The sequence below is a fragment of the Amblyomma americanum genome, chromosome 1 (genome assembly GCF_052857255.1).
Source record: "Amblyomma americanum isolate KBUSLIRL-KWMA chromosome 1, ASM5285725v1, whole genome shotgun sequence".
NCBI classification, from domain to species: Eukaryota; Metazoa; Arthropoda; class Arachnida; order Ixodida; family Ixodidae; genus Amblyomma; species Amblyomma americanum.
Window position 1 is genome coordinate 388,858,819 of NC_135497.1, and position 72,089 is coordinate 388,930,907.

Sequence of the window (72,089 nt, forward strand, 5' to 3'; positions counted from 1 at the left end):
CCGCCATAACCACTGATCCAAGCGGTGCGGATACACACACAAGAAGAATGCTTCGGGGATGAATAAGTACGCCGTAAGGCCGCTCGGTTGAACCCTGGGCGTTTGTGGCGCGCCCGCCGGAGTATACAAAAGACGCGGCATTTCTCGAACGTACTCGGAGGTGGGTGCGCCGCAAGCGTGCCCCACTGCACGGTCTTGGCCCTCCCCTCCCGACATCCTTGGTGATGCAGCCAACGCTGACAGAAATCTCTAGAACAATTGGGGAGACCCAGGGAGAAAGCTTCGCGCCTACCGCGATAGCTACTATTTCTCTCAGCGCCGCCACATGGTGCAGAATGTTCGAGCGAAATGTCACCCTGCGCCCATAAATAGTGATGGCTCACTCCTCCTGGCTAGAGGCCGGCACGCGAAAGATTTGTATTCATGTGCGCAACCACGACGAACAGATGCGAGGGGTTTGTAAAGAAGAGTTGTGTATAAAGCATTCGGTTCTTGGTCAGGCTTCGTCCAGAGAAGTAGACAGGCCCCGGCTTTCGAGAAGCCATGAAGTGCGAGCAGTGAGGTCAAGAATTACGTAATGGATCAGCTTCGGTAGCTGAGTATTATGTGTACTGTCAGCTTTGGTAGGTGAAACAGACATGTTTGTTTTGTATGGACGTCTTTTTCTGTATTGTTGAAGTTTTATTATAAACTTCACTTCCTCTGTTTCTCCATGGGTTATCCGTCTATCGTCTTCAAGTCTGGCTGTTTGCTGTAGACATGTCCTTCGCTAAGTCAACTGAACTTTGGAAGAGAATTACCTGGTCTTTACTTACACATTCTCATCCACTGCCAGTTAATCAAAGTTTTTGTGACTGAATGCATTCACTCTTGCTATGCAAGACTTTTAGAACCGGCTGCCTGAGGTGTCTCACTGTCCAGAAAAAAAAGTTATGTAGTAATTCAAAGTTTGTAACTGAGAACTATTAAAAACAGTATTTGAGAACGATGCCAAAGATTTAACTTTTATAAAACTTGTGAAACTGAAAGCGAAATTCCTCGGCCGCCAGATCATCACCCCATTTCGCCTTCCTGCTTCGGAGCTTGCTTGGATTACAGCGAAGACCGCACGTGCGTTTGACAGCGCATACTGCGTGCGTGTAGAAGGATACTAAATGATACGCGCACCTGACTCGTAGCGTTTGGCGTTCGTTGTTCCCGACTCTTGACACGGCGTGCACTAAAAGCTTTAACACCCTAGTAGGTGTAAAAAAGATGTTCGCTTGTCACAGGGTTATACTCGGGACTTTTTTTTTTTGGCAATGCTGCAGGGGCTAGGCAGCAAAAGACGAGAGACTGTTCTTTCTCCCCATGCCTTTTTTTTGGGGGGGGGGGGGGGGGAGGGGGAGGGGGGTTGGAAGGTGTGAAATTATAGCGTGCAGGCTCACTAGAGCTGAGCAGCCCACTCCCAGCGGTATGGTGACAAAGGCCCGTCGCCTTCCCTTTCCTGCTCCTAGCCTCTGCTGCATTGCCAAAAAAAGTTGTCTCCGAGTATAACACCCTTTGAGAAAGGAAGAGGCAAGGCGGGAAGGCTAACCAGAAGGGTGCTCCGGTTGGCAACTCTGAACTTAGGAAAAGGAAAGAGGACCGTAAAATAGAGAAGTACGGTCTCAAAGTCACAGGCCGCTGCAGCAGTGGCCTGCGCGCTGTGAGGGCCACCAAGTGCTGCGGCCTCAAGACGGCACAGCACGCGCTCTTCTTTGCGGCAGGGCAATCACATAATGTAGACGTTCCACAGTGATGCAAGGCTACTAAACTCGCAGGTAGTTAGCCCCGATTTCACTGCAACAATCAATATATCCACACATCTCCGGTAAGCAGGCTTGCATATTTTTTTTTACTATTAACGTTTTCTTCTGCCGTCAGAAACGTCCCCCATTGGTTTTCTATGGCAGCCTTAACTGCTGGATACGACCGATGGAAAAACTTTGAAAGAAAAATTTTGCTACCCATCGGAAGAATTGACCATGACCTTCAATATTTTCATAACAGTACCTTACATTATTTCAATGTTCAAAATTTTTTTCCCAAGAATGCAGGACTTGTAGTATATGGGGCTTCCGCGTAGGAAACTCCGGTTAGTTTCTGTTTCAACTACTTCAGCGCATCTGGTGACTGACGGAGACCTGACGTTTGAAAACATAATAAATCGTGGACATGCACACAGCCCGACAGGCTGCGGCGATGGTCGACTTGTCTCCGACACGTGGAAACGACGCTGCTTTAATTGTTATCGCCGGCGGTATTTCGAATCCTGCTCAGGGATAATAATTAATAATTGGTTTTTTGGGGAAAGGAAATGGCGCAGTGTATCTCATATATCTTTGGACACCTGAACCGCGCCGTAAGGGAAGGGATAAAAGAGGGAGTGAAAAAAGAAAGGAAGAATAGGTGCCGTAGTGGAGGGCTCCGGAATAATTTCGACCACCTGGGGATCTTTAACGTGCACTACTAACATCGCACAGCACACGGGCGCCTTAGCGTTTTTCCTCCATAAAAGTTTTTTTTTTAGCTGGATACCTTTGCCATGGCAATGATACGATGTTTCAGCTCGCTTTCCTCCGGCCGCCACGGGAGCAATTAGCGCTGTCATCTGGATTGGCTGGACAGTGGTATATATGGAAGTTTCCTACCCCTGCTTCCGCTGTGTTCCTGGTCATATTAAAGCGCAGAGGGTCGTAACGGCTGCGAATATAACTTGTCGCTTCACGTAGTCGGTCGCGCCGATCCTTTTCCCCCGCTGTACTGTCGCACACTGCGCATTGAGTAAGCCTCGTGATTTATTGCTGACACACAGCAACGTTTCTCTGGCGTCGTGGCTATAATCTTGGTGTTCTACGTGCCTAGTGAAAAATGTGTTTTACGTGCCTATTGAAGTCTAGGGTTTTTGTTAAAAGGATATTTGAAGCTAACGGAAAAGGCTTCAAATTCACCTTTGAAACCCCTTCCGGCGATGAGCTCCAGTCCTTGGACTTAACACAACGGAAAAGGAGCAGGACCGCGTTAGTTTCGTTTTTTCTACCAAGGTATGGAAAGCCCGTGTTCAGTTTTTACTCTGGGCATTCAAAGATAGCCAAGTGTGGTATAGCTTGGTCTTCTGTCAGTTCAACCATTTACAAGTCGTACACGCGTACATGCGATCACTAAAAATTTTAATGAACAGGTTCACAGGCTAATTTCAGCGAGTTTTCTGGATGATGGGATAATACCCGCGAGCTGTCAAGCCCTGAAATAAGTAGCCGTGTAGCAGGCACGAGGCACTCCAGACGTGAAAAAGACAGAATGAATGAATAAATTCTTTATTACAAGGAAGGGATAGCTCTCAGCCACTGTTGCAGAATTAGGGAGGATGAGGTGTATACGTGCAGTAGCAACTTCTTGCCGGTCATTTTCGTAGCCTTTAAAGCTGCGCGTCTTAACTCAGTCGGCCTCTCTTACACTACTCGAAGCAGGCCGCTCTCACTACCGTATGCAGTGCTGGCATGTTGTGCTGCAGTGCTTGATCTTATCTGGTACGCTAGGGTGGTCATGTCGTCGTGTGGTATGTGCTGAATTTTCTGTCTCCTTCGTGATTAAGAAGGGCAAGTCTATATAAGGTGTTGTAGATCAGCTCTGCAGTGTTCTTGGCCGTGGGTAAATACAGCAGACATCGGTTATCGGAGAGAAGACCAGAGCCAGTGCTCGACACAAAGGGAGAGCTCACTCGGCCACAAAAAGATGTTCTTAAACAAAGTCATTGCCAACGCAGCGTACATACTTCACAAGTTGTCTCTTGCCAGATGCAAAACACTTACGAGCAACAGATAAAAGAATAAAATTGTAGTTTAGCCATATATTCACCAAATGTAGCACCGCTGAAAGCAAGCAGGCAGCAGATATGCACCTCTATACTGACCCTAATAAGCTAGGAAATATTTGCGCCAAGGCAGAAAGAAGAGCCAGACAAGTAGAGCAAGAATTTCACAGAAACAGAACTTGCTAGGTAAACCACGAACAAAAGTTTGTCCCTTGTGTTGAAGCCGAGTTTATATAGTGTCCCTTTCACGTGCTGGAAGGACTATATAGGGAATACAGGAAGTGGTCCGAATACGCGCGTGCGTAAGCACTGCACTTCTTTTGAAGATGCTCCGTCCTCAAACTAGCCATGCATTATAAGGAAGAACGTCTTACACTCGATCCCAAGCCAAGGTACAGCGAAGCCAAGGTACGAAGCCAAGGTACAGCGCAAACATAATCATCAGTTAGCAAGAGAATCCACTGCAGCCTTTCACATTCACAAGAACCGAGGCACGTGCATGAGCACTCCTGTTCTCTTGCATAACTGTGAAATGGTGTATTTCGACGCATCTGGTTGAACTATCAGTAATTGATTTGTTTATCACATGCCCACCTGGCTGTAAAAAGTTTGCAAATTCGGGTTCTTTCTTTTAAATAAACCTTCACTTGATAGCCTGCACCTGTACAGTCAACTCGTTCCGTCTTTTGGCCCTGAGTTCTTTCTTTTCGAAGAGCAATGTATCAAGTAATTCAACTTTCCGTTCTACTACAGATCATCGCTTCTGCACTCGACGCGAGCACCCATTTCATTCCCGTGAAAACACTTTCCAGAATCTTTGCCTTCATAAGAAGAAGCAGGGAAAGTCGCACGCCAGCGTTCCTTAAAAAGGAAGCTCGTGCAACGGCTGCCTATTGACCGCAACGTGCACTGCCTGTGAACGATTCAAGACGCTCTGAAACAACGCGGCCTTACTTTTCCACATGTCGCGCGCTAATGCATGACGGCGACGCTATAAGGCCACGGGAAATATCCAGTGGCAGGGACGCATTAACAAAAAAAAGAACAATTGTGTGAGTCTTTTCGTCTTGTTCGCTCTGCGGATGATAATATCACTAGATTTCTTAAAGACGAACCATTAATTTCCACGTGTAATAACGAATAACTGCTCTCGTTCTTGCTCTTTATTCGTTTCATGTATGGTTGTATGTTGTGGACCAGGGTGAGCAATTTTTGCAAATTATTTGAATGTCCGACAAGTCCACCTTTCTCGAGACAGTGCCACGCAAGTCCATTTGTGCAATATCAGAAAGAAGGTCATCTGCAAGGTAACAGGAGGCGACGAATAAAGAAGCGTCTGCGTGTCTTGGCACGGAACGATGCAAGCAAACAAGAAAAAATGATAGACAGCAGCAACTTCGGTTGCTTGCCTCCACCACAGCTCAGAATGATTCATAGTCCCACGGATTTCGACTCCTTGCTGCAGGAACGCAACGCATAACCTACGCTGAAGCGGTAATAATTAGTGGTCCTGATCACAAATGTGGCGCTCGTAACACAGGACCATACGAAGAGGACACCACACGCGCTAACATCCCACTGTCCTGGCAGCTGTTCTCTTCGATCGTTTTGTCCTGTGTTACAAGTGCCGCGTTTATTGTCATAAGCTATCAACTCGCCCAAAAAGGTACCCTTATCTAATTCTCGCCCGTCAAGATAGTCACAGGCAATTTCCAGCCGGCTGGGGCCTTGCAGGTCTCGAACGCAGCTGTTCCATGATGTATTTTGTTCTTTGCGACCGCGATAAGTTTTTGCCTGTTGTAGCTTTGGTTTAACCTTATAGCCCCACATTCTGCCGTGCAATCTACAGCGTGAACACAGCACATTTAAATAATTGAATGGATTTAAATGAAGTTAATTAGCTTCAAATTAAATTAAATGGCCGCCATCTGCCCTCTGCTAGAGAAAAATCCCTTCTACGCTTAAAGGGAAAGTGCACGAGGGAACAGGTACAGACATATATATATATATATATATATATATATATATATATATATATATATATATATATATATATATATATATATATATATATATATATATATATATATATATATATATATATATATATATATAGTGACTTAGGAGGTTATGACGAGAGCGCAAGAAAGTGCGACCAGAATGTGGCTGCCGTGGAAAGAGGAGGCTATGACTAGGGCGAAGGAATGTGCAAGCTGAAGGTTGTTTCACGGCAGAATGCAGGGCTATATGGCTAAACCAAAGTTGCAACACCTTTCGTTGATTCATGCGCTGAGCCGGTAAGTCTAGCCCGACAATTTTTTGTCGTGGGCACAAAATTCTCAGTACGATGAAAGCCTGCTATAGACCTGAAGCAAATGCATTTCGCATCAGCCTGATTTCTATTGCTGTGTTGGAAAAACGTTACACGACAAGGTGTTTCACTGCAGACCACTATGAATTTCTACGATTTGGAGTTGCTGCGAACTTCAGTTAACAATAACATTTTCTTTGGTATAGTACTGCCATCGACTGCATCACAAAACAGTTAAGACATGCGAACTGGCCAACTGATTGACTAAAATTTAATGGGTAACTCTTTAACTAGTACAGTTGGGTGCCTTTTTGAACAGATTTGTAGCTCGCCGTTAGATATATCCATATCGGTCTCTGGATTTTAGAAAATGCCCTTCTCCTTGGCGCTGGAGCGCAGGAAAAACCAAGCCCCGACAGGGGCGAAACAGAAACCGCGTGGCCGGGGAGCGCATATGTGGACACGCCTACAAGCACGCGTTTTCGGATAGACTGTCATGCTGTGCGTCGCGTGGCACACACCTCAAAATGAATGCGCCCATGAGCTAAAACTTACGTTCATTTTGGCCGAGGGTTTTCTTTGCAGCTTTTGCCTTGTGACAGGTGAGAGAGCATGTTGGCCATATAAGTTTTAATTGATAGGCACAGTTATCTTCAAGCAAGTGCCACACGGTCCACAGCCTAACAGTCTTTCCGAAAACTGCGTAACCCTGCTTTAAAAACAGCTCTGACTGCCCGAATGAGCAAGGCAAACGCCGCTAGTTTATTTATTTATTTACTGACATTTATTTTTTTACTTACTCTCAGGCATTACAAAGGGCAGTGATTACAAAAGTGAACATCAAATGCAGCGAAACGTCATACAAACTTATTGTTCTTAATTATATGTAGTGGTGCGCCGGCACGACAAGAACGGTGCGTGTGCGTATGATTTCCCACGCCGCCGGCGCACCTCAACTGTGGTGTTTACGCGAGACAACCGGGACTGCCCCGCGCGTGCTCGCGTGGTGGGCGCGCACTTTCCTTCTCTCTCTCCTTGTCCACCCTCGCCGTGGCTCACAATTGATGTACAATATTAGCTAAAGAATTGCGCAAAAGCTGATTATAATCTATTTATTTATTTCAGCAGGAAGATGGTTCCATTCGCGAGATAAAAGAGGAATAAATGATTGAAAAAACTTGTGTTACATCGATTTTGGCCGGATTGCGAATTTCATCAATGCGATGGGAGCGGTAGAGTGGTGCGGAAATTTGTTCGCTGTGGAGTACGGAACGGGGAACAGGTTTACGAGATAAAGTTAGGCCCGAAATTTGACGGCAAGACGATAAAGACAGAGGCTCAAGGGAACTATTCATGGCTGACATACCGGCTATTGGGTGGTAGTTAGAATGATGCGAGCGGAATTACTTTGAACAAGTTCTGGAGAATTGGTTAGACTGACGTGAGCATGATCCCATACTGACGACACATACTCGATTTTAGGCCGCATTAGAGTCTTAAAATTAGTATTAGTGTCTTTCAAACAGTCCTTTTCTGTTAGCCCAGTGCTTGCAATACGACGAAGGTAATCACACGAAACTTGCGTTAGTGCAATAGAGAAACTACAAACGCATGCGACGTTAATATTATTTGTTGTGTGATCGTGCAAAAAAAATGACACAATAAGGGTAAAGCGGCGCAGGACGCTGAACCGACATTAAACCACGACCACATATATATGCAACAACTCGAACAGCAAACATCGAAGAACAGCGATGAAGACGCATAAAACCACTATTTCTATTCTCCTAAGAGAACTATAGCGTGTGAACTGGCAAACGACACACATATTGAAGGCAACTTCATGCTCAGTTAATGCCCTATATTGCACTATGTTTGTCGTCCACCCTTATAGTGAGAGGTGATTTCATATCAATGGCCTATAATAACTTGCTTGAAGCTTACTGTGTGTGTTCGATGGCATTTAACTTTTTTTTAGAAAAAAAAGTAAAATTTATTTTTCTCCGAACATTCTTTTTTTTTCTGTGTTGTCTTTGAGAACATAAGCTTCCAATGTTATGGCCAGTAACTGCGTATTCTATGAGCGCAACAGTCAAGCCAGTGCGAAATGTAATTATTATTATTATTATTATTATTATTATTATTATTATTATTATTATTATTATTATTATTATTGTTGTTGTTGTCGTTGTTATAAATGGAGTGCAAGGTTTCGTTGTTTTGCCAATAACCGCGTGTATGCCATCAACATATATAGAGTGTGATCAAAATTAGGCTTTACGTAAAAAAAAATACCAAGAGGTGTACACAAACGCCTTCTAAATAATGTTATGCGACTAGGCAGACACAGCGATAAAAATGTTCATCGTAACCGAAGTAATTAGCTAAAATTCATTACCTCTTTATTTGTTGCAGTTAGCGCTCATGTTTATATTGAAATTAGAGACAGTAGCATTTAAGTACTATTCCATATTGTACAATTTTAGGAACGCGCCTGTGTCCTGATTTATGCACTTCTAAAATTCCAGCACAAACTGTTTCAGCCCAAACCAATGCGAGATCGCGGCGCCTGGCATGACGCGGCGCTCGGCATGAAGCTCCTCTCTCATCTGACGCAGCTCTTGCGTCATTTTCCCTGACAGGAATAGGGAGTTACAGGCGCCGGTCATAAATTGTCGCTCTTGGCCTGCAGCGCGGTATTGCTGCGCTTGCCCGCACGCCACCACTTTCTAGTCTAGAAGGAATCGAAACAGCGCTCGCGTCACGCCTCCGAGATAGTGATTCTTCGGTTTCGCTGGGCAATAAAGAAATCCACCACCATTGCCTGCAGCTCCCCATTGTTGTGAGGCGGAGCGCCATACGCAACAGCTGCGTCACACCAGGCAAGAGCCTCATACGGGGTGCTGCGATCTCGCATGCGTAATTACCCGGTTTGGTCTGAAATCTTAGACGTGCATATATCAGGACACAGGTGCGTTAATAAAACGTTACAAAATAGAATAGCCTTTGAGTATCACTACCTCTATGTTTTCGATAAAAAACGTGAGCGCTAACTGCAGTGAATAAACATAATAAACTTTAATTAATTACTTAGGTTAATAATAATAATAATAATAATAATAATAACTGGTTTTGGGGGAAAGGAAATGGCGCAGTATCTGTCTCATATATCGTTGGACACCTGAACCGCGCCGTAAGGGAAGGGATAAAGGAGGGAGTGAAAGAAAGGAAGAATGAGGTGCCGTAGTGGAGGGCTCCGGAATAATTTCGACCACCTGGTGATCTTTAACGTGCACTGACATCGCACAGCACACGGGCGCCTTAGCGTTTTTCCTCCATAAAAACGCAGCCGCCGATTAATTACTTAGGTTCCGGCGACAATTCACACTGTTTGCGTCCGTCCAGCCGCATTTTAACGCATTTACAATGATGTGTAAGCAACCGAGTGGGTAGCGATTACGACGCGGATACACTGATTCATAAAACAAGCAATAATTGGTAATAATTGGCTTTTGGGGAAAGGAAATGGCGCAGTATCTGTCTCATGCATCGTTGCACACCTGAACCGAGCCGTAAAGGAGGGATAAAGGAGGGAGTGAAAGAAGGAAGGAAGAAAGAGGTGCCGTAGTGGAGGGCTCCGGAATAATTTCGACCACCTGGGGATCTTTAACATGCACTGACAACGCACAGCACACGGGCGCCTTAGCGTTTTGCCTCCATAGAAACGCAGCCACCGCGGTCGGGTTCGAACCCGGGAACTCCAGATAAGTAGCCGAGCGCTCTAACCACTGCGCCACCGCGGCGGATCATACAACAAGCATATGTTGCTTTCGAGATGAGTGACATTACATCCAGAAATAGTAGCGAGAAAAGTACGAGAAAAAGAAAGATATGGTGGACGCTTAAGCTTCGCCTTTAAGAGCAGAACCCGACAGCGTGTTGCAGCATTGCCAAGGAATCCACGGAACGCCATCGTCCTTCGGTGCGACCCCTTGCCCGGACAATTTAAGGAAAAGAAACATATCTTGATGGGCACCCGAATCGCGTCGGAAGGCAAGAAAAATGAAAATAATTTTTTTTAAAGGAAGGAAAGGACGCCTGTCTCACATATCTCGGTGAACACCCGAACCGGGCCGTAAGGGAAGGAAATAGAAATGAAAATTGGTTTTAAGGAAAGGAAATGACGCCTGTCTCACAATCCGCCTTTTTCACGACGCGACTGCGCACGCGCCCATCCCCTGGCGGCGGTGTCGCGAAACATATTGGATGGGTCGCTCGCTCCACTCGAGACCGGTCGTGGAAGTGTAAACAAACCGGCTTCCTACGCGGGGTGCGTTGCTGCAGCCGTCGGGCGTTCAGCGCGACGCATTTGGCGATACCTACGAAATGTGTTGCATACGGCAGCAATGCCCAATATGTAAAGGGAAGTAAACTCGGATTTTTTCGCTTTCCGAGCGCTTCCCGGGACAGCCTTCGACGCGAAGCGTGGATAAAAGCAGTTCGCCGGCTCGACGATCGTGCCGCCCTTGGGCACCGTCAAGCACGTCAAGACTGTGCGGGAATCACTTTGTGACAGGTACGGACGAGGTACTGTGTTTAAATGCGTGTGCAGTCTATCACGAAGTGTTTTATTCATGGGCAGGAAGGCCTCGAATGTCACCGCGGCACCCAGACTTCGTTCCGACGCTTTTTGCTTTCTCAAGCAAGAAGGCCAAATGGGCAAGTGCTGTGAGCCGCTTTCAACGGGCGATGGAGCGGGCAACGAAAAAGAAGCTACGAGAGCATTCACGCATGGTGCTAAAATTTTGTCATAATCTCCTATGGAAATTTCCTTGTTTATGCCACTACACCCTGGCCAATCCCCCCGTGTGGGTATGCGCCATGTATTAAGAGGCAGAAGAAGGTGCGTTATGCGTGTGTTCGAATCATATCCATGATGAAGAGCTCTGCGTGGTATCGCCGGAATGAATTAATGTGCGCCTCTCGCGCTCGTCTTTATGGACGCGCATGCTTCTTTAATCTATGCAGCGGTGTGTTGTGGGAAAATACAGTGAAATGCTAGCAGAGCTGCTTCGTTGCGAGTACGCTTGAGCTTTTATAGCTCGTGTAGCTATTCGGCAGCGCTTGAGCACAACGATTGCTTGTGGAAACTGTTGTCCCCAGTCGTTTTCTGTACTACGGCGTGCACGATGTAGTATCCACGTTTCATGAATGACAAGCATATACAGCGGAAAACGCCAACCTCACTGATCGGGATATTTCATTGAACATTATGTTCCGAATGTATCCTTCATCTCTGAAGCGGCGGCCCTTGCTAGCTGGTGTTCGCATCGCATGCCGGATGATCGAAGATACTGAAGAATTTGCTCTTCGGTGGGCACTACAGCCTGCCTCGGACTTCGCACTAAGCCATCAGTTAACCCTAGAAATCCTCCAGGTACCAGGTGCTGCCCAGGACACGCCATCGTTGACAGATTCGAACAAAACGTGCTCCGCAGCGGCACTCAGTCCGGCCGGGTTGGGCGCGCAGTACCCTACCAGTGAGCTTCCAGCGTTGTACGCGAGGTGGCAGCACAGGAAAATGAAAAAGGCGGATTATCGCTGGACACCCGTACCGTACCGTAAGAGAAGGAAAATCCCTGCCCTTAGGGCGCGGTTAAGGTGTCCACCGAGATGCGCCATTTTTCGCTCACGGCCAAAGACGCCGACGACACCGGCTTTTCTGCGACACGAGCTCCTTATAACGCTGTCGCGTTAAAAATTAAGCTCAGAAGCAAGTTACGCGTCACGTCCTTGGTTAAGGAACGCCGAAGGGCTCGTTGTCAGAAGTAAAAACCAGCCCATGTCCGCAGCCCAACGCGCACCTTTCGTGCCAAACACAACAAGAACAAGAAAGAACGCCTGTGATGACAGCTGGCGCCACCGCTATCATATGCCGCAGTGGCGGGCCCTAGTGAGCGTCTTGCGCAGTTCAAGAAATGGCGTCGAGCAGCAGCAATGCTGGTAAGTGTTCATGCTCCTCGTTTTGATAATTGCGTTTGGGTTTGCGTGCTGTTGGAAGTAATATTTTCGCGCGTTCATTACAGGCCACCCATTGCTGCATTTAGTTGCATTATTTCAAATATTTAACGAAGGGCTTACGATGTGTGGGTTGCGGGCGGGGTGAGGAAAGCTATGCCTGACGTTTGCGTTTCCCGGATGCATCACGTGAAGTTACGAGCATTGCGCAAAGCGCGAGACGATAACTTGACTGCTTCATTTCCAGATGACATGGAAATGCACCTTGCGAGCGAACACCACCTGGATGGAAGGCTGTCTCCAGAACCACGGCCCGAACCTGGTGAGTTGCTCACCGTGTCTGCGACGCAGCCGACAAGAAGCGTAGTAAAACGATGCAGCTCTCTGCAAGCACTAGGCTTCTTCGATTACCCCCCTCTAGTTAACTGCGGACTGCCTGCTGGTTGCCAGTGCGCGGAATTAGGCACTCGTTTATCTCGGGTTGTTCTGCGCACTTCCGGTGGCTGCCCAGAACGCGTTTGACTTTCTCTGGTTGGGCAGTTTCGGGCTGTCCGCGGAAAACCAGCCTCCCCAGTATGATTATATTGGCACCGCTCGGGCAACTAGCAGACGACGGAGAGGTGGCGTGGAAGTGGGGAGCGCGGTTGGTTTTTCAGGCGAACTTTTTTGCGATCTCTAGCGCGACGCAGGCGCTCGTTTCGAGTGGACCACTGTGCACGTCGCCTGTGTCGCCTCCAATGCCGCCTTTTGCGGCAGTTTTAGAGCGATACGAGCGCGTGATCTTTTTTTTTCTGCGCAGTGGATGGGCAAATATACCCTGATAAATACTTCAGTGATTAAAACGCCCATTATTAAAAGCCCTCACATGCACTTGAGACATCTGTGCGGGCCTATGTGGCGACACAGTTGTTATGGCGGCCGATGCGGGTGCTGATCCGGTCATCGCCGACTGGCGTAAAGCTTGGTGCTCGGGCCTTCTGCCACAAATGCTTAAAATATCAGGGAAGTACCGTATGCATGTGCATCACCTCCATACGACTCATTAAAAGGAAAAACTTTCCAGCGCGGATTATCATGCATGTACACGCAGTATGTGAAGCGCCGACATGCAAGGCCGCATTATAGGGCCTTTAATTTGAATGCGGATTGTCTACGGTAAAGCTGTAGAACACAAATGTGATATGCATTCGAATCCATGAAGTAAACGCGCTTCCTCGCGAAAAATGTTCAACCAGCTGATATGCCCATTTGTCACGATTATGCGTTCAGAGCCAGCAATAGCCGGCGGGCGACAGACTACATTCGAGCGGCACGTATCCTGATACTTTCCCGCTTACACCCTACGGGAAGCAGTTCACGAACGTGGAAATCACAACGACCACAGCAGAGCCAATCATTATGTAGGGTCGACCTCTGCGGTCGTACTTACTGCGTAGCTACAGACGCGATAATCCTAGAGTACAGCGTGTCGTTTGATAAGCACTGCACGCGTACTTTTTACCTCCGACCTGATGGAGCGCGGTCAGCTGTTTGTTCTGAAGTCTGCGGCCGCCCTCAGTACCTTCACGTTGTTTCTCTCGCTCTCAAGGAACCTATTCCTGTACTGTACGCGCGCGTATCAACCAGACGCAGCAGCACACGAAGCAGCGGAGGGCATCGGCCTGCCGTGATCCGTGGTCGTCCTTGCCGCTGTGACAGCCGGCGGGCTGGTTCCGGCGGCCGCTAGCCCATGTGACCGTGATGCGCCTTCCTTGCAGGAGCGAATTTTAAGGCGAAAGCCTTTAATGGCTCATCGTTGTCCGTCCGTCCGCGAAATCTGTGACACTATGGCGTCATCAATGGCATAATTGCCAAACCCATATACTCTTAGCAATTACTAAGTAATGGGTCATTAGTAAGTAGTTAATTAGTTGTTAATTGGCAACTAGTAAAATATAAATAGAAAACAAAAATAAAAAGTAAAAACTTAAAAGGAAATGGGAATAAAAAGTAAATAAGAATAAATGAATGCAAATTAAGAAACTAAAAACAAAACAGAAAAATTGATAAAAATAAGAAAATAAAAAACAACAAACAAAATGCAATGCCTACAGGCGCCTTGGAGAAAAAAAACCGCGTTCTAGAAAGTTCCATGCTTTCGCATTGCTGCACGTAAGCAGGCTTGAGTGCCCTCAGAAGAGGCCCACGGACGCTTGGTGCGGGCAAATTGAGACTTCTGCAATCCGTTTACAACCATTTCTTTTTTTGGTGTTTTACTCCCACAGTACCTGGAATTAGGGAATTCGCTCCGCCTCATTTGGTGAGTAAGCTTATGCACCATTTCTTTTCTTCATAAGTGTTTTAGAACCGTGAGTTTGGTTTATTGGTTTTGTGCAGAATTGTTGTGCCTTGGATGCCAGTATTCTGCGGTAGTTTAGGTTTGTGTTGTATGAGATTTAGGAGATGCTTAGTGTGTGTGTGAATTGCTAGTGCATGTGCGAATGGACCTTCAGCTGACGTTACAGGGCTGATGCTCTTTAAGTGTGCCCAGTGTTTTGCATGTTTTTGCTTATACTGTACTTTGGGGTTTTTCTGCACTTGCATTTATTAAAGGAATATACATGCCAAATTTGGGGTGTATGTTTTCCTCATTGATATGGTGTGTAAGACATTAGTATACAGGTATGATGCCATTCACCTATGACCGCTAAATAATTCATAATTGAATTTCTTCTCTCTCTCTTTTTGGTCTCGTTTCAACAGCCCAATGATGGCTCTGACGTGAAAAGTCAGTATAGGTCACATGAGAGATGAAAAAAATTACGATATATTCGCTGCCTGTTTGATTTTGATTGAATACAATGCTAAAACAGACCACCTTAAAAGCTGAAATGACAATGAATGAAGAAGCAGTGATTATATCGCAGTTTTTTCATTACTGACTTGACCTATACAGATTTTTCACATTTTTCACATCAAAACCATCGTACAGTTCATGAAACACAAACTGAAATAGCATGAAGGAAGAAATTCGATTATAAATTTAGAAGCCGTAGGCAAATACCACGTGGTGATCCATATATACTATTGTCTTGCACATGAGAAGAAAATATGCAACCAAGCATTTGGCATCTGTACACCTTTTACAAACAGTCTGTGATAAAGAAAGCAATAACCGACAACTGTTGTACTTGAAAGATAATTGTTACGGCTGCATTGTGCATAGAACACACACATTTTGCTTTCAGGCTTATATGACCCATAAGCCTATATGCAGCCAGTGAGCTTCGAGAAATACCTGAGCTTACTTATTTAACTTTTGAAGCAGGGAAGCACTGTTCCAGTAGTTTCCACACAGAGAAGTTTGCAGTTGCTTTTGACAGCAGCACTGTCATGTCATTCAAGGGATATTATAATGAGGCCATGTTGTAACTATGCAGTTTCTTGTTGAGTTCAGCTTGTCACAAGAATTGACTGTTGTAAATATTTTATTTGCTAGCTGCTATAATATATGTGGTCTATTGTAAAGCTTTTAAAATCGTAATGATTGCTGAGTGCATTAAAAGATTTTTGGGGTCAATGATTTCTCTTTAAAACAAAATCATGAAGGTGTTAAAAGGTGCATAGTATAATTATACATTATCCTTTTTGAGTCACTGAGCAAACTGTAAACTTTATATTTGCTTGACTGCGCTATGTGAGTATTACTGTAGTGATTTGTGATTACACCTGGCTCATTGCTGTGTGTCTGGCTGAAGAAGTGAAAACAGTCGTTTGCTAACTTTTGAGGTTTAATCTGCATGAATCATGGTCGAACGACAATAACCTCTCAAAGGGACGAGGACATTTCGAGATGCTGCAAGCATTTTTCTGTATTAAGATTTCTTTTCGGGTGCTCGTTTTATACCTCTATACTTTGCAACCACTCTCTTCGTTATGGTGAATTATCAATGTTTTATTTTCACCGAGGAAGAGTCCATCAAATGCTAGCTCCAAGGAGTGGGCTCTGACTGAAAAGGATGTACACATGGTTCACGGTGAGCTGCTTTTTGGAGAATCTGATAAATCACTGGTCAAACATTCACAGTTGACCCTCAGTATTCAGAGTAGGTGACACGAATTTTTTTCAGATTTTGCAGAGTTAACTGGAGAGAGAGCAAGGTCTATTCCTTGATTCGTATTTGAGTTGTGTAGTTAAGTAGGTAGGTTGATGTAGCAATGGAGTTAGGAGTGGCCTCATAGTTGCCTAGAACATGAGTTATGGGTCCTTCAGGAGTACCTATAGTGCTGGGAGTGGCCCAGCTGTCCCAGGAAAGCAGGATGTGAGGTGTGAGTGGGTAATTCAACAACAACAAGGGAGGTAGTATGGTGAATGAGCATCATAGGGCAGTAACCTACATGTGTATTCATTTTCAAGATGCAACAGACACTTGGCAGCATCGGCGATTGAGTGTGCGTTTGTTGTGCTATATAAGTAGGCTTGCAGTGAGTGAAGGCGCGGCAGAAGGAGATGTATTGGGGACAGTGTAGTTCTCTGTGTCCGTTAGTGGCGATTGTTGGGTTATAGTATCACTTTATGGAAGTGATGAGGGAAGTAACCACTACACATTGGTGTAGCTGTACAGCTGCAAAAAGAAATTGCACAGATGGACAGCTGTTACTGATTTATTTGTCAGAAATTTACTGCTCTTTGGGGTGTTCTAAATAAATTTATTGGCAGGTAACTGAAGCTGCCTGCTCTTTCTGCCCTATAAACATGTCTTTGTGTGCAGTTTGGAGAGCTTGTGCTCTTAGGCATGCAGTAATATGTAAATTCACTTTTTCTCAGTGCTCTTTTGTAGCTTGAAAACTCGTCAAAACTTGGCCTTTGAAATAACTCTACAGAATTGTATTTTTATGTGCAACTAATTCTGTTTCACTAGTGCAATAGTACTTGAAGGAAAAGTTGCATGCTATCTAGGAGATCCACACTTTTTGTATATCTGACTCTGTGTGCGTATGCTGAGATAGAGATATTGGGTAGTAGCAGCAGTGCAGTTCACTTTTGGGTGATTTCACGAGAGATCAAACTGCTTAAATAGTTGAAATTTTATATTTTTTTATATATTATGCACACATTATTCAGCCGGCCAACAGTGTAATTCGTTTTGTGAGAATGTTGATATTTGAGGAGAAAAAAATTGTAAACAACGTCATGACAGAGGCAGCATTTTCAAGCGCAGCTCAATTTTGCAAATTTGCAATGAAGAATCTAGATATGAAAGCCACGATGGATATATTTTACGTGCTAAATGTGCAGGTGAGAAGGAATATGTCAGGCAATTTTTTCATCATTTTGAGGGAGTTAACGCTTACTGGAAAAAATTTCAGAAAAGACACGTCTCAAAGAGCAATTTTAGAAAATTTTTTCTCCATAAATATAAAGCACATCTCCTTCAAATTTGCACAATAGATACACATAGAGGTGCTAAAAGAGTGTACTGACTTTCTTTGTTATATAATACAGGCGAGTGCAAAGAGTATTGCCCCAAATCTGGTATTTTTGGATATAGTCGTGTTTTTCAAAAATCAAAGTAAAAAAAAGCCCATCTCCAATTCTTTTTAATATTCCTGAAATAAGTCTCTAGTAAGAGGCAAGAAAGTTTATAACAAAACATATGTTGCACTATTTTGTTTCCAACAATATTATCTAAGCTCATACTTGTAGTTTTTTGAGCATCGGCAGGAGCACCTAAATGAGGGGGCAGAAACAGCAAGCACGCCCTCTGCTGCTCTAAATTTTCCTCCGATCCCAAGACACCTTTTCCACCAAGAGAGACCATACCTAATTACTTTCCATGGACAAATATCGATCTGTGACATAAGCAGGTTTCGGTGGCGCCGCTATCCCCGAGTGTGGGTAAAAACTGCAAGTGCGGCCCATAGGAATGAATGTAAACAAAAGCTCTCAATGTAATTTTCTGACTGCAAATTGCACCCATAAATTTGTCTTTCATTAAAAAAAGCTGACTACATCGTAGAAAGTAGCGTGGAACTATAAAACGTCATTTTAAAGCCATTTTTTTAAATCACAATATGTCCTTGAGAGAGACATTTTACAAATCCATGTACTCTAGTCTTTATCGTCTTTTATTAATGAAGGACGACCTCATTTACTCATTTTGGAGTCACTGTGATAGGCAAAAGCATAAAAGAAATTTTAAATAAGTTGAGAGAATGCCTGCTCTAGCGTAGCTATAACCAGTCCAGCATACATCAGCATAACCAAATTAGTGAACAGCAGCTAAAAAAGAAATGAAACTATTATTAAATCAAAAGTGAATTAGAAAAAACAATTAGCCATGGTACTCCTGGATTAGAATGACAAAGTGAGGGCCTGTGACACACGCAGCTTTAAATATGCACTGTGCAGTAAAAAAATTACATACAAAACTTTTCTTTACATGCATTCTTATGGGCTGCACTCCCAGTTGTTACCCACACTCGGTGATAGTAGCATTACAGAATGTTGCTTACGTCAGAGATCGGTGTTTGTCCATCAAGAGTAATTGGGTATGCTCTCTCTTGATAGAAAAGTCTCAGTCTTGCGATTTAGGGCAAATTTAGAGCAGCAGAAGGAGTATTTGTTGCTTTCACCCCCTAATTTAGGTGCTTCTGCCGATGCTCAAGATGCTACAAGTATGAAAAGGGGAAAACATTTTCTCTGTGGACCTAAAAGACTTATACTACTCCCTGCCACGCGATCTGCTGTTTGAGGGAGTAAAAGAAAGCATTGAAGCTTTAGGAACCATAAAGTTTCAAAATGCCTGTGGCATTAGTCGTACAAGCTCCCTTGGAGTGTTGGCGTTCTACCTGCACTCCACCTTCATAACCTTTAATGAAGGGCTGTACATCCAACAAAAAGGAGTGTGCATAGGATCATGTGTTGTGCCTCTTCTTAGTGACCTGCTACTTGGGCGTTATGACAGAACCCTGAAAGAAGCCCTGCAAACCAGCAGCTCGCTTAGCGTCTTTGTTATGTGGACGATTTTGTGATCGTTTACAAGGCATCTGATTCAGGACCCCAGAGGGATGTGGAAGACCTTTTCCAGATCTTCGCAGAGACTTTTAAGGGCTTCACTTAGACAAAGGAATTACCTGAAAATAACCAACTCCAGTTTCTTGACCTGTGCCTATTTATACGCGCAGAACACATCTGCTGGTGTTGCTCTCCACGCTCAAAGAAAGGCATCATGCCATACCTTTCAGCGCACTCCAAACTAGTTAAAAGAGCAGTAGCGACAAGCGCCGTGAAGAATGCCCTCAACCGGTCATGTCATCATCGCATCAATGAAAGCTTCAAGGGACAGCTGCAACGACTGCGCACTGCTGGTTTCCCGGATGCGGTTCTCCGTAGTGTTGGCAACAAGATCCTGAAAGACTTCCGGCGAGCGGCCATAACGACGCAGGAGCACGAGGGAAGAGAGAAAACTGTTGTGATCCCATACGTGCACGGCGTGAGTAATCCGCTGAAAAAAGCCTTAGGGTGGCCCGACGTCAGGTTGGTTTTCTCTGCGCCAAACAAGTTGGAAAAACTTTTCACGTTGGTCAATCGAGCAGATATGTTGCCAAAACAGTGTGAGAAGAAACACAGAAAAGCTTTTGTTGATTGTACAAAGGAAGTCGTCTATGATATTTCTTTATCCTGTGGATCAACATACATAGGACAAACTGGGTGCTGTTTGAATGACAGGCTCAGAGAGCATAATAAAGATATAAAAGGCGGCTCAAGGAAGAACTTGCCTGAACACGTGACCTCATGCCAGTGCACTGCCACTTTGGACAGGACCAAGGTTTTTAAACGATACAAGAACCAGCTTGACCGTGAGCTTTTTGAGGTGTATGCCATTCGTCAACAAGGGGAGAAGTGCGTCAGCACTCCTTCTGTTAACTTGAAATGAAAAGAAATCAGATTTCTCGATGGCTGATTAAAGGAATCTTGTTACCGAGTTTTAAGGTTTCATGCTTTTATCATATGTATGGGTTTTATATATTAACGTTGCTGCAATAAATTTCTTTCAGTTGATAGTCAGCGCCTGTGTTTGTGTCTTCCTTTCTTGGTCCCGTCATTTGTGCTGTTTCCATGCAAAGAATGTACCAACCAGCCCGGCTTACTCCTTTGTTGGACAAGTTTGAGCTTGGATAACATTGTTGTAAACGAAATAATGAAACATATTCTTTCATATTCTTTTTCACCTCATTCTAGAGATTTGCTTCAGGAGTTTCAAGAAAAATTGGGAAGGAGTTTTTTTCTTTTGATTTCTGAAAAACACTACTATATTAAAAAAATGCTAGATTTAGGGCAATACTTCTTGTACCTCGCAATATTACTTAAGAATCAAGGTTGGTACACACTTTTAGCACCTCAATGCTTATATATTGTGCAAATTTGAAGGAGATGTGTTTTATAGTTGCGGAGAAAAAAATTCTTGAAAATAGCCTCATTTGAGACGTGTGTCATTTTTGATAATTTTTCTAGTAAGCGACAACTTTTCACAATGGCGGAAATAAGCCAGACATATCTTTTCTTACGTGTACTTTTAGCACGCAAAATGTATCCATCATGGCCTTCATATTTTGATTCTTAGGTCTTTGCAAATTTGCGAAAGTGAGCTCTGTGTGAAAACGCTGCCTCTGCCACGACATGGTTTACAACTTTTTTCTCCTGAAATATTAGCATTTTCACGAAACAAAATTCACTGTTGGCCGGTTGAATAATGTGTGCACAATATATAACATAATCAGAATTTTAATATTTTCAAATATTTGGGCAGTTTGATCTCTCGTGGAAGCACCCTTTTGTATTAGTTATGTTACGGCTGCAATGTGTAGAGCAGGAAGGGAACAGAAGACGACAGAGAGCAAAGAGAAAAGAACTATACTGTTTCCTTCTATGGCCTCTTCTACACTGTTTGGACTGTGTTATTTATGCCGCTCTCCCTACTTATTCTGCCCTTAAAGTCATGTTCCTTCAATTCAGCCTTATTACACGTAGTGGTGATTACAAAAGATTGTGGATCTTCGTTGCTGCAAAGAAAAGCGAATGTTTTCTTTGCCTGGGCATGCAGCCTAGAATATATAGGTGCATTCAGGGATGCACATTGCACCTCTTGAATCCAGGTTGCCTGCTTTGGTGGTCACAAATGTCTCTTTTCTGCTTTCTAGTGGTCAGTGAGTCTGCAGATGTGTGTGTCCAGATACCAGTGTGCTACCACAACATTGCAGATACCATATTTAGACAACCTTTGTCATTGCTTTGTCACATGGTAGGAGGCCACGGGTTTTCCAGCTAAGACTGACATCATGTGACAACACTATAAAGTATCTACTTAATTAGGGCGTCTACAAAGCTACTTACAATGCAGCATACTCACATTTTCTGTAGCATGCTTATTCAACTTTTGCCACAGCGCAGGGCATGCCTCTCCACCTCAATTGTAGGGCAGTCTTATGCATCGCAGAATTCTTTTCCTTGTCTATATTTGGAATATTTTTGTGGTTACTCCAGTTTCTCTTAGCAGGCAATTGAGATATTCGTGTTAGTAACATTAACTCAGTTCACATGTGTAGCAGTTTATTGGCTCACTACCAAGGTGCCCAGAATACTTTTGTCTTAATGACTTTTTCAACATTTTGCGCTTAAATGAGAATTGAGAGTAAGACAAGTTGTGTGGTGTTGTGCACAGTACTCAGCTTTAAAGCGTCTGGATGTGGTCAGCAGTGACCATTTGCAACAGGCACAGTGACACCTTTGTAACTGCCCCAAAGCTGTCAGGTTATTAACAGTCTAAAAGGACAAGTTCTTGTCAGGTGTGTGATTTAACCAAGTGAGTGAGGTTTCATTGCTGCATTGTCATTTCATTGATCACTGGGATGATGTCATCTTGCTTGCAGTGCTTGCCAGCTTGTCTCCTAAAACGTTGCTTGGGATAGTGAAGAACCTTCAGGATATGGCATATCAACTGAGTGTTGAGGAATGTAAGTAGTCCTGTTTTCAAGCAATACCTTGAACTGGGTAGCTTGGTGAGGTGTGATGTGGGCTGTTTGCATAAGGCATCACTCATCAAAAGGGACTGCATGGAAATTTCTGAAAGGGGTTATGTTGGGTGCACCGCATACTTCAGTGTTGCAGCTTTTGCCTGGTGACATTTTACGGTGCATCATGGGTGCATATATGGGGCAAGAATTCCGTGTCATATGGAATGCCTGCCAGATCTGCACATGCAAGAATTTCTTCATGCATGGTAGACAGGTGTTCCCACTATGCTTAATCAAAATATTATACCTTGGAGCATTCCAGCATGTTTTGATTTACAGTAGACTCCCATTAAGATGAACTGGAAGGGACCACAAAATTTGTTTGTCTTATGAGAAGTTCGCCTTAACAGAAGCGCCCCTAACAAAGCCATGTGCGCAGATTAGGTGTGTGCATAAAAACAATGAATAAAGTCGCCCTTCTGAAAGACTATAATTGCAGATAAGAGCATTGCAGGACTGAGGGCATGAAAAAAGTTGACGTTATCTTACTTGAAAATTGCACTGGTCTAGCTTCTTTTTCTGACCATCTCTTTTTTTTCCACTGTATATACCACAGCGGGGTTGGAAGGGGGGGGGGGTCTATTTCTGTATGAGCTTTTCCCTCTTTTCCTTCCCATCCTGCTACAAGCATTTTGAGCGTGCCCATCGGGGCAGCTTATCTCCCTCTTTCTGCAGCTTAACTGTTACCAACCCCATGAGCAGGCTCACCACGTGCATTTCCGCCCGCAGCAGGCAATGCGTGCGGCGCCGGTATCTGGCCGTCTCTGTGCTGCGATAACGCATTGCGAAGCCGCGTCATTTTAAAGTGCAGCCCCGGAATTTTTAACCCAAAGTCAACGAGTGGGTGGATCATGCGCGTACGTGCTTTTTTTCCTGTTGGAGACATCGCGTGGCATGCGACGCTGGCACGAAGTTGTCTTGCCTTTTTCCGCACCAGCATGAACGCTTCCCCCTTAGTATCGCGTGTTTCCGCAAGACGGCTTCTCTGCATTATGAGCCTAGGTGCGCGGAAGCCATCTTGGGGAGAGGCGCGTTTTTCTGCATTCAAGCTTTTTGTATATTTTTCTCTCCGTGAGAGTGCCACGCCGACTTCCCGTGAATGCTGTTGCGCATGGTCGCCGTGTTTTGCAATCGTTGCAAAAGTTGGTCTTAACCAAATGGCACGCAAAATAGTTCGTCTTAAGCGGATAATTGTTGTTTTTACATTGAGTCCTACGGGAAAGTACGAAATAGTATCAGATAGTTCATCTTGTCTGAGAAGTCATGTTAACCGAGTTCATATTTTAACGGGAGTCCACTCTTGAACATTATTCTGTGCTGGGCCACTGCATTCTATGCCTAATAAATGTACTATGTGTGCTGGTTCTGCATGTGAATGCGTGCGGTTACAAAAAAAAGCATAAGAAGGAAGCCAATTGTCACCGAATCCGAGGGATTCATACAGGAATGTTTCTATATTTTTTACAGAAAAAGGTGTGTCGGTGACCTAAACTAAATTTATATAAGTGTGGCTATTTGGGCCAGTTGCCGCATGGTTTCGCGAGCAAGAAATGGTGAAAAAAGTGTGCTCTAGGCCGAATCGCCACTCACATTAAATCAAGGTAGCCAGCACGGTGTCCCGAGCCGAACACGGTCGTACTTAACGGACACGCGTTTGTGTATCGCTCGTTGCATTAGCAACTGTGACGCCTAGCGGGACGTATTTGGCTCGGGCACTTTAAAGATCCCTAGGTGGTCGAAATTATTCCAGAGCCCTCCACTACGGCACCTCTTTCTTCCTTCATTTAGTCCCTCCTTTATCCCTTCCCTTGCGGTGCGGTTCGGGTGTCCACCAAGATAAATGAGACAATTACTGCCTCATTTCCTTTCCCCAAAAAACATTTTTTTTTTCAATTTTCCACCCCCAAATTTGACATTTGGCGATTCGGACAAAAAACGATGTCCGACCATAGGTTGGACATCGATTTTAGTCCAATGCGGTCGATATCAAAAATTGGGGGTCGCCCAGGCCAAATTTTCGGAAATGACTTAGGCCAAATTTGGATGGCGTCATTGTGTCGGGCACGGTTACTAATGGATTGCATCGATTTTGGTCCAAATCGATAAAGGTCGTGATTTCGGTGGGCACCCGGACCAAATTTTTGGAAATGATCTGGGCCAAATTTGGAGGACGCCCTCGTGTTGTGCACGCTCAATTTTGGCTGGACATTATTTTTGTTCCAATTCGGCCAAGGTCAAATTTCGGGGGACCCCGGGCTACATCTGGAGTGTCGGGCAAGGTCAATTATGGTAGGACATCGATTTTTGCCCGAATCGCCCATTGTCAAATTTCGGGGGTGGAAATTGAAAATTGGTTTTTGGGGAAAGGAAATGGCGCAGTAATAGACCATATGCAAAACTGCTTGGTCATCTGCCAACACTGGGCACCGAAAGTCTGGTCGCCATCTTAGTTGCGGAGAGTGTTCAGCTGCCAGCCCATGTGCCAGTCTGTTCGCCGTATTGAAATCTATTTGCATTTGAGCGAAGACTCGGTCTGTGCGCACGACGTCGTGATCTTGAACCGGAAAAGGTATGCGCACGACGCGACCTTAGCGCCCTCAGCGGCGGTGGCGGCGCGTGCTCAACGAAGACTGTTCGGGTTCGGCTGCCGGCTGTCGAGCCCGTGCCCCCCTACTCCGGCGCCAAACATGGCTCGCAGACGGTCGCGGAGACTGCTTTCTCGTCGTAGTCACGTTACTCAAATCGGCGGCCAGACGGCTCGGCGTTGTGTGCCGCTACCGCTGCCCATGCTGGCGATATATACTGATCGATCGCGGGTGCGGTCAGCGCCGTGATGCTTGCCCGCTTTCTTGTGCACATCGAATTTTCCTTTGCAAACATATTCGGCCGCATCAGCAGCGTACTTACGAAAGCCGGATACATGCAAATTGAGTTTGGACCCTCCGGGCACGTACAGGAGTTTTGGTTACGACTTATTATGCCACACACTGCACTTTTACTTAATGGAAAGAAATAATTATTATTGTTCCTTCTGAAAAATTGCCCGAAAATTGTAGTTCTACTTTACCACTGTTTCCTCGCATGCCTATGCTTTTTCATTGTGAACTACTAGAACTTATGTGACAGTCTTCAAAACTTAAAGTAGCAGTACTTCACACGGATCCACGATTCCTGGAAGGCAGCCACTTCGCCGATAAGAGAATGTAGCACTGCTAGAAAAACAGTTATAAGCTGCTGTCATACAGTCTATGACTGCTGTTAAATGTGATAAGGAGCACCAACCTGAGATCGAGTTCCGCGCTCGAGTCAGCCTGACGACGATTAGGGTCGGGGTATATTACTGTTGTAAGGCGTGTCAGTTCTGATTTTGAGCAATACGGCACGAGCACGGCGTTGCGGCGGCCGAGCCAAACATTCTTAAACAGTAAAGGGATGTCAGTTAATTCTGATTCGGGGCAATACGGCACGAGCACGGCGTTGTGCTTTTCAGCGCAACTGTCACGAATCTCGCTGCCAGCAATTCGGGTACCCCCGTAAAAGCGGAAAAGAATTGCCATCGCACATCGGTTTATTTACAGACTGCAACGCCAGCAGCAGCTCACGACGCCGCGCCAGGCAGTGCAGTTGAATCCCGGCACAACTAATGCCGCTTCAACGAAATTTTCGCTACAACGAAGTATTTTTCATTCCCCGCGAAATCCCCACAGGAGTTAATGTATTAAAATTCCCTCGGAAACGAATTACTTTGTGAGCACTAATTCGCTTCTACGAATTTTTCGGGAGCCTTCACCGGTCAGTGGCCCGCCCGCTTTTATTCAAAAGTTGGGTGTTATACGAGATTATTCTCTGTTAAACCAGTGGTTTGGAGCAGCTAAATAATGCACGGAATGTATGTTTAATACATTTTCATGTATTATTTATTAAAAAATTTGGTTGGGAGTCGTTTATTCGTCATAGGGAAGCAGCAAGGGGATTTGTTGGCGCCGTGCGGAGGCCGCCGGCCGTACGAGGGCCAAAGACGAATCCAACTCTAGTCGCGAGCCTGGCAGTGAAACACCACTGCTAGCAGTGAAACGCAAGCAGGCTAAGCTCACAGATTTCTGGCAATAAAACTATGTTTTGCTGGAGTTATTGCCTTGTATTTTTGGTTAATTTCTCGACAGCGAAATTTCGCGACAACGAAATTTTTCGCGCGTCTCGTCGATTTTGTTGTAGCGGGATTCAACTGTAGTACGTCTGGCCGCCGATTTGAGTAGTCGCGGTTGCCGGCGGCCGAGCCGAACATTATTCGAGCGCGCGCCGCCGCTGCCGCCACCGCCGCTGAGGGCGCTAAGGTCGCGTCGTGTGCATACCTTTTCCGGTTCAAGATCACGACGTCGTGCGCACAGACCGAGTCTTGAGCGAAAGTTTTATACGATGGCAAGACCTCTCGTCACGTATCAGCCGCTATGCTTTCCGAGTCTGAGCAGCTCAGGTTGGACGACGAACTTGACCGTCGTTCCGCATATTTCGGAGCGCACATTGGAATGGTTGTGCGACCAAAAAGGCCCCTCTGCCCGTCAACGCAAGAAGGTGTACAGCTTTGCCATCGAGGCCTACAGTTCGCCGTCATCGCTTTGCACGAACTCGTGACTCGGGGTAAGCAAACGTTTTGCTGTAGACACACTCTGCGAACGGCGTCCGACGCCAGCATTGCCCCGGCGCTCTGTACTCTTCCATTACGCGCATACCCAAAGTTGTAACTCGCTCACTTGATATGGATGTTTCGTCGCAACCGAATAGTGGGAGCTTCTCTTCGTTTCAAGGAGCGTTTGTGGGCGGAAGCAACAAGCGCATGTAACGTTATGTTAAGATGCGACCGGTTTCTATATGTTCAAGGGGCGGACGCCGAATCGTCGCAGAAACATTTTGCGAAACAGACATACCGATGCAATCGAACGGCCGCGTGCCCAGAGCGGTGCATATTGCTTTGTAAATCGGTTCTTGCAGTTTTCTGTCAACCACCGCAGTGGCTTAGTCGGCTAAGGCGCTAAGTGCGAGATTGGGGGATCGAGTCTCGTTTGCGGCGGCTTCGTTTCGATAGAGGCGAAATGCAAAAAACACCCTTTTACTGTACATGTACTTGCGTACTAGGGCACGTCAAACAACCCCAGGTAGTCTAAATTAATCCGGAGCACTTCACTACAGCGTGCCTTGTAATGATATGGTGGTTTCGGTACGCAAAACCCCAGGATTTGATTTTTAGTTTCATCTCGTGGTTTTTCGAGTGGTAACGTTACTTATACAGAAACAAGTATTTGTTACCAGACCAGCGTTTATTGATTGCTAGAGCCAATTTTTAATTGCAGTTTTAATCATGAAACAAACACTGGTCGTAAGGTCTTTATGCAAGAGTTGTATCTTATGTGCATTGAGATGTCTCGGTTCTTGGGCACTCTCTCATCACTGCACATACCAGTGTTACAGAATAAGTTTTGAACTTCGTGAGTACTACAGCACTGTTTTGGATTTTCTTTTCAGACTTGGTATCGTCCACGTGCATTGCACATGTTTCCGCAGTCAGAAGAAAAGTGGCCGTCGCTACAATGTGCAGAGGTCTTTTCACATTACCACCGGCCTGCCTCGTATCACTGCCTGCGAATGCCCAGCAGAAAAGAGTGGAGCCTGCAGTCACGTCCTTGCAGCAGTACGCCTGCTAGCCCTATTGAAAAAGCAGGGATTTGCAGAGCCACCACCAGAGCTTGCCTGCACGGAGCTGCCTCAGCAGTGGAGACGCCCAAGACAGAAAGGCATCAAGCCTGCAAGTGTTCTCGACGTGGACTGACGAGCCCCACGAGAAGGCGGTGCGCAGTTGCCAGTGATTGCTCGCCTTTCAGGTGCAAGCCTGGACTACCAGGACGAAACTAGCCAAGTAGCTGCAATCCAGTCACTTGGTGCTGAGCTGGTGGCACTAGGTGACCTTCCTTTTGCCGCTGTTTTGTGGGACGTGCAGGTTCCTCTGGTAAAGAAAAAGGCAGGCCTTGCTCCAGTAGGCTCTCCGCTGACATACCAGCAGTCGGACAGTCCACACGATTCTAAGACCTGGATATCATCCACCATATCCCCTGGTGCAGGCACCAATTGGGCTGTCCCACGACTGGAGCTGTTTACTGGTGCAGTGCCGCACACATTTCCTGCTGTCTTCACAGCTGATGAACAACAAATTCTGATGGTTAGCACATTAGTTGTTGCTTCCGTTCACTGTATTTATCGGGTGCTTTTGCAGGTTTGCCATGTGTTTATGGTAGCAAAAGTGTTTTGTCCAGCATATAGCGACTTCTTTTTACATGTGACAGTAAGCATGCTTGTTGAAATGCTTCTGCTGTCCTAACTGTGCCATAGTGCATACTGTCTATTTATATTCAGGTCTGAGTGAATAAGAGCACATATTGAGCAACATGTTTGGTAAATTTTTGACATTCATTTACTAGGCCTTGCTGGCACTTACACACCATCTACATGCCAGGTCATGGGAAGTGTTGCTGCTGATCTTGCTAAAAGGTTTGAAGTGTAATCTCTCAAAGTTCACTGGCTGTGATAGCACCATCCAGGCTGCAAGGCCATTTAGTCTGGCAATGGCCGTCTGCTATGATAGTGTTCAAAGCATGCACGTCTGACTATACTATATATTTAGACCTGCTGCTCTTAATCGCTGGGCATAAAGTGCTCTTTATCTCATGAACTGGCTTACGGAACGATTACTGTTCTCGCCTCCTATGTGCACAGCTAAAACTGCTCACTTTATTGACTGATTCACAGCCAGCTGTGTGTTCTTGCTCTTTTTTTGTTGCGTTTCTGGTTTTTATTGGTGCAATTTGTCATTCACATAATGTGCATGGAAAGTAATGAGCATCAGTCAGAGCCCACCTAGCTGCCATATTACTTTTGACGAGTGCCAGGGGCAGTCGTACAGCGTAAAGAACCAGCGTGGTGACCGGAATTTTAATATGCTTATTTACTAACCACAGTGATAGCCATGTTAAGCCATGCAATCAGCCCTTTGCTAAAGGCACTGTAGCTTAATAATTCACAAAAAATACCAGTTAGTGGTGAAAGTGAGCTTAAATTTCCTAATGAAGCCGCACTTTTCTTCTCTCTGGTTGCGGTCTTGCACTTTTCATTTACAGCCAAGGTGACCATCCAGTTCATGGCTCATATTTTCTCTCATAATGAAGTGTTTGAGAATACTAGCCGTGAAGCATGCCGCATGTTTGCACAGCCAACAGTTCGAACTTTCTATTGCATGCCTCATGTTTGCACAGCCAACAGTTCAAACTTTCTGTTGCCATTGTCGCATCCAAATGCTGCACAGTGATATGATGCCTGCGACAGAGGGTGATTTATTTTTCCTGCTCCACCCCTTGTAGATGGCCTAGTGTAAGGCGGTGTCTTGTTAACACTTCATAAAATAGGCCATAAATCTGCATAACTCTGAAGCAAGATATAACAACACAAACAGCTGTGCGGCGGCTGACAAAAGGCATGAAAGATGACTGGCTTGCAGTGAGTTGTGAAAATTTAAGTTTGGCCATTGAATCTATCAACATTTTGCAGGCTCACATTAGCGTCATCTGATGCACTTTTACTAGCAAAAGTCGAAAACGACTGAATGTGCACCAAGCAGGATTATTGAGAACTGCTGAAATGCAACAAAGTGAAGACTTGTAGGAAATACATAATATCGTTTTTCTTTCCTAACACCTTGAGCTTAGTCCTGAAGAAGCCTGGGAGCTAGAAGCAAATACCAGGCAGCAGGCCCTGAGCGACAAGTGGCACTTGGCACGACGACACCGCCTCACAGCATCTACCTTTGGCAAGGTCAGGAGGCGGAAAGAATGGACAGAGAAAGGTTTAAGGAATCTCTTGGACCCAAAGGATCTGTCCCGGGTACGGGCTGTACAATATGGGAAAAAAATGAGGCTCTTGCAGCAGAGCGGTATGCCGCTACAATGAGAGCTGCAGGACACAACGTGACCTTGCAATATTGTGGCCTTGATGTGCTCCGTGGCTTTCCATGGCTAGGTGCAAGCCCGGATAGGTTGGTTTTTGACCAGGAAGAAGGCACCTATGGTGTTGTGGAGATAAAATGCCCCTACTCTTTGAAGGACAGTGAAGCTAACACTGTCCCCAGCAAAAACTTCTTTCTTGCATTTGTTGGTGGTACACCTCAGCTCAAGAGAGATGGTGAGTATTTTTACCAAGTTTTAGGACAGTGAAGCTAACACTGTAACCAGCAAAAACTTCTGTCTTGCATTTGTTGATGGTACACCTCAGCTCAAGAGAGATGATGAGTATTTTTACCAAGGTTTAGGACAGATGCCATAGTGCATACTGGCTGTCACAGAATGCAAATGGGCAGACTTTGTAGTCTTTTCTGAAAAGTGGATGGCTGTGGAGCGCATTTATTTTGATCAAGGGAGGTGGGACAATGTTGAGGCACAGTTGGATTTCTTTTTCAGTACTGCTGTGCCTTACTTTGCTGCTCACAACACTGCTGTGGTATAATTCTGAGATTGCATTGATCTGTGGTTTGAACACTCGTTTTTCTTCATTGTAGTGATCTACACTTACTGCAGCTAGTGATTTTTTATATATAAGGCTTCTGTGCTAGACAATGACTTCCTTTGTATTCGTGGCCATTCCTTATCTTTTCTTTTCATCACGCATTTTATATTTTTGCATTTCGTGAATACATAAAATAAAGACACATGAAAGCTATTTTTCAGTTTAACTAGATCAGCAGCAAATTATACCTTCAAAAACTAGCTCTAGTTGAAAGCAGGCTTTGTGATATAGAATAAAACGGTTGATTTTTGGGCTAGTTTGTGAAGCATATTGTGCTGAAGGGGGGCAAGAAAGAAATGGGAGAGATGCTCACTTATTGATTACTTGAAATTTCATCAAAATCAATCAATCAAATTTATTTCAGTATTATGAATACTGAGGAAAACGCAGACAAAAAGCCAAACAAGGCTTGACAAGGTCTTCGCTCCCTTACAAGGCATGCAGTGCAACAGGTACATTTGGTCATCACAATTCACAAACGGATGACATAGATCATTGCAACTGACAAATACCCGGCAACGCTCTATATATATATATATATATATATATATATATATATATATATATATATATATATATATATATATATATATATATACGCACACACACGCACGCACGCGCACGCGCACACACGCGCACACGCACGCACGCACGCACACGCATACACACACACACACACACACACACGCACGCACACACACACAGTTACATTTATGTTACAATGCAAACGTATTAAAACAGGCACGCCTGCATAGTCTGCAAGCCTGCATTTTGTGGCCACTTCCCAAACAAAATGAACCGAAATTCCTACCGCCATGATGGCACCAGCCCATTTTAAGGAGCAAAATTTTGGTCATTCATCTAGGGGCCAAGTGGTCGCTTTCATGAGTGTGACCCATCAGTACAGCACAGTTTAGTGCATCACTCTAGTTTCCCTTTATTACACTTGTTTTTCGTACAGGATTGCACAGAATCTGAGTTGTAATACTCTAGTCCTTGTGTCCTCTGATTGTGGGGGTGAGGGAAGTTTCTGCTCCTGGTGTTATCTTGCTTCATGGTTTGAGGCAGTGAATAGAGGTCATCCTTTAAGTTATTCATTCATTAGCTCTGTTGGAGGTGCCAGGTGTTGCCTGCTTGGTTGTGAGGGTTTGCTCAAAGGGCTTTCAAAGTTTGTGAGAATAGCAGCCACAGTCCAGATTTGGTTGATTATGGGAGCCAGTGTGAGTGGGATCGGCGATCAAATATATGAAATGATTTGACCCTTCTTATCCTCCTTTCTACATGGATCCTCAATGAAGCAATCTCCTTAGTTTCCCTGACTTGTTGTTCAGAGAGGGCATTCCTGTGCTGAAATGGTGGAATCCTCAGCTTGACATTTTTGCTTGCCAAAAGGTCCTCAATCGAGAGCCCCTTGTCTGCCATGACAGAATCATTTTTGTCAAACTTGAGGTTCAGAAATCCACTTTTCAGTACGGCCTCCCTGTCTGATATAGAACCTGTGTACAGCTCTGAAACAAAGCTCACTAAGCCATTTGGTGAAACACCAATGAGGCCTTTAAAGGTATTTGAAATCTTGTAAGTAGAGTAGGAGCTCGACTGGAGAGACAGTGAGGAGGGCACCTCACACTTTATCTCTGTTGCATCCAAAATAACCCTGGTTGTTGGATACGTGCTGAATGTTGCAGGCATTGTTGCATCTATTACAGCTCGTGATACCCAGAGTGGTAGTGTGCAGAGTCCTATGTACAGCCGCGGTCAAAAATACGCGGCCCACGGCTCCGGCGCAAGGAGCGGCTGCGGGGCCGCACCGCGGCGCTGCTACCTGCGTCGGGCGCTCAGTGCGAGGGTGTAGAGAGTATCGACAAAGCTTCGCCCTCACTCTTCCCTGAGCACGCCACACGGCTGATGAATGTTAAGTGCAGCGTTCAACTGTTTCGCGGCTGACGGTCCGTGCGAAAGAGAGCTCTGCAATGCGTGCTGCGTGTGACTTTCATCGCCAACTCGGATATCTCGTATTCCCTATGCACAGACTGGCTACGGCAGGCGCGCGTTCGACTAAGTGCGTCAGCCTGCGACGCGTCCGAGTTCGGTTCGCATTCCATACTTACGCGCGTCTCGCGTTCGTGTACGCCGCACTCCAGCGCCCGGTGCTTGGTCGGGTTAACTCTAACTAGTAGCTGGAGCTCGCTCCTTTAAAATTGTTAATTCAAAGCTAGAAAAAATCTAAGCACGTTCCTGCTGCAACGAAATTACGAGTAACACACCACCAGAAACAAAACAGGCCTTCACCGAGTTCACAGACCGGGGTCCTGACGCGACAATAACTTGTTCTGCGCTATTTCTTGAGGACCGTAATGCCCTTGCACCAAGGCTCACCACGCATGGGCGCGCGGGACATACGAGAGCGAAGCAGAATCGAGGCGGCAACGGCGAACCGCGCGCACTCCCCTTCAGCAGAACGCCGCACTTGACAATCATCAGCCGTGTTGCGTTCCCAGGAGAGAGTGAGGGCGAAGCTTTGTCGTCACTGTGCACCCTCGCAGCCAGCGACCGACGTAGCCCGACGGAGGTAGCAGCGCCGCGGTGCGGTCCCGCAGCCGCTCCTTGCACCGGAGCCGTGGGCCGCGTATTTTTGACCGCGGCTGTACATGAAGTTAATCCAAGACACACATATACGTGACACTGTTGACTGAGTGATCCTAAATCTGTGTGCCAGGTCATGCTCAAAGAGGCCGAGACGAAGCCTTACAAGTACGAGGAACAGTTCATTTTCTGCCGTCAGCTTCCGCCGTCAGCCTCCGGTGGCTTTGATGCCAGCATTCCTCAAAACATTACTCCCATTCTTTCCGGGGTTGATGTAAGTCATCAATGCCAGGAAGTGCTGGTATGATGGTATTCCTGTGTAAGCAAGGAAGTCCTCATTTGAGTGCTTAAAATGGTCAATGCCAAAGCTTGTTCTAATTTCTTTTTCTTCAAAAGTGCAACTCTTGCTTCGTCTGGAGCAGCTGCTCCTGGAGGACTTCACATTCATATTTATGCCTGTCTATTTCATTTGCCTGTGTGGCAACCACACCCTTGAGAAGTTCCACTTCACTGATAGGCTCGCCACTACCTAATAAAGGGGTTGTACCAGAAGCAGGTGAAAAACTGGCGGTGTCTTTCTCTGTTTCAGGTGCTTCAGACTCTAGAGCTGCTGCAGACGATCGATCAGTAGACTGGTCACCAAAAAATTCTGCTGCACTGTCTTCTAGAGTCAGTGCTTGAGCGACAGCTTGATCTGAAATCTGATGTGCTTGTGGACAGGCGCTCAATGTTCGCTTCATGGGTGATTTGCGAAGCTGTTGCTTTTTGCCAAAGCTGAACACACTGGGGCAGGCTGTTTGTCGCAGTACGTTGTTGCCGCATGATACACCAGGAATAAAGTCTGATGGCAGGAAATGCCTTGAACACACTCTTGTGCATTTTGTCACTTTGAAGTATTTTCCTTCGTCGCGTTTGATGGCAATGATCCACTTTTTGTATAATGTGGCACCTCCTGGGAAGCGATGATAAGAAACCTGAAAGTTTCAAGAGATGCACATGTAGTTAAAACCTGTATCAATAAATAATTCGTCAGTAACCTCTATTTGCTATACATGAATATTTTGACCAGCGCGCGACATTTAAAAATACTCCGCCTAATAATAAACATAGCTGAACCGCAACGGTGCAAGTGCTTGTTACCAGGCTGTTGTGGTCAATATACATATTTGTCTAGCGGGCGCTTTTGATCGCGATTTTTCGCGATGCGGATTATGAAACAAATTGCGATCGGCCGCAATCGTAGGCGATCGGGTTGTGCGCTAGAGCTCGGCAAACTCGGTGCGGTTCGGTTAGTTGGACCGCGTAAGAGCGATAATTGATCACGATCGTAAGTCCCCGTGCTCCACTGGCGCGAGAATGTGCGTTCACCGCTTTATCCGCACTATCCGGCATCTCAATCGCGGCGCGAAGGTTAGCCTGTACCTGAGCAAAGCTCGGCATTAATGCACGCCCTTGTGACCACGGGCTTACAAGAGCGAGCGCCATGTCCCTAATATTTACAGCCTTTGCACATTCACAGCATCTGAATTTGCTCTAACGACACGGTTGCTGTGATGGCTGTTGGGTAAAAAAAGTGCTGCTGTACATGCAGATAACACGGGCACACCGCGGGGTTGACGCAAGAAGGAAAGGAAGCCTTTCACAACTTTCACTAACATCGGTTAAGGTACAACACGGTACTTCTCTAACCGGTACTGTCATTTGTAGTCAACTCGAGGTTATTTATCTTTTTTTCACCGAGACGACTATTAATAAGGGGTACCGGGTACGTCCGATGTTTCCCTACCTCTCGGGCACAGATTACATGGGTGTGAAGGTAGATACCACGCACCTTGTTACCGCCTGGATCCTTCGGTCCTCGCTGTTTACACCAGGGACACAGCAGTACGTTGGCATTTTCGCTATACGGTGTGGGTCGATCTGCGGCTTGTGAATCCGCGCGGGCCTTGCGCATACAGTCTCCGCTTCCCATAGAGTAATGGCGGTTATGCTGCTTCCTCGCCGTTTCTAAGATGGCGGACCTAACTCTCAACTTGTGAACGAGATGGCGCTGCGCATTTCGCATATGGTCTATTGTCTCACTTATCTCGGTGGACACCCGAACCGCGCCGCAAGGGAAGAGATAAAGGAGGGACTGAATGAAAAAAGGAAGACAGAGGTGCCGTAGTGGAGGGCTCCGGAATAATTTCGACCACCTGGGAATCTTTAAAAGTGCCCGAGCGAAATTCTTCCCGCTGGGCGTCACAGTTACTAATGCAACGAGCGATACACAAACGCGTGCCCGTTAAGTACGACCGTGTTCGGCTCGGAACACCGTGCTGGCTACCTTGGTTTAGTGTGTGTGGCGATTCGGCAGAGAGCACACTTTTCTGGGCACTATAGCGAGAATTTCTAGTGCAGTTCGATATGCTTGCGGGCGCTTGCATTAAAGAAACGTGACTCTTGATGGGATCAGTGACGCGCTGCATTATATGAGAACTTTGGAAATTTTCAGTAAAGGCTCCGAATGACTAGTGTGCATTGTCAATCTTTCATGCTACACTTGCCAGGCAATGCGCTTGTTTGCTGGCTTTGTTCAGCGGTACCAGTTGCATCTGCTTTCTCGTAAAGATATTTTATGTGATCTAATTTGCGTATTTTTGACACAGTATGCACACATTGATTACTAGTCTGGCCGTCAAAAAATTGCTGATGGCCTAGCTCTGTTAGGCCAGGATATACGTAGCCAAAGCGCTCTCACTAGATGCGTCTTTATTCATGATGAAAACCTGAGCCGTCATGGCTTAATTTCCTTCATGAGCTTTTCTGATCTAGGCGCTTTAGTCTCCTTAAAAGCCAGATACCCTGGTTCGGTTCCCAGCCTCGATACAGGTTTTTTCTTTATTCCGTGAGTGTAAGGGGGTTTTCAGTGGCTTTTACAGATAGCGCCACCGAATACGTTGGTTACCAGTTAAGCGCGTAAGGGCGGCTCCGCGGCGAGGCTCGCGGTTTGACGTCATGCCAGATGGCGCGGCGTCCGCCAGCTGCATCCCTTGCTAGGCAACGACTCTGTGCCTCCTCCTCAGGAGTGCCACAGCGAAATTGAAGTTCGTGGCCAATGTAGCTTTCGCTACAAAACAGAATCGATGACGAAATGAAGATCGTCTACCGGTGCCTGCAAACGTCCGCTGTGCAAGCCGAACCGCATTAAACCGCACACGATCGTCGCCCCACCCCCTCCTCAAGGACGTTGTTAGCGATGTCAACGTCGCCAGAGCTGAGTGTTTCTACACAGAGGGAAAGTGAGAAAAACGCAAGCACGCCTTGGGGTTTACAGCTAAAAGCAGGGCTTGTGGAAAACCCGATTTCCCCCGTCCCGACACGTCTCGAGTTTTTTCTGGAGCCTGCCGGCATCACGAGCGTCTGTGATGCCGCTCTCGTCGCCTCGAGCGCTTCGATACAAGCCTGCTCACGTCTTTGTACACTGCGGCGTGCACTGATACGTTGGAGTCGGGGCGCGGATGCACGACGGTGCGCGCAGCGCGGGTCTCGAGGCATTGTTAGTTTTTTTCTGCTTTTTGTGTTAGTGTGACATTCCGTGTGTGCTACGAGGATCCACGTTCGACGGCGCGGCGTAGACGGAGACCCATGACAGCGGCATCATCAATTACCCAGCCATGCTCTTTGAGTGACGACCAGAACAACCGGACCCGCCGCCGCCCCGGGGAAACAGGCTTTATCCTCCCCAATTTCCGGGCACATTCCAGGACAAGGGAGCTGTCAGCGGGCCAGAGCGCGCCGTACCACAGCCGACGCTATGCGCTACCGCGAAGACAACATTCTTTCCCTCCCCCCCCCCCCTTTGTCGTGGGCTATCGCCGGGAAGGCACCCACAGCTTCCCAGAAGGGCCGTGACGGACACCTGTCATGGCGGACAGGCAGTACTCGCCAAGAATGTGGAAAGACAGGCGCTAGTGAATTAGCTCCGAAGAGAGAGCCTGTGTATACTCTCACTTGAGAGAGAGTGGTGGCGTTTTTGTTGTTTATTTAGTTTGTATTGTTAACAGACTCTGGGTTCGAGGCTAAGCCCAACCCAAGGGGTGGTCCCCATCTCGCATGTTATTTTGGATTGGAGAATTGATGCTTTGGGCGGGCCACTGGAAATGACCGCCCTTAGTCCTTTGTTAATCAAGTGCTTAAAAGCACATGTAAACGGATGCAGTCCAATCTGAGCTGGGGCTCCATGCTTAGCATGTAATGTGATGCTACTTAGGCACTAACCTGCCCAGTCGATGAGTAAAGTAGTGCAAAGTTTGTTCTTTTGTAAATTCAGTTCTGCTTTTTCCAGTTTACTCTCTGCATATGTATGTTGTAAAATATGCTCTGCTGTCATCATCTACAAGCTCGCCTCCTGTTCATCTTCCAAGCCGAACGACACTAGAGGAAGGGTTTGTGAACCATCCTCGAAGAAACGGACGACTATTGAAATTCTACTGCATAGACGCTCAGGAAGACATCGTTCGCCAAGAGGGCCTTCAGCGCCGAAGCCCGACGGCGTGAAGCTTCTGCCAGCAACCGCTCGAGCCCAACTCCGGAGCCACTCCATCGCCCCCATGAAGTCGTCGGCACGTAAGCTCGGACGCCCCAGCCTCTGATGTATAACCTTAATCATGTGTAATTATTGAATATACCTGTTTGTTTAAACTGAGCCATACGGTGTCTCTTTGCCTCTCCGTCCCGTGTGGACCTGCGCATTATGGGGGTCATCACACTGGTGTCAGGAGTGGGGTTTTGAAAGCAAATGTCCTCTGAATGCTGTGACATTCATGACTTCAAAATTGTAATCAAAAGGGAATCACGGGACTGATTGTGGGACTTTTACCCCCATTTGAGAGGCTTGAGGCACTGGAGGGCTTGAAAAAAAAATGACTGTATCTGAGGGAGCTCCCACTCCACAGCCGTCGCTCGGAGCAAGCATGCTGGCATTAGGAAGCGTCATTCCGACGTTTACGGGAGATAAGACAGGGGTTCCAATCTGCGATTTCTTTTCCATGCTAGAAGAGATTGGGAAAATGGGGGGATGGTCCGATGCTCAAATGCTGGGAATGGCGAGGTGTAAGATGGCAGGAGCTGCTCATGATTTTGCATGGCGAGACGAAAAAGTAAAATCCACAAAATCATTTGCGGAATTTAAGAAGCTCGCGTTTGAGCATTTTGACACTGAACCACGTCACGTGCGAGTACAGAGGTTCCGTGACGCCGGACAGATGGTAGGGGAGGACGTGCGAACGTTTGCGTCGCGGCTTCAGCGCTTAGCGCGCGATACGTTAAGCAGGGAGGAGGAAGGAGACCAGCTTAAGAAGAAATACGCGGAGGATATACTTAAAGAGGAAATGACCGCTTTGTTCGTGGCTGGTCTGCAAGACCCCGTGCGGCGGTTCGTGCTCTCGCGCAAGCCGAGCAATTTCGACCAAGCCGTGGAGGCCGCATTGGATGAGGAACAAAATGAGGCGTTAACGACAGCCGCAGCGAGAGTACGCGTCATAGAGAGAGCGGTGCTCAACCCTGAGGTTGCTCTCTTGACAGAGCGGTTAGATCGCTTAGAACAGCTGCTATCTCAGCAGGTAGAATGCCAGGTTGAAGCGCGCGCTCAACAGCGCCCATTCGCTGGAAACCGGAGACCGCCACAAAGCTACAGGCGCGGTATGCGAGATTTTGAAGAAATCGTATGCTTCGCTTGCCAGGGTCGCGGACACATCGCCAGGTTCTGCCAAAACGTGCGCCGTGGGGAGCCACAAAGAGAAGCAGGCGAGACACGCCCTAAGCAAGCCTACAGCGGGGCTCCAGATACCGAGTCAAAAAACTAGTTAGTCCTCCCCAGCCTGAGGAGCGTGGGGAGGGAGCAGTAGATGATGATGTGGTGGTAGTTTGTGTGGCCGACGAGGCATGCCCTGTTGTGCGTTGCAAGTTAAATGGTTGTTGTATGGAATTGTTGATAGATACGGGGTCAAAGGTGACATTGCTTAAGGAGAGCAGTTTTAACACGCTTCGAAGGAAGGGGGACCGCGAGGTGTTGGAAGCGTCTGGTGGTATGGCAACCAAATTTGTAGGCATAACGGGGGATCCTCTTGGCATAAGTGGACTCTACCGGTTACACTTCTCTCTCGGCGGAATTGCATTGGAGCACCCCTGCTACGTATGCCCGGACACGGTGTCTCTGCCAAACGGAGTGTCAGGTATATTAGGGCAGGATTTTTTGAGAAAAAGGAAGGTAGTAGTGTCATTCTCTGAGGAAGAGGTTAATGCGGGCGGCTCAAAAGTTTCGTTTTTGAATAGGAGAGGGGCTGAGATTCGCATTACCGATATTGACACCCGTCAAACAGTGGGATCATTAGAGAAGGTATATTCGCGGGTTGCCGTCAGGCTGGTCGAGGAGGCGGTCGTCCTTCCTTGGTCGGAGCACATTTTGTACGCGTTTGTGCCTTCAGATGTAGAGAGCGGCGCCGTGGGAGTGCTTGAGCCGGTCGACTCTCTCAGCAATGGCCTGAAGGCAGCCGCGTGCCTCGTGACAGTTAATGACGCCCACAGAGTGCCCCTACGGGTGGTTAACTGTAGCCAGCAGCCACTGAGCCTTCCCAAGAACAAAACATTGGCTTTCTTCACCTCTGCGATAGAGAAACGTGAGCCCACCGATACGGTACTCGCAACTTTAGAGCATGCTAGTCCTTCGGCTGCTCCTCCAAAGGTGTCGTTCGATCTTTCTCACGTAAAATCCAGGGAGAGGGAGGCTCTGGCTGGTTTGCTGAACGACTACTCGGAGGTATTCGCCGCGTCCAACCTGGATTTGGGCTGCTGTGGCGTTATAAAGCACAGGATAGAAACCGGCACTTCATCGCCCGTTTACCAGCGTGCGTACAGGATTCCTTACTCCCAACGTGAGGAGATGGAGCGGCAGGTGCAGGACCTGATTGATCGCGGCATTGTAGAACACTCAAAGTCACTCTGGGGAGCACCAGCACTATTGGTGGAAAAGCCAGATGGCTCGTATCGATTGGTAGTGGACTACCGCAAACTAAATGCCGTAACTCGCATCGATCCATACCCCATCCCCAATATACAGGAGACGCTTTCTCAGCTGGGCTCTGCCAGGTACTTCACGGTAGTGGACATGGCGGCGGGATTCTGGCAGATAGCAATGGATCCGGCAGATGCCGAGAAAACGGCATTCAACACGCCCTCAGGGCACTATGAATGGAAAAGAATGCCGATGGGTCTGGCCAACAGCCCTGCTGTCTGGCAGAGAACCGCTGATGTTATCCTGGCAGGTCTTCCGGGGAGGCTGTGCTTCGTGTATATGGATGACATTATCATATACAGTGACAGTTTTGAGAACCATTTGCGCGATATTGAGCAGGTTTTGGTGCGACTAAGAGGAGCGGGTCTCAAGCTGAAGCCCTCTAAGTGCCAATTCCCCCAAAACAAGGTGAAATACCTCGGGCACGTTGTTTCAGCTGGCGGCGTGCGACCGGACCCTGAGAAACTAAGGTGTGTCTCGGATTTTCCATCCCCGACTAGCGTCCGCCAGGTCCGGCAGTTTCTCGGCCTGATCGGTTACTACCGAAGGCACATAGAGGAGTTCGCCAAGCTCGCTAAGCCGCTCACCGCCTTAACGGCCAAAAATGTCGCCTTTCGCTGGGACGAAAACGCGGAGGATGCTTTTGGGGCCCTGAAAAGGAAGCTAATGAGTGCACCGCTGTTGCGCCACCCGGATTTTAATTTGCCCTTCGTTATGGCCACAGATGCGTCAAAGTTCGCAGTTGGTGCCGTGCTATCTCAGGTTATCGAGGGCAAAGAACATCCCATTGCTTTTGCTAGCCGACAGCTGAGCCCCACAGAGCAAAAGTACGGAGCTACGGAAAGGGAGTGCCTCGCCGTTGTCTGGGCAGTAAAGCACTTCAGATGCTACCTTTACGGCCGCAAATTCAAGCTAGTCACAGACTGCCATCCTCTGAAATGGGTGATGAGTGTCAGGGACCCTAGCTCGCGACTCGCTAGATGGAATCTACACCTGCAGGAATACTGCTTTGAAGTTGAGCACAAGTCAGGAAAGACACATCTGAATGCTGATGCACTCAGCCGCACAGCTGCCGTGGCAGCTATAGATGAGTTTGTCCCCGTAGTCGACCCCGCCGAATTACGCACAGAGCAGTGCAAAGATCCTGACCTGAAGCGAATAATCGAAAGCTTAGAGGGCGCACCGTCTCACCCCGAACAGCTAGGTTATTTCATTGGCAAAGACGGCACCCTGTGTCGGCGCACGAGGCCAACCAGGAAAGGGAGACCAGAGAAAACCGCTTGGGAGAGAGTCGTCATACCTCGGTCGTGGACAGAAAGGGTTCTTCGCGCGTTTCACGATGTGCCATGCGCCGGTCATTTTGGCGTAGCGAAGACACGCAGGCGTGTGGAGCGTTTGTACTTTTGGAGTGGCATGCGACAGGATGTTAGAGACTACTGTGCGAAGTGTCATTCCTGTCTCGAAAGAAAAACACCCAAGGGACGAAGACCAGCTCCAATTCAGCCGTTCCCTGAGGTTTCGGCTCCCTTCGAGCGGACAGGTATGGACATAATGGGCCCCTTGCCCACGACCACTTCCGGAAACAAGTACATTTTAGTATTTGTCGATCACCTTTCAAAATACGCGGAAGCGGTAGCACTCCCAGATCAGAAGGCAGACACGGTTGCAAGAGCATTTATCGAACAGATCGTGCTCCGATATGGACCCCCGAGGCAACTCTTGACAGATCGGGGAACGAACTTCGTGTCGCAGCTAATGAGGAGAGTTTGCGAGCTGCTTAAGATCGCTAAGAAGCAGACAACACCGTACCATCCGGCTTGCAACGGCGCGGTGGAGCGACTGAACCAAACCGTGGCCGGGTTCCTGTCGCATTTTGTTTCGCGCGACCAGCGGGACTGGGACTTGTGGCTCCCGTATGCAATGTTTGCCTACAATTCCGCAGCACACGAGAGCACGGGCGAATCGCCATTCTTTCTTCTCTACGGCCGAGACCCGGACCAGCCTAGTGAAGTGCCAGAGGGCCCCCGTCGTGTCCCATACGCTTCACTGGACGACTATAAGGTTGAGCTAGAATCGCGCTTGCAAGTGGCGAGGGACATCGCAAAGGAGTCCTTAAAGAAAGCGGCGAAGCGCAGGAAGGAGGTGCACGATCGCAGTGCTAGAGACGCGCCGTTTGATGTGGGGGACAGCGTGTACATTGAAAACTGCCAAAGGCAGATTGGGCTAGCTCGTAAGTTCCAGACGAAGTGGAGAGGACCGTGCGAGGTTGTCGAGAAGCTTTCTCCGGTAAACTTCAGAGTCCGAGACGTGAACCGGCGTTTGATAAGGATACACGCAAATCGCCTCAAGTCGGCACCGGTTCAGTATTCACGAAATGAGGAAAGGGAAAGCGCGAATTTTGATGGGGACAGAAGTGAAGCGGAGCGCGCAGATAGTTCGCAAGAAACGCCCTCTCCTGCATTTGTTCGGCAGGCGCCAGAGGTGACGGCCAGAATGCCACCGGATTTACTTCATGCATTGCTAGAAGAAGAAGCGCGCGAGGTTGCCGCGCAGATAACGCCAGGAGAGGCTCCTGCCACGAGCCCTCGCGAGTCCCAAAGCAGACAAAGGGGCACAGACTTACTTATTATGACTCATGAAGGCCGATATCCGCTGCGAAATCGGAAAGCTGAGTCGGACTAATGGCGTAAACAGAGCGGAGTTTTGAACTGGTTAGAATTGTGTAATGCCACAGCTCATAACATTGCTATGTGCTTATGTGTTAAGTTATCGGAGTTGGTAGTTAAACCTTTCTGTCATTAAGTAACACCTTCACAGGAGAGCGTGCGGAGCGCATGCAGAACCTGCCTACTTCCTTTCGTTATCTATATTTTTGTCTGTGCCGTGATCGTGCTAGAAGTGGGAGCTCCTTTGTAACTGTGGTAAATTTATTTCGTCCAGTTTGGACTAGAAAGGAGAGGCTTGGGTGCTGAGTTTCATGTTTATCTGTAAAAGAAGATCAGTGCTGCCCCTGGAGACGCCAGTATTGACAGCGGAGGCATATGGTGTTGTGCAGTGGTGTTGAGTGCAGCGAAAAGTGTTTTGTCGGACGCACTGTGCGAGGCGATTCAGAAAGACAAGGGGAGCTGCGTGGACTCAAATGTTCGGAGAACATTCTTCTGGAGGGTGAGCGAGTGTGACATTCCGTGTGTGCTACGAGGATCCACGTTCGACGGCGCGGCGTAGACGGAGACCCGTGACAGCGGCATCATCAATTACCCAGCCATGCTCTTTGAGTGACGACCAGAACAACCGGACCCGCCGCCGCCCCGGGGAAACAGGCTTTATCCTCCCCAATTTCCGGGCACATTCCAGGACAAGGGAGCTGTCAGCGGGCCAGAGCGCGCCGTACCACAGCCGACGCTATGCGCTACCGCGAAGACAACATTCTTTCCCTCGCCCCCCTTTGTCGTGGGCTATCGCCGGGAAGGCACCCACAGCTTCCCAGAAGGGCCGTGACGGACACCTGTCATGGCGGACAGGCAGTACTCGCCAAGAATGTGGAAAGACAGGCGCTAGTGAATTAGCTCCGAAGAGAGAGCCTGTGTATACTCTCACTTGAGAGAGAGTGGTGGCGTTTTTGTTGTTTATTTAGTTTGTATTGTTAACAGACTCTGGGTTCGAGGCTAAGCCCAACCCAAGGGGTGGTCCCCATCTCGCATGTTATTTTGGATTGGAGAATTGATGCTTTGGGCGGGCCACTGGAAATGACCGCCCTTAGTCCTTTGTTAATCAAGTGCTTAAAAGCACATGTAAACGGATGCAGTCCAATCTGAGCTGGGGCTCCATGCTTAGCATGTAATGTGATGCTACTTAGGCACTAACCTGCCCGGTCGATGAGTAAAGTAGTGCAAAGTTTGTTCTTTTGTAAATTCAGTTCTGCTTTTTCCAGTTTAACTATCTGCATATGTATGTTGTAAAATATGCTCTGCTGTCATCATCTACAAGCTCGCCACCTGTTCATCTTCCAAGCCGAACGACACTAGAGGAAGGGTTTGTGAACCATCCTCGAAGAAACGGACGACTATTGAAATTCTACTGCATAGACGCTCAGGAAGACATCGTTCGCCAAGAGGGCCTTCAGCGCCGAAGCCCGACGGCGTGCAGCTTCTGCCAGCAACCGCTCGAGCCCAACTCCGGAGCCACTCCATCGCCCCCATGAAGTCGTCGGCACGTAAGCTCGGACGCCCCAGCCTCTGATGTATAACCTTAATCATGTGTAATTATTGAATATACCTGTTTGTTTAAACTGAGCCATACGGTGTCTCTTTGCCTCTCCGTCCCGTGTGGACCTGCGCATTATGGGGGTCATCACATTAGCTTGTTTTTTGCCTTTTCATGTCATTTCTCGCTGCTCGTGTTCTGTTTGAATTTTGGTATTTTTGCTCAATTTGTGATCTGTTTCTGTAATCCACTCCTGCTTGGGCCTCACGGCCTGCAGTATGTCATAAATAAAATAAATAAAAATATTTTGCATATTGGGAAACACAGGTGTTTAAAATGAACAGACACAACACTGCGAAAATATCAAACGGAAAGAGTTAAAATGTCGGCGCTTTATTTTTATTTATTTTTTTATTTAGGCATAGTGTAAGCCTAGTTAGGCTCTGACAGGATTGGGCAAAATAATGGGACTAATATACAAACAATAGCATATCCAGTATAACATACACGAGATACAAAACATGCGCCTGCAGTAGAAAAGACCACAGCAAGTAGGCTGAGACCGTCAACGGTCAAAGGACATGCGCATTGCTATACACGTTCATTTTGATGCATTTAAAACACTGGAAAGGAGAACGACGAAACCACGAAGCGATACAATCAGGTCAAGACGATGCTATTTTGTTCTTTTTATTGTAAATTTTGTTTTTAAAAACACGGCTCTACGTTTTTCAAAAAGATATCAAGAGAGACGTCGTCCATGAATTCGTGAGGCAGATTATTACATTCTTCAATGGCTAACGAAAAAAATGAGAATTTATGTGTTACATCGCGTTGGGATGGGTCTGATGCACTTTTCATGGTTTAACCGCTTCGAACGATGATAAGGTGCCTTGATGTACAGATTTTTATCAAGTCTTATGCGATGATTGTAAAGAATGAAAAGAAACTTCATCGAAGCAACGCGTCGCCGACAAGCAAGGGTAGGGATACGCGCTTTAGCTCGCAGGGAAGATACGCTGTCATGACGTGAGTAGCAGGAATAAATAAACCGGAGGGCCTTATTTTGAATTTTTTCGAGTTGATCGCTGAGGTAAGACTGATGGGGGCTCCAAATGATGGTGCCGTATTCAAGGATGGGCCTTATGAGTGTATTATAGGCTGTTAGCTTTACATGAGGAGGAGCTGCTGACAGTTTTTTACGGAGGAACCCGAGCTGTTTGAATGCTTTTGCACACGTGTTGGATATATGCGTGTTCCAGCTTAGCTTATGGGTAAATGTAACACCTAAATATTTCACCGTATCCGCCCTCATTATGTTAGATCCTGATAAATTGTAAGAATATACAACAGGCACTTTTTTACGGATAAATGAGATGCAAGACGTCTTGTTGATATTAATTTCCATTCCCCATGTTTCGCACCACCTGGCAATGTTATTTACAGAAGAATTTAATTTTAACTGGTCGTCCGGTCTACGTATCGTAGTGTACAGAACGCAGTCGTCAGCGAAAAGCCTTATTGTTATTCCAGGTTCAGCGCAGGCATGGATATCATTGATATATATTAGGAAAAGGATCGGTCCCAAGACGGATCCCTGTGGGACCCCGGAGAAAACGTTCAGTCGTTCGGATTGTGCATTATTCATTTCAACATATTGCGTGCGACCTGTGAGGTAAGATTTTATCCAGGTTATTACTTTCGAGTTAATGCCAAAAGTACGGAGCTTGCCGATTAATTTAGAATGTAGAAGGAGATCAAATGCCTTCCTAAAGTCGATCAGAATGGCATCTGCTTGAAGCTGGGAATCGATCACTTGTGCAAAATCATTTGTTATTTCTAATAGCTGAGTGATTGTTGACAGTCCTTTTCTGAAGCCGTGTTGTTTGCTGTAAATTAAGTTATTTTCTTCCAAAAACGTTATGGATTTGCTGATTATATGCTCTAATAGCTTGCAGCTGCAGCTAGTTAATGAAATTGGTCTATACATATCTACAGATAGTCTGCTGCCGCTTTTGTGAATTGGAATAACCTTTGCACATAGCCAGTCGGACGGAAGGGCGCCCGTTTCTAGGGAAAGTGTGAACATTTTCTGCAAAAACGGGGCCAGTTGTTCCGCGTATCGCTTCAGAAATGTATTTGATATGTTGTCTGGACCAGGACACTTTTTGACATCAATCTGCAAAAGCAAGTTCACTATACCCGTCTCGGTAATCACGATATCCGGCCTCAGTGATTGTGGCTCACTTATGATAGTGCTTGTAGCAAACTCACGAAAATACAGACTGGAAATGTTGATTGAAAGAATTTGCGATAATATGGGGGTCTGTAACCACTCTACCGCCTATTTCCATTTGTGTTACACGGGGCTCAGGGCCCGATAAATACCGCCAGAACTTTCCTGGATCTCGAGTAATAAAATTAGACAAAGTTGTTGAGGAGAACATTTCCCGCGCGTTCTTAATTTCCAGTCTTAGTTTGCTCGCAAGTTCACTTATCTGAAAGCTATTTCCTTTTCTTCTGCGCATACGCTGTAGTCTACGTTTCAGATGAATGATATTACGTGTAATCCACGGGGTTTTCCTTTTTGTTCGTTTTATCCTTGTAGGTACAAATTTTGCCTCACAATGTGTTATCGCTGCTTTTACTTGTAGCCATAGGTTATTTACACAGCGGGAATCTGCACAAGAAAAACTGTCGAGGATTGATTCTAGATGATCTATAATGCCTACATCATCTGCCCTGCTGTAGTCTTTATTAGTGACGAATGAGTTACTGTGATTACGATCAGCGTGGTGGCGCAGGTGAGGAAAAGTGAGAAAGAGCAATTTATGGTCCGAAATCCCGTTTTCCACACTAATTTCAGGACAGAGAAAACTAGACACAAAGGCTCGATCTAGTACAGAAATTGCTGTTCCTTGGACCCGCGTTGGCTCATTTACCACTTGAGATAGCGAAAAACTAAACATTATATCCAAAAGCTTTTCGCAGTTATTTATTTCGTTTTTTCCGATTGCTAAGTTCGTCCAGTCGATACCTGGCAAATTGAAATCGCCTGTGACGATGAATTTTGTGCGAGCGTTGAATTTGCTATGAAGGAAGTCGTGCATTTGAAGAAGGTAATCGATTGGTGCATTCGGTCGTCTGTATATACCGCCCACTAGTACCAAGTTGCCCTTAATGTTGACAGTGCACCAGACACTTTCGTGGTTTGGTATGCCACATTCTTTCTGGAAAACGAGGTTCTCTTTTATTGAAATGGCTGCGCCGCCTCCTCGCCCATTGTGGACTGAGCGGATCAAGGCGTAGGAGCTGGGAACTATTTCTGAGTCGTGTATATCAGAATGTAGCCATGTTTCTGTTATTACAACTACATCCGGCGAGTACAGCAACAACAGTTCTTCAAATTTATCGGTTTTGTTAACGATACTTGTTAACGATACATAGTAGTGTAAATGGTGCTGAAGCCTGTTGTCAGTCGCTGCCACCTGCGGCACTTTTGGCTGGTGCACGCTCAGCATGCTTTAGCAGCACTCGCTTGTTTTCGCTTTTGTCCCACATGTACAGGTCGTCGTTTATCTTTAGTTTATTAAATATCAGAGCCACCTTATCACCATTGTCTGGATTTATCTTGGATGATTGCCATAGCCTTTCATTGCAGCTTGGGCTACGACGAGGAACAATTGTGCGAGCATTATACGGTTGCATCGCGGCCGCAGTTGCAACGATCAGCCAAGATTGTCCCCCTATAGTTGTCCAATTAAAGCCAAAGAAAGCTAAAACGGCACCGAGTCCTTATCCCGCAAGAAAGGAATCGTCTCCTTGAAAATGCCGCGAAGACAGGGCCATCGACGCTGTCGCGTGGCTCGCCAATCCGCACTTTCTGCACCCAAAGCTGCCGTCTCTTCGGGCTGCTGCTAGCAGTGGTTAGGCAATGGAATGGTACCTCCCGGCCTTTCCATCTCGTTAGCGTCCAAAACGGCGCGCAGCAGTGCTGCCGAGCTTTCTTTTTGCTCGACGTTCCGGGCACGACATCCGAAAGTGCTTGCTATGCAGCACAAGCAGCACGCAGCGCGATTCTGTCGGGTGAGTTCCCCCGGGTAGAGATGTAAATGTCCAAAGCTCAGAAAGAAAAAAAAGTTTCTATCTTAATTTCTTGTTTTAGAATTTTAGGAATGAACGCGAACGTGTTTCATTAAGCACATTTACCTTGAAACTCTGAAATAAGTAAATATTTATATTCTTGCACTAAAACAAAGATGCCGCAATGCCCTTTCAGGAAAATTTGGAGGACGCTTAAGCTTTGTCTTTAAGAGTGAGACGCGACAGCGTGTTGAGGCATTGCCAAGGAGTGCACGGAACGCCATCGCCCGTTCGGCGCGACGCGTGGCCCGATGGACAATTTAAGGAAATAACGCCTGTCTCATATATCTCAGTGGACACCCGAACCGGGCCGTAAGGGAAGGAAAATGAAGTGAGCAATTGGTTTAAGGAAAGGAAATGACGTCTGTCTCACAATTCTCGCTGGACACCCGTACCGCGCCGTAATGAGAGGAAAAGGAGGGGGCGGAGGAGTGTGAGGAGGAGGATTTTTCGCCGACGGCCAACGCCGCCGACGCCCACACAGGCTTTTCAGCTAAAGGAGCTCTCTAACTCTGTCGCGTTAAAAAACACAGTGGTTAAAGGTGGGAGTGTGTGCTTATTTGGTGTCCCTTTCACCATCCTGTTTTTTCGCACCATTTCTTTGCAAATTTATTTATCCACTGGCAACTTATCAGTGATTTTCTACACTTGGAATTTGTGAATGTTTAGCAGCCGCATTGCTAACTTGCAGGACTGAAGATAAGACAATTTTATAAGGCAGTATTGGCACTTTTATGCGGCACTTCAATGCAACTGTACAGGTTCTCACGGAATAATTCAGAACACCGCGAAGGCGGCCGGACGCCGGCGGAAGATTACAGCCGCGGCTTGCGCATGCGCTGGCTCCCTAAGGAGCAAGCCTCGTTCCCTAGTGAACCTAGATTAGCTCTGCTGCTCCAGAACGCTAGCGCAAGGGCCTCTTAGCGCAGGGACAGGAGGGCGGAGCAGTGCAGTGTCTGTGACGTGCTATTTTCGCGCACTGCCTACGTTAATCTCAAATCGCATGTGGACTGCTTACGGCGCTTTGCCGACGGTATATGAATCCATTCTGTGATGCAGCCGAGGTTTCCATGATTGTGTACGAGCTCTTCGCCCCGCCGCGGTGGCTCAGTGGTTAGGGCGCTCGACTACTGATCCGGAGCTCCCGGGTTCGAACCCGGGAACTCGGGAAAAACGCTAAGGCGCCCGTGTGCTGCGCGATGTCAGTGCACGTTAAAGATCCCCAGGTGGTCGAAATTATTCCGGAGCCCTCCACTACGGCACCTCTTCTTTCTTCTTCAATTCCCTTCTTTATCCCATCCCTTACGGCGCGGTTCAGGTGTCCAACGATATACGAGACAGATACTGCGCCATTTCCTTTCCCCCAAAACCAATTATTATTATTATTACGAGCTCTTCGGATTGGCTACCATAGCACTGCTAGCCCCCTTTGAGTTTCGATAGCCGGTGTGCGAAGTCTATTTCTTGCGCAATTACTTCTCCAGCTTCACTTTATATACTGAATTAAAAGGAACATTTGACCAAGATTTGACGGATTTTTCAGCGGGAGTGAAAGGGCTAACGGCAATAAAACTGTTCGAGAAATAAATGGAGGTGGCGGATTTCTCAGTGCCTACTTCATCCACAGGAGGCTTTTATTCATGCATCCAGCACTGTATTAAACTGGCGCAGGTATTTCTACACTGCGCCCTTGTGGTATCTGGTAGCTTCGCTTCTCCCTATGTGGCGAGTATTCTTGCATTTGATCGCGTGTTTGCATTTGTTGGCATGACTATATGATTTAAATCAAGAGTATAGGCCCTACGAGTTAAATACAACAAAAGCAGTACGGACAGCGCTGTGCAGATACAAAGCAGGAATCACGCTCGGTTTATTTTTCCCCAGAACAGCAAAAAGAAAGCACACAAAGATAACTCTACATTGCCTTGCCCGAAGTGCAAATTTTTATGCATTCAACTCGTACGACCTCAGTGAGGGACCTTGAAGTGACAACTAATAAGAGCCGGCTGCATAATATTTTTGTGCATGAAATATGTGCTGAGAAACAGGACGCTCAATTTGTTGAAAGAAAAAAAAACATTTTACTATTATTTTGCACCAACCAACGAACACTCGCTATTTTTCGAAAATGGCGCTTCATTCGAAATAGAAAATTAAACTGAGGCAGGAATTGCGCAAGAAGTGTTATTTCCCAGACCCGGCTTACATGTTTTAAAATATGAGCAGCAGTTCTATGCTAGCCATGACGCCAATGACAGAGGGCGTGACTGTCTCGCCAAATGAACGCAGAAACCGGCGTCAACGCAACGCGAGCAAGCCGCGCGTGTCAGAATTGAGGACAGCGCGTCAACACGCAGCGCGTCGCAGACACCGCTCGCCCAGCCTCCTCCTCAAAGCTACGAAGCCCCTAGCACTAGCCTTCTTGGAGCAAGGCAGCAGTAATCTAGGTTCACTAGGGAAGGAGGCTCGCTTGTTAGGGAGCCCGCGCAGGCGCAGTCTGTCTTCGTATTCTTACGCCGGCGCGCTTCACCGACGAGGGGCCGCCTGTCCGGCGTTCCGAATTATTCTGTGAGCACCTGTACGTGTCTGTTCATGGTGTCTACCCGGAGCTCCTTGGGAGGTGGTGCTTTCAAGTTTGAATTTCTCTACTCCCGCAATGGGATGATAAGGTCCCGTGGTGTGCATCAAGAATTCAATTCAGTTCTTTATTTCTTTCAGAAGTATTACATTCTGGAAAGGGTCAAGGGCTAAAAGCTGGGTCGACAGCTTGACTAGGCCCGTGAACCTTGTATATGGCAGTCGTGATTCGACATGAACAGGTGTCATTAATTCTTATCGACATTGACAACAGAAAAGCGATAAACACAAACCATACAATACAAAACGTGCAGGGGCTGCCGTGGTAACTCAGAGGTTATGGCGCTTGGCTGCTGACCCGAAAGACGTGGATTAGATCCCGGCCGCAGTGGTCGAATTTCGATGGCAGTAGGTGTCCAACGATATACGAGACAGATACTGCGCCATTTCCTTTCCCCCAAAACCAATTATTATTATTATTACGAGCTCTTCGGATTGGCTACCATAGCACTGCTAGCCCCCTTTGAGTTTCGATAGCCGGTGTGCGAAGTCTATTTCTTGCGCAATTACTTCTCCAGCTTCACTTTATATACTGAATTAAAAGGAACATTTGACCAAGATTTGACGGATTTTTCAGCGGGAGTGAAAGGGCTAACGGCAATAAAACTGTTCGAGAAATAAATGGAGGTGGCGGATTTCTCAGTGCCTACTTCATCCACAGGAGGCTTTTATTCATGCATCCAGCACTGTATTAAACTGGCGCAGGTATTTCTACACTGCGCCCTTGTGGTATCTGGTAGCTTCGCTTCTCCCTATGTGGCGAGTATTCTTGCATTTGATCGCGTGTTTGCATTTGTTGGCATGACTATATGATTTAAATCAAGAGTATAGGCCCTACGAGTTAAATACAACAAAAGCAGTACGGACAGCGCTGTGCAGATACAAAGCAGGAATCACGCTCGGTTTATTTTTCCCCAGAACAGCAAAAAGAAAGCACACAAAGATAACTCTACATTGCCTTGCCCGAAGTGCAAATTTTTATGCATTCAACTCGTACGACCTCAGTGAGGGACCTTGAAGTGACAACTAATAAGAGCCGGCTGCATAATATTTTTGTGCATGAAATATGTGCTGAGAAACAGGACGCTCAATTTGTTGAAAGAAAAAAAAACATTTTACTATTATTTTGCACCAACCAACGAACACTCGCTATTTTTCGAAAATGGCGCTTCATTCGAAATAGAAAATTAAACTGAGGCAGGAATTGCGCAAGAAGTGTTATTTCCCAGACCCGGCTTACATGTTTTAAAATATGAGCAGCAGTTCTATGCTAGCCATGACGCCAATGACAGAGGGCGTGACTGTCTCGCCAAATGAACGCAGAAACCGGCGTCAACGCAACGCGAGCAAGCCGCGCGTGTCAGAATTGAGGACAGCGCGTCAACACGCAGCGCGTCGCAGACACCGCTCGCCCAGCCTCCTCCTCAAAGCTACGAAGCCCCTAGCACTAGCCTTCTTGGAGCAAGGCAGCAGTAATCTAGGTTCACTAGGGAAGGAGGCTCGCTTGTTAGGGAGCCCGCGCAGGCGCAGTCTGTCTTCGTATTCTTACGCCGGCGCGCTTCACCGACGAGGGGCCGCCTGTCCGGCGTTCCGAATTATTCTGTGAGCACCTGTACGTGTCTGTTCATGGTGTCTACCCGGAGCTCCTTGGGAGGTGGTGCTTTCAAGTTTGAATTTCTCTACTCCCGCAATGGGATGATAAGGTCCCGTGGTGTGCATCAAGAATTCAATTCAGTTCTTTATTTCTTTCAGAAGTATTACATTCTGGAAAGGGTCAAGGGCTAAAAGCTGGGTCGACAGCTTGACTAGGCCCGTGAACCTTGTATATGGCAGTCGTGATTCGACATGAACAGGTGTCATTAATTCTTATCGACATTGACAACAGAAAAGCGATAAACACAAACCATACAATACAAAACGTGCAGGGGCTGCCGTGGTAACTCAGAGGTTATGGCGCTTGGCTGCTGACCCGAAAGACGTGGATTAGATCCCGGCCGCAGTGGTCGAATTTCGATGGCAGTGAAATCATAGAGGCCCGTGTACTGGGCGATGTGAGTGCACGTTAAAGAACCCAAGGTGGTCGAAATTTCCCTAGCCCTTCACTACGGCGTCCCTCATAGCCTGAGTCGCTACGTTAAGCCCCATTAACCAACCGACCAAAACGTGCAGAGAAATTATACAATATATCTTTTACATAAGTTGTCAGTACAGATGTTCAGAGTTGTAAATACAGCACAATATCACATTACCAAGGAAGAAAACAAAAAACTGCATTATATTCGTACAAAAAAAATTAAACAAGCAAATACATTCAGACACTTATTCCTTGTTTACAAAATATGTTATCATTTCCTTTCCTTTAGGTGGTAACTAGCTACACATTTGCATACATTCAAAATAAATGGCAAGTTATGTTGTAACGACTGCGTTAGTTGGTACAAAATCTTGGAGGAAACCACACTTCATAATTACGTGTGTATACACTATGATGTCTGGTTTTCAGAGATGCTGCATTTGTCAAAACGTCTTTAAAAACTAATGACGAAAAGTAGTAGCGCAGAAGGCGGAACGGATGCATGTTTTCAACTCGAAAAATGTTTTAGTTTAGGAAAGCACTTTGCGTGGGTGAGAGGTAATCTTGGTTGACAATATGATGCACAATTCTCTTTTGCAATCAAATTCTCATCGAAGAATGAACACATTGGTTTTGCTTCTGGAAGCGAGTACTGTAGCCGTGGACACATTGGGTGGAAAATTTTGTAACTGAAGGTACGATCTGCCACCTTAATGTACTAAGGGATGCCAGTGCTGCACCTCCATCACAGTGACGGCTTATACTGTGATAGTTAAGTGGCTTTTGCTATGCAAAAATACCCAGAAAGAAGAGATGTATGTCTTGCATAAGCGATTTTACAAATTGTAAGGACAGGGTGCTGCATTCATGTGATAACTTAGCTTCCCTTTTCTTTGTTTTTATTTTTCAGTGCGCGAAATGACAAGAGCCCGTGCCTTGAATATCTTTTCCAAGGACAAAGGTGAGAAGCGAAAGAAAGAATATTTTTTTTTGCTATTCTGAGTTTATGCAAAAGGCAGGCAAGGGAAAGGAGCAACACTTCTATGTCACAGTGGAGGTGTAGAGCTTTATGGAAGGACTATTAAGCATAAGTTTATGGGACACTGCAAAAGACAGTGCAGATTTAGATGAAAATTTTCTTTTGCATGTTAGTGAAAGTGACACTTGTGCAATTGTAGTTGAGCAAATAATTGCTGTTCGCAGTAAATATAGACAGATGCTCATAGACCTGCTTTGTTGTGCAGAATTGTAACATGTAACACTCAAATATTCATAGTACATTACTCTTCAATAAACAACACATATGACGCCACATTCCTTGTGTTTAAACATTTTTTGTGCAGTCAATATTCTACATTTGTTCCTCTTTCAGCATGTGACCGGAACCATGAAACCAATGGGCTGAGTGGACCAGAGTCTTCCCAACCCTGAGGGGCGACCCCCCCCCCCCCCTCTAAACTTTCTGTGCCATTTGGATAGTCTTAACCCTTCCTTAAGAAAACTTGGGAGCGGCAGATCTCTAGCCTTCCCAGCCCCGAGTTTCCGGTGTCCCTTCATGTGACAATGCATTCCTTCCACAGTAAATACTATTTCTTTGTCAACGAATATCTGCATGATAACACCTATTGAACATCACAATGCTACAATTCAAAATGTATGCTCTTTCTTTCATCCACCATGCTTAAGATCTGCTCTTGGCCATTCTGCCATTCTCTCATGCTGTCAAAGCAATGAAAGGATGCGTGGGGAAAAGAGTGTGCAAATGCATTTCTCTCCAAAACTCTGGGGCCATTATAGCTATGCCCAGTAGACAATAAGGAGCTTGTTGAGAGCAGCAGGCACTACTACTGCGCAGTAATTTCTGGCTAGTTCTTCCTACACTGAACACTGTGATGAGGTTGCCCCTGACCTTTCCCCTGAAGATAAATATTGAAACAGTGGCTCCATATTGAGACTCGTAAAATGATAAGAAAGCGTGACCAAGGCGGCTACAGTTGCAAGGGCAGAAACAAACGCTCGTGGTTATCTTTGTAGAGCTTTTCTGTCCTTTTCTGAGTATAAATCAACTCCCCTAACAATATCTCTTGGCATGGGGGCCCATTTATCAGTAACTGCAAAGCTCTTGATTGCTTCATTGAAATGGAAGTCGTTCACCTGTTGTATACAGGAACTGTCACTCTTTTTACTGTCAGAGGTAATCTACAGGAGACCTTATAGGTTTTTTTTTTCCCAAAAAGTGGGAAAAAGCGCATTGTTCGGAAAAACGTATCCAAACCACTATGTTTTTGAAAAATATGACGTGAATCAAGCACAAAGGCATTTATAGACAGTTTCATTTACTAAATAGGCCCACCAGCGCTTGTTGGCGCAAAGTCTCAAGAACTTTTCTAGTGCTTCTGGGCTTCTATTTGATTTAGTGTTGTCCTGAGCGCGAAAAAAGCTCAGCAAAGTATCCAGTCCGGTGACCTGAAAGGGCAAAACTAGCTGGAATCATCCCAGTTACCGTATTCATTTTATAATGCTTTATCCCATCGCACTTTTGCGAAGCTATTCTAGCAATTGACTGCAACTAGCGTTTCTGCGCGTATTGCTTGTTTCCAAACTGCGTCTCGCATTCTTAAAGGCCAGCTACAACGAAATTTTAATTTGGTTAGATTTTCTCTTAATGTGCTGGGTTTGTCAAGCTGTGACAAAATTCTGCTTTTGTTAGAGGACTAGTACTCTGGTTACAAGAATTTTAGGACCTCTGTAGGAACTGCGCATGCACAAAGCAGCGTGTAGTGCAGTGAGGAAACTTGCCGGCAATTATTTAGGTCAGGGAAACCGAGAGCCCTCCTCAAGCCGGGCCCATTTAGTGGTCGGACAACGAGCGCCGTGATGTGGAAGGCTGGAGGCTATAATGCTTTTAGAGCAGTGCAGCCAAACTTTGGTATAACGAAACAGAACGAAGTCGTTTCTCTGGCAAGTCCTTATTAAAGCATATGTATCTGGTATCTCGTTTTTAAGAAGTAAAATTTTCTTCCAACGTGACCGGTATGCGAGCCTGAGTATGTAGATTTCTTACGATGGCCAACACTTCCGTATTGATTTCATATAGCTGATTAAAACCGTCGCGCATAACGTATCGCACAATACACGTGCTAAACTTTTACCCCCTCAAGGAGGGCTACTTGAAGCGTTTGTCTGGACAATTAGCTTTCAGAGTGCCAGCGTCAAATCCTTCGCCGAAAATTGGGTGCGCGGCGCATGGTTCTCTGCGTCATGCTGCGCCTTGACACGAGCTGTCATGGTCATTGGAATTCCCCCTTTATCCAAACTTCTTGCTGCACACTGCCCACTGCGAGCGCGCTCTGCTTCTCCGGCTTCATGTTCACTTTAGTTTCCGCTTTCGCAACATAGCCGCATGGTAAAACCACTGGAAAGTCCGCGTGGTGTGCATGACAGGGCCAAGCTGCAGAAGCCAAAAGCGAAAAACAATTTCCGTTTACTAGAGGGCGGCCGTCACCAAAGCCTTCGGTCTGGAGTAGAAATTTTCCACAGTACAATTTTGCCATGCGGCGAAGTGTTATGGTCATATGTGGCAAAGCCAACTAAAACGGGTACTCTCGAAGGAATTGCCACCCCGCGCCCTTCTCTACAGAGACCCGTATCGCATTGAGCACCTAGAAAATGAAGTCCAGTTTTCTGAATAGCCCTCTCTTTTTCAGCTACAAAATAATTTCCTCGATAACCGTTTTCTAGGCGCTGAAGCGCATCCGGGCCGCGGAAGAAACTGGCTAGCGCGTTGGCAACGCTAACATAATCAGTTCGTATACTTCATACAGGGTGTTCCACATAGCACCCCTATGAATTTTTAAAATAGGTTAACTTGAGCTAAAAGAGCAATTTCTTGGTTTCAGTATTATCACCTCATGCGGTGGTCACCTGGAAACTGCTTATACATGTTAATTAGAAAGTTAGATTTTTGCCTTTTGCAGTTAGGCTTCTAATGTTCAGATTTGTAGCCCGCCACTGCTGATATCGATACCAGTTTTTAGATTTTCGTGAATGTCATTCTCATTGCAAGTACAGAGAAAATCAAATGGACCGTTTTCACTCGCCGAATCGGTACCCATGAGCAGTGCACGCAGCTGCGCTTACAAGCTGACGTCATCCGGCGGAGAGCGTGTCACGTGCTCTCTGCTCGCTGAAGTCCGGACGGACTGGATGCGATCGCCGCGCAGGCTACGAAAAGAGCATGTGGCACGCTCGCCGCGGCGTTACGCGCGCTGATAGGCGTGGCTGAAAGCGCTGCTCTACTGCTGGGTTTCGGTTCTGCGCGTCGATATGGCCCGTTCGCTCTGTAGGTGCAACGAGGATGGCTTTTTCGAAAAAAATTAAGAGCTGGTATGGATATCAGCAATGGCAAGCTACAAATCTCAACAAAAATGAGGAGCGTAACTGCCATAGATAAAAAGTTAAGATTTCAGTTAACTTTCTAATTAACAACCCTGAGGTGTTTCCCTTTGGCCATCATCGGTGAAAATACTGCAGCCAAGAAATCGATCCTTTAACTGAACCCTAATTTGAGGAGTTATTTACAGTATTAGGTGAAGCGCCTTCTGTATTCGGCCATGTCACCAGGTGCGCGCTCGGTCCGCGTGTTGAAGGCGCCAGCGATGGACATCGGCGGCACGCTAAACTCTAGCTATGCTGTCCTCCGTATACAATGTGACAGGTATGCCCATTGGAATCCGCCAGTTCCAACCAAAGATCGCGTACTGCTACAACGAAGCAACCGCTATAACGTAGAAATCACGGGGCTCCTTCACCTCGGTTATAACAGGATCAAATTGTACTAGGTTTGGAACTGTGGCAATGTTTCTGGAAATTTCATGCACAATTTTCATGCTTGAACGATGTGGGCACGCCGTTGTGGACACAAACACGCACGCCGTATGCGTCTGCGAAGCGCGGGAAACATGGAGCGTTGTGCGGCATATAGCAATCTTGTGTTTATCGCGGCGTTATGGTGGGGTTCTTACAGAGTTAGGTTACAATGACTCAAAAGTTCACCTTCTGCTTTCATTCCGGTCCAAAAAACAATTTCCGCTCAAGCCATACTAGCAGCGCCATTCCTCATTAGTGACAGAAGGACGAAAGCAGGCAACGCGGAACAAAAAGTTGTCTCTGTTAGCATGCGTTCATTTGAAAGCTGTAAATTAAAGCGATCGACGTTCGCGTCGTTCACAGTGCACGGCTGCAACCGGTGCCCGTTCGCGGCTGTCTCTGCGGGCAGCAGAGAGCCGCCGAAACGCCACATCTAAGGAAATATGCGATTACTACAAATCCACCCACCAAACTCTTCCCACTCCTTGCAAAGGGCTGGGGAAGGCCAACGAGCGGGTACTCCTGCGCCTGCTCACTAACACGATGCTATGCCCGGCAACTCTAAAGCATTTCAATCCTCAATTCGACGGGCGGTGCTCACACTGTGGGGAGGTGTCGGACACCTACCACATGGTGTGGGCCTGCCAGCAGAACCCATCCCTACCCCCTATCCCAAACCCCACCCGAGAGGACTGGGAGGCGACCCTGTCCGGCTGCTGCACCCTCCAGGCCCAAAGGGCCTTAACGCAGCGTGGCCGGGCTGCGGCAACCGCCAATGGGGTGCCTGACTAGGCATCCCCACCTAGTGGTTGTAAGGGCGTGACTCTTCAGGTCACGGACCCCAACACCTCTCTCTATAATAATTAAATGTTTTTACCACCACCACCAAGCCACATCTATAGGGCCGAATGATTCACGAGTATTCCCGTTTATACATCATTTCCCGCACTTGGTAGTTGCCGTTATTTTTAGAGTTTACGTTCGAGAAACGGCAGTTTTTGCGAGCGATTCCTGACGCACTCGCTTCTGTTACGAATTCTAGGTCTTGTATTTAATATTCCCTCTTGGCATATTACAGCATAAGTCTTTATTTGGGCCGTTTCGTTGCTGCTGGCCTTTGTACATATTGTCGTTTTTGGATGATTCGCTCCATCGCGTTTGCTGAGTATGCACTCTGGTTGCTGTCTGCCGCACGTGCGACCAGGATAGGCCAGCTCGCATGTTCGCGCATCACGGCAGTGTTTAGAATGCTCTCCACCCTCGCACATTCGCACTGCGTAGAAGCCGCCCAGTTGCTGCTGCTGCTCTTCTGCTCTGGCTCTTCTCCTTTACGCCGCGTGCTCCCAGGCTCGACGCGCTCGTATGTTAGCGTTCCTTCTGTTTGGCCGCTAAAGGTATCGTACGATCGGAACTTGACAGTATTATGAAAGCACTTCCCGGTTAATCGCATTATCCGGGAGCGTACTAACTAAGGGAAAAACAGTGCAACTCTGTGGCACATTTTCATTGCGTACGGTTTTGATCGTACGGACCGGGAACGTATCAGCTAGCTTCTGCAGGTATTCCTTAAATTCGTAGCACACACTTGAGGGCTTCCCAGTTCTTACACCAGAAGGCAACCCCTGTGATAAAGTGCCTGTTCCCAACAGACTTGCGTCCCCCACGAGCCTGCTTGCCTAAACGTATTCTTCACTGCTTATTGAAATGTTATTGAGTGGTTGATCACTTGAGCGGTATCATGTGCTGCGGTCCGGCTATGAACTCGCGTCTCAGTGACAGGAGCGACAAGAACGCGCCTTATATCTGCGGCGAATAGCTCTGCACTATTGCCGCCGTCCGCGCTGAACTGTGGGGCCAAAACAGCTGTGCCAGGCTGTCGGTGGAGTAGAGCAGCAAGGGCGATGACAGTCCTTATCAGGGCTGTGTCCTTGTCCCTTGGCCACCAGGGCAGACCAAGGGTTACAGCGAACGAGAAGAGCTGGCCACGGCTCCGAGTCTGGTGCCAGCACGAAAGGTGGCCAGTTGTAGCGCCAAAAGGGGCAGCCGGTAAGCATCTAACATGATCAAGAGGCCATGGCGTCAAACCACCGCTCCAACAGGCGTATGCATCATGCTATGCGATGAAAGAGACATGCAGTCGATGCTGACAAAATGGTAAAGCGACTATGGAGTAGTGTTTTTTTTTAATACGAATGGACTAAGTTCCGCGTGGGGAAAGCTTTTCCGTCTTAAGCGTACCCTATGCGGAAGCGCTCATTGTTCTAATATTCCCAATAGTCCGCCGCCGTACTTTTTTCGCGCACAAAATTACTCATCCATCTAGACTGCTGACCAAACGCTTGCTTATCTCTCGGCGTCCCCCGGCACTGCACCTTTAGTTATCTGCCCCCATGGTGTATGCCTTTCTCGATACCAGCTGTTGCCGTGTCTGTTTTCAGTCGCTGCTGACATTTGCGCTAACGGTCAAAGTATGCTATGCAATAATGTACGTATCTTCGCGGCGTTAGAAAACGATAGTGAGGTGACGTTCAAGGTGATTTCTTGAGGCCGAGCTAAGACTTTCTCATTGTAGTCTACCGCGTTCAACCACGCGGCTATCCCAAGCGATTCCCACCGCCCAAAAACCACGTATTTGAGGCTTTTATAAATAAATTTTTTAAAATAAATAAATAAATGAGGCTTTTATAAATAAATTTTTAAATGTGGATGACAGAAAAGATTGAATATGTCCCAGCGTGTAAACCTGCTATGCTTGTAAACAGGAAGATATATGCGCAACTTAGCAACTTGTGCGGCGAGCCAGCAGAAACCGTGCAACACGAACGGTGCCACCTACTGCCGCAGGGGAGGCTAGTTTTGGGATCGGCATAAAATTGCCAGTGCCAGCGTCAGTTCGCCCCTCGCTACGGTCTCGAGGTCGACGTACAAGCAGTCCGAGAAGGAGGCGCCCTGCGGTTACAATACCAGCAGGACGCACGCTCGCAGACACATGCTTATTGCTACGCATAATCCATAGTCACGTGCCGGTATCCAAGCGCAAGACGAGCGACCACAGCCACGAGATGAACATCAGCTGCGGAGCAGAGAAGCCCAGGGGTGTGATCTACGACAGCGTTGTTGCTGTTGCTATGAATGTTGGAGTATCTCCATGAAGTAACCAGGCACTATGTGGGGGTTTTGGTATAGCGGTACGGATGACGAATGCACACTGAGCGTGCACGTATGCTCGCTGATCCACCCTTGAAAGGCAAACTGCGCCACATTTTCAGAATTCCGCGATATTCAAGATTCAAGTATATAGTTTCTTTGCGCTAGCATTTAAAATAGTGACGTTATCGACGATCAAATTTTAGGCTTCTCCTTACAGCACTGAAGGTATGCAAAGAAACTCGCTTTCACGCTACGGGGGATAAGAGTTAAAATTTCAGCTGCCGCAGACCTCACCTTGTCGTGCATCGTTGGATGCTGCCATACAACGCTCAGTGGGCTTTGCCTTCGGTGGCGTTGGGTTTCTTCCTTCAAAGCAAGCGTTTATGAGTTAGAAATGTTCAGGTAATATAGATTACGGCATCATGGCACCTAGCCCCCCCCCCCTCCCCCCCCCCCCCCCACACACACACATGGCATTGTGCTCTGCGGAGAAGCTTGACGACCATGCCGATTTTAATTGCCGATGACGATCTTTTAGAGAAATCAACTGCCCAGCGAGCGTACCGAATGCAGTCAGGGGGATCATTGAGGTCAACCCGATTCTGATAAACATGCATCCACATAACACACGGCGAGAAGAAAGGCAAGATCGGAAGCCCACGAACGAAGCCTCGCCGGGAAAAAAGACGTATTATACGTTGACGCAACGGCATAGGCCTACAGAGAACGATACGGCTTGGTAGCCAGCGTTGTGGATCACCAGCTCAGGGAAATCAACTGCGCTTGGATCAAAACCAACATCCTCGAGGATGAGGAAGCTGCAATCGCACTCGCCATCACCTGCCAGGGCGAGGAGCCCCATGCACACATAATTACAGACTCGCAAGCGGCATGCAGAAGGTACAGCAGTTGACGCATATCCACTGCGGCCATCTGCATACTCAAGGCGAGAATAATAATAATAATAATAATAATAATAATAATAATAATAATAATAATAATAATAATAATAATAATAATAATAATTGGAGGAAAGGAAATGGCGCAGTATCTGTCTCATATATCGTTGGACACCTGAACCGCGCCGTAAGGGAAGGGATAAGGGAGGGAGTGAAAGAAGAAAGGAAGAAAGAGTTGCCGTAGTGGAGGGCTCCGGAATAATTTCGCCACATGGGGTTCTTTAACATGCACTGACATAGCACAGCACACCGGCGCCTTGGCGTTTTGCCTCCATAAAACGCAGCCGCCGCGGTCGGGTTCGAACTCGGGAACTCCGGATCAGTAGCCGAGCGCCCTAACCACTGAGCCACCCCGGCGGGGCGAGAACAATCACCTTTACGAGATTCTTCATCACGTGGACACCAGGCCATGACGCTGTCAAAGGGAACCAACGTGCGGACGGCAACGACCGAGCATACGCCCACCGGGAGGCGCACACCGAAGCGGAGGGAACTGGATGCAGTCACTAGGCGGTATGGAGCCATCTTGGAACACCAACGAGCCTTCAAGAGGACCTACCCCCTCCCCCAAAAAAAACCTCAGTAGAGAACAGTTGGTTGCCTGGAGACTACTGCAGACTAATATTTATTTATTTATTTATTTATTTATTTATTTATTTATTTATTTATTTATTTATTTATTTATTTATTTATTTATTTTTACCTCAGGGCTTACAAAAGAATTGTAGAGGGGAGGGGCAGAAATACAAATGCGACTCTGCAATTTCAGTAAGAGAAAAAAATAAAGGAAAAAATAAAGGCAACAACAATAACGAAAAAAAACAAAAACGGCACGTATCTAAAGCACACGGGTAGGTATTAGATACGCAATAGACTGAACAGAATGCAGCATAAAGTTAGATGCTTTTGCGTCAAAGTATTAAAAAAATGGATTAATCATACAGCCTTGAACATGATGAGCTGCAAGTGCGAGTAATGAGAAAAAAAAGTTGTTCAAAATATGTAAGTGAAGTACGAAAGAGGTGGTTGTCGGTGGTGGCGACCAGAGCAGCAGGTAGGTGGTTCCAGTCACTGGATGTTTTTGGTAGAAATGAATGTGCATACGTCATGGCGTTTTTGGTATAGCGACTTTATAGCGATCATCGACACGTGCATAAACATGAGCGGCAGCTATGATCAGGCATGATCTGAGTTGGTCATTATGGTCATAAATCTTATGGAAGAGGCAAATACGAGAAATCTTACGACGGACAGCGACAGGGGCAAATTTAGACTTTGTTTCATGTTAATGACGTTTGCCGTGCGGTGATAATTGATAAAACGAGTGGAGCGATTTTGTACACTCTCCAAGGTTGTATTCACTGATGCCTGGCCAGGGTCCGATATGAATGAAGCGTACTAGAGATTGGGTCGGACATAGGTAGTATGTAGCTGTTTTTTCAGTGAACATGGAGCTAGTGAAAAGTTACGTTTTAGATACCCAAGCATGCGATTGGCTTTGTCTGTTATGTAGCTAATATGAATCTTCCAGGAAAGGTTATTATTAATGTGTACTCCAGGGTACTTACAAGTTTAAGTGGAGAATGATTAATAGAGTAACTGGGACAGAATGTTTGACCATGAGAAATTCGCATGTTTTGCATTTCGCAGCGTTCAGTTCCATCTGCCAAAGAGAGCACCAAGCAGTGATATTATTTAGGTCGGTCTGGAATTATGTCACATTAGAAGCATTAGTTATTTTACGGTAGATTAGTCATAGCGAAAAGACAAATAGAGCTAGAAACGCAATTGGGTAAGTCATTAATAAAATAAGAAAAAGCAATGGAGCCGAGACGGATCCCTTAGCCACTTCTGACTGGACGGGTACCTCAAGGGAGTCAGTCTCGTTAGCTCTGACATACTGGGTGCGGTTAGAAAGGAATGCGATTATTCAGTTAAGTACTACAGGATCGATGTTAAGGCGACTGAGTTTTAGTATAGGAAGTTGATTAATCTTACCAAAAGCCGTGGAAACATCTAGAAACGCACAATCAGTAATGAACTCTGAGTCTAAAAATGAATGTATATCACTGGTGAACATGAGTAGCTGTGTTTCGCCCAATCTCAGTTTACTAAGCAAAATGTATCCTTCAACATATGACAGCAAATGCCCGCTCTGCGGGGAACTCTCAACGCTTTATCACGTTTCATGGGCCTGCCAGAAAACGCAAGCAGCGGCAATAAACAACACACCAACACCGGAGCAGTGGGAGGCTGCGCTGCCCTGCTCGAAGCCTGAAGAACAGCTCAAACTGATCGACAGAGATCGCAAGACTTCAAAGGCCACTGGGGCCCTGGACTGAGGGACCCACCTACGCCACGAGAATCTTCCTTGACATTCAAGTTTTCCATTCATTCATTCACCATTTCAAATGCTAGCCCAAAGGGACTTTGCATGCTTTGGCTGCAAGTTTCACACATTCGACCCCTTTAAGGTCGTCGAATTCTAAAACCTCTGCAGTGGCCCTTTAAAGAGAGCGTACGGTGTGACAGGCGCAGCGGTGAGGAAATGGGCATGACGGGAGGTGGGATTATGTGAAATCCTAATGAGGGTCGGATAGAGTTTTAGCACGTGTACTGGCATTGCGATTGCGAATTGGCGGCTTGTTGTCAGCAATAGAGCCAGGCCAGTGCACACTATGCTAAGACTCTCTAGTAGTCCTGAGCACGGGTGCGGGGGGGGGGGGGGGGGGTAAGAGTACTGGGTAGTCTTGCGGAATGTACGCCTGCCGTAAGATGATATTCGTGGACTACGCAATACTCCAGTGTTCAATGATCCTTTAACCCATAAGCTATTACGCTTTTTCTAGTTTCGCTCTGGTTCTGAAAATATATTGCTTTATTGGCTCCTGATTGCTATTAACATAACAAAATTAAAAAGCTGCTTTTAGAGAAGCTATCCATCAATGCATGCCGCAATTAGAGACAGCAGGTTCTGAAATCCGCAGTGTTTATTTGAACAGTTCAACAGGCACAGCACAACCAAATATCATTTGCCTAGACGTTATTCCATACTATATACCGCATACAGGTTTGCAGTCGGAGATTACTTCGGATTCAGAAATTATGTGCAAGTGCCTTTTGGAGGCATATTCGAAGTCTTCATCATTGCCACTGTCCTAGCTTCTGCAAGAAACAGCCTATTTCCGAGGAACATTCCCGCAAGTGTCCTGCCATTCCTCAATCCGTTGCCAAACTACGTGTGTGTGTGTGGGGTGGGGGGGGGGGGGGGGATGGACCCTCCGGAAGCAGCCTCCGGTGGATGCACATCTGCTGCGTGCTGACCGTCAAAATGCATCTCCTCTCTACGAACCTTCAGCCACTTCCACCCTCCAGAAGCTCCACTCACCCACCTTCGCCCACCAAAAGGCCGCCTCCCTCCGGAATCACACCCATCGGTAAAAATATATCTACCTCATGAGCGCCTTACCTACCGTAACACTCCGGTACAAAGAAAATCCCCCCCACCCCCCCAGAGCGCCTCCACATCCAGAAGCGGCGGCAAAGGCGATCAACGTAAATGCGAAGTGTTAAACCAATACTGGTAACGCAGATTTCTCGCATCACAACCTTTGATCGCCTGTTTTTTTTCGACTGTTCCTGCTCTCTAGCGTTAAAAACAATCTGATGGATGAGCCTACCTTGTTTTTCGCGGTAAAAGCAGAACAGCACCGGGCTCAATGAGTAAAACTTGCCATTGTTGGTATTAGTAGAACGTCCTAGATTTCGGGAGTTTAAGAGTGAAAGAGTACCTTCTGATGTGAAGGTGGGAGGGTGGGGTTTGGCAGCGGCACTGCGCACTGACAATGTTAGTGTACGGGGTGCAGTGAGCAGTGATGGGTCGTAGGGGTGCCGCGTGTAAAGTCGGCGCCGGTGATAAGTGACCGGACGTTTGCTGTTATGGTAATGCGAATTTCAGCGACAGCTTGGGAGGTACCAAGTGCAGATACCATTCGGAGTGTTTGGTTACTCTGTATAGAGGTTTGCTTTTGGGGTGGAGGGGAGTTTGCGTGCGTCACGCAAGGTCGTTACGGATTTGTGGTTGATGCGTGGGAAAATCAGAGTATTCGAGCGCAATGAGCAGTTAACCGGTCTGGTGGCGGGGGTTAGGGTGTACATTAGGGTTGTGTGGCTGGTCTTGTTGGGACCCAGGTTGACCCTGTGGTTTAGTGGGACGACTGTGCAGGCTGTATGACGCATGTGTGTAGAGATATGGGGATATTGCGTGCGTGGGCGGCGACACAATCTCGCTGAACGGCACCCACACAATCTCGCTGAACGGCACCCACGCAGCTGTCGCTGTGAAACAATACACTTGTATTCTGCGCAGGGATTCAATAGTGTATTAGCAATGACATCCATTTCAGGCGCATTAAACCAGAGGTTGTTCATAATGCCATATCTGGTCAAGGCGGCCCCGGTCGGCGACCGCAGCTACACTGAAGCCACGCTCATGAAACGACGCCTAGACATCTAGGTTGGACGTCGCCATGTGGTCCAATGGTGGCCGGAGGGCCTCCACTGTCCAACGAAGCGAGTGTCGTCGTGGCAGACGCTACAACACTAGTGGCGACATGAAAGAACCACGGCGAGGTGCTTTTCTCCGCTCTCGCACAGAACGCTTGTACAGTAGCTGCGGAGATCGCCCGCCCCCGGCTTGACGCTTACACGAGGGCGCCTGCCGAGGCAAGTGCAGATGCTGCAATCTTCTCCAGTTGGCCAGAAGAGTTCGAGACGGGAACAGTAGATGAAAACTGAGAGCACGCAGCAGAACTTCGGCCCTTTATAATCTAGGGCCGCGCTGGCTGCAGGAATAACATCACATTCGGTTTTTGAGATGGCTTTAGTTTTACAGTGTATAATATAGCTTCGTTGTTACGAGATGCGCATGGTTGACTGCACAAGCGCAGGCTGCACACAACCCCTTTCCTTTGGGAAGCTTGCCACTCAGTTCAAACCGCAAGTCTGAAATAACCATTCTACATCAACTTGTGACACCGTCGGCGTGTTCTTGCAGAACGTCGTGTGCCCACTGGTGACTGTGGCTTGAATGGTCATCGTGCATCACTATCAGGTTGGTTCGTTCGTAGGCTGGGATGCAGAGCTGCAGATTCTGCGGACGATAGTGCTCGCTCACTCGCTGCTGTGCAAGTGTATTCCAGGAGCATAGGAGACTTCTCTGGGACTTGTTCCGGCTGATATCTTTCGTGCAAAAGCAGAATATATGGATTCTGCGCAGTTCTTTACTATCTTGTGTAACAACATGGCATGAGCCTGGCGCGACTATGCCTTGAACCATGTGCGTTGGTGTTACACGGGCGGTTATCCTTGAAGCGTACGCGGTCGCCAGGACTTAGTGGCGTCAGTGACGATCCAGAGTAGGCTGGTCATGCTTTTGAACTTGTTTTGGTCTCACAGCGAAGTCTGGAAGACGAAGTGCGCTGGCGTCGCCCCATAAGCAGCTCAATAGGGGACCTCCCATCAACCGTAAGAGAGGTTCTGTAATTCAGGTGACCTAACAAGTAAGTTTTCATTGGAGGACTTGCTCTTATTTTGTGTGCCTTTAAGAATTTGAACACCCTTTTTGGCGAGACTATTAGAGCGTGGAAATTTCGGATTAGATGTGATGTGGCTAATTTCGAAGTTTCATGCAAATGCCAAGAATTCACTAGACTAGACGGACTAGACTAGTCCGTTGTCAGAGCATGCTTCAACTGGGGTCCCGTGGAGCGCAAAAGTGGCAGCGAGCTTTAAAATTACTTTTCAAGAGTTGCTATTGTCCTGGTATGGCACATGTGTGTAGTTGGAGAATGCATCAAACACGGCGACGTACGATTCTCCGGGTACTTGAAACCCACCCGAAACTAGAAGTGCCCTAGTGGCGGTCTCATAAAGGATGTTCCTGCTTGTTGGGAGCAGGCATATTCTTCACAGGTGGGACCGCGATTAATCACGCCATGAAAGTCCGCTGCCATCCCAAGGCAAAACATTACCAACCGTGGTTTGTGCTTGCACTTGTTCATTCTTATTTGGTCGACATGCAACTCTACCAGCATTTGTGCCCAAAGGCTTAGCGGGATAATGAATTTTGATCCTTTGAAGAGCACACGATTCACAATCCTCAGTTAATATGCAAATGGCCCATGCTGTCCTTGCAGAGCTATATTACCCCTAAGACATTTCATCACAGTGCAGAGGACAAGGTCCTTTGCCGTTTCTACTGACACTCGGTGATATATCGCCTCTGTGACTTTATATCAAACAGGACTGAGGCAACGTGAATATCGGAGGAGGAGGAGAAGGAAGAGCTAGAGAAGGAAAGGCAGGTCGCATGTGCAGGCACAAACCACCGTTGTTAATGTTTTGGCCTGGGATGGCAGGTAAGTTAACCGAAAGAAGAAACCAGTTTTCTACCCTGCACTGGTGGAAAGGGATGAAAGAAGAAAATAGAGTAACAGAAAAATGAAGTCAATATGCATGTCGACCAAATAAAAATGAACAATTGCAAGCACAAACCACGGTTGTTAATGTTTTGCCCTGGGATGGCAGGTAAGTTAACCCGAAGAAGGAACCAGTTTGCTACCCTGCACAGTGGGAAAGGTATGAGAGGATATAAAGGGGAAGGAGAAAAGAGAGTAACAGGTAAATGAAGTCAATAAGCATGCGTTGAAGTCACAGCCTATCGTGCAGGCCCGACGCTCACAGGAAGCGGAGTAGTGCCTGGGAGGCCTTCAGTGTCCACGATGGCCGCGAGTTAGCGGCCGTGGATCTACACGCTCCAGCGTACGGCAGAGTCTGCCTTTCGGCACTTTCTGCAGGGAATACACAAATAATGTGGGCGAAAGTCTTATCGCACCCGCAGATGGCAAATGCAGTGTTATTAACCATACAGATTACAAAGAGTAATGCTTCGTGAAAGGTAAAGCTAGCCACAGGCGACACAGCCAAATTGTTTCCCATCGTGGTAGTCCGGATGGAAACCGGAGCTTCGGTCGAGTCCCAGGGATGAAAGTCTTGAGTTCAAAAACTGGACGGAATTCCACGAGGCAAGCCTGATCTCCCGCGCAAGTACGCGAAGCCTCACCGCCGCGTCTGCTATCAAAATGGGGGTGAACATACAACCGCCGTCGGGGTGGGCAGTTCACGCAGCCTCGTCCGCGCGGTGATTGCATGCGATGCCGCTGTGTCCTGGTAGCCATTGGTGAATAAAATCGTGCCCTTTGTTCATGTCAGAGTGATGTAGTTCGGATTTACGCGATCAGTTGTTCATGGGATACACGGCAAAGAGCAGCTTGAAAGCCTTGGATGGCTGCTTTGGAATCAGCGAAAATAGATCACTGCTGGAGGATTTCTTGACTGATATGCTGAACTGCGACAGGAAGAGCAGTTCTGCACCAGTCGAAGCCGTCTGATGAGATGTCTTAACTCTGATTACTGTTGTCGTTACGGGGATGAACATGAAGTCCGAAGAACTGATGGGGTTCCCTGAGCCGTCGGTGTAGACGTGAAGCAGGTTTCTGTGGTACTCATGTAAATATTCAAGTGTGACTTGTTTTAGTTTTGTTGGCGATAAACCACCCTTGTTCCTGATTCCGTGTCTGGAAAGAAGCACACGAGGTTGGTACAGGCTCCACAGTGGTGAGGACGGTCTAGAAGTGGGCGTAAACTGCAGGGACGGCAGAATGGCGCGGTGTGCATCAATGGTGTTTGCAAATGATGTACGTGGCCTGGAATAGGAAGGCTAGCAAAATGAGGGAAGGGAACCCGGGAGAGGTGTCGAAAATGTGCCCTTAGAGCATCAACTGTTAGGTAGTGACTGGATTCTCCGTGGCGATTAGTACGGTTGCAGCCGCAGAGGCACATTTTAGGCAGACCTAGGTTGCTTCGCCAGCCCCAGCGCCACGTCACTGGCGCTCGAAATAAAACATCGGCAAGAACAGCGTGGTTACCAGGAACGTACTGAGAGGCGTAGCTACATCTCAGGAGGCGAAGAAAGAACCTTTGGAGGTGTGAATACATATCGCCGATATTTTTTTAGAGCGAAACGCTGTCCTTGAAAGTTGAGTTGCGCCACACGGGCAGCTGGCACGGCTCTCCGTTCCTCCTCGCGCCGCTGGCATGACCGAGTAAGAAAAGAGAGTGACGCTTTGCCGAGCACCGTGGTAGGCTCCACACATGCTTGGCGCCTTTTGTGCGCAGCGGCGAGAACTAGAGCATGCGCAGTTAGTAGCCGGATCTAGCGATAGTGTTATAATGTAACATCCACTCCCCGTTGGTGTAATAAAGACTTGCTCGTTGTTTAAGCTTTACGCACTTTATTTATTCGAACCAGAGATTATCAACGCAAGTCCTATTGAGCAGACATGGGCAAACAAATCAAGAGCTCGTTATGAAACACGTATTAGGGAAGCGAACAGTCACCGAAAGGATAAGGGAATGCTTCTGCTATTAATATGTTGGGTTTGTCAATGGTAAGTTATTAGTGTAATCATTTTATGGCTGAAAGATATTTTATTAGAAAATATAAGAAAAAACAACCAAAAGAAAATATTGGCAGTTTTGCGCAGTTTACTGTTTTTTATGCCGATCATTTAATAAATTTTTGGTAATATTTTGAAATCTGGAGCAAGATAATATTGAGCCTTATTAAAAGCGAATTGGGCATACGAGGATTTCTGGAACTTTTTAATAGCATTCCAAAGCAGCTTTACACACATATAGCCTCCGCGGTTGAGTTTAAAGACGTTGAAACAACTTCAATACCAATTTTTTCAATCCATCTAGTATGCTTGCGCTTGGAGCACATTTTTACACCCGCTAAACTTCTGCATACGGCACGAAATTCTGTTTCCGCTATCATAATGCTAGCCCACATACTATATTGGCACATTCTGAAGTACTCCTCAAGTGTAAGTACTCCTCTGTCGCTATACAGGGTGTCCAGGCTAACTTTAGCCAAAGGTTAAAAAAGAAGATATTTGAGGTAGGCCAGCGAAACCACTTACATACGCCTACCAACCGGCTTGCGCATCATAGGCAATTTTTGTTTTGCCATTAATTAATTATTTATCATTTAGGACAATCTTTCTAAATGCATAAATATCGACTTTAGACCGCAAATGTGAATTGCCACGTTGGAGAGCCACCTTCAGAAATCCCCATTCTACCGCAGCGGTGGCCAAGTGGTTGAGCATCCGCCTCGTATGCGGGAGGTGCGGGGTTCGATCCCCAGTGCCGCCGGGTACCCACCGGTGATACAATGGGTACAAGCTTTCCCCTGGTCTGGTGCTCGGCTTATTTAGGGTGAAATGCTTGGGAAATGGGTCTCTGACCCCACCTTGAGAAAAAGAAAAATACCTTGTGACATGGCGCTCTTTGGCCATAGCTGCCCTTGCGCCATAAAAATTCATCATCAAATCCCCATTCTATTTATTTGTGATAAGGAAAGCCTCACGTGTATCTTTTTTCCGAGCTCCAAAGAAAGCCCACAAAATACAAAAAAAAATCACGCCACTAGCGCATTCGCGCGCCACGATTGTGCTGCTCTCAATCCT

General features: G+C 46.9%; 1 protein-coding gene and 3 pseudogenes across 1 annotated transcript; 3 read left to right on the plus strand and 1 right to left on the minus strand.

Moving 5' to 3' along the window:
* The first annotated feature begins 16,121 nt into the window (after positions 1 to 16,121).
* LOC144101838 (protein lin-52 homolog) lies at positions 16,122 to 55,008 on the plus strand. Its single transcript, XM_077635062.1, has 4 exons — positions 16,122 to 16,180; positions 22,077 to 22,160; positions 54,429 to 54,479; positions 54,891 to 55,008. Exons 1-4 carry the CDS (start codon positions 16,171 to 16,173, stop codon positions 54,947 to 54,949), a joined length of 204 nt encoding a protein of 67 aa, XP_077491188.1. The 5' UTR covers positions 16,122 to 16,170; the 3' UTR covers positions 54,950 to 55,008.
* LOC144116487 (uncharacterized) lies at positions 26,669 to 30,879 on the plus strand (annotated as a pseudogene).
* Positions 31,915 to 33,855, minus strand: LOC144116488 (uncharacterized; annotated as a pseudogene).
* Positions 55,009 to 58,131: 3,123 nt separating the features above from the next.
* LOC144123125 (uncharacterized) lies at positions 58,132 to 64,838 on the plus strand (annotated as a pseudogene).
* Positions 64,839 to 72,089: the final 7,251 nt, after the last annotated feature.

What these genes read in the sequence shown, in the direction of transcription:
- LOC144101838 (XM_077635062.1), top strand. An exon ending in TCAACTGAGTGTTGAGGAAT is followed by an intron (nt 22,161 to 54,428) that starts GTAAGTAGTCCT and finishes TTTATTTTTCAG; the next exon opens with TGCGCGAAATGACAAGAGCC. An exon ending in TATCTTTTCCAAGGACAAAG is followed by an intron (nt 54,480 to 54,890) that starts GTGAGAAGCGAA and finishes TTCCTCTTTCAG; the next exon opens with CATGTGACCGGAACCATGAA.